Here is a 72,089-nt window from a genome sequence, read left to right as displayed (position 1 = left end):
CAACTTCACTGAATTGATTTTATGTATTGCTAAGGAAGTTTCCCCCAAACTTTTATTACAGTAGGATTATTTATAGCTCCTTTCTGACTTTAACAACATCAAGATCTTTTAAGCATAAAATTTTTATTTACTTATTATACAAATATTTCATTTTTTCTAATTTTCAAAATTTTCATTAGTATATGTTTGTAGTACATACTGATTACATTACCATGTACTACATGACACAGTGGTTGTATCATGGGGAGTTGGTACATGTACATAATACATCTTAATTCTTTTTACTTTCTTTCCCTCTTCCCTTTCCCCTCCATCTTGGTTCCATCCCTATTTGCAAAGATAAAATTATAGAAATAATAGTATCATAGTTTAGAAGATTGAGGATATAGAGAAAGGAAGGTAATATCACTCTGACAAGTCATGTGCTTACCACCTTCAAAATAGTTCTTCCTGTTCAAAACAGCCTCTTCCCCATTTGGCTCTGATCAAGTTAATAGATCAAAACCAAAATAGATAGAAGAAGTTCAAAAGTTACTTTTGCTCCTGGTCCGCCACATAGGTCGGCTAATGTTGAACTCCAGAATTAGATGCACCAAAGGCACCAGATGGAGTAGATGTTCACTTGGATGAGCAGATCCTCAAAACATCAGAGGAACATGAGTGCCCTGAAGCTAGCACAATCATGAGTAATAAGAGCCAAGAACATCCAGTTATTCTCATCAAATTTAGCAAGGATCAATGTGAACAAAGGGAAGAGAGGAAGTTAAAAGGGAGAGACTTGCAGAAAAATCCTCTATGAAAAATGAGAATAGTAAAAGCTGTTTTCTTGTTATAATTTTTAAAATAGTGGAGTATAATATTTCTAATCTCCTGTAAAGGGAATAAAGCAGAGTTCCAATGAAGCCATGCTTTTTGTTGCATCAAGACTTATGCAGAAATGTCTTGGAAGGTTTGAGATTGCTGTCCTTAGAAAGGCCTGCTTGTAGGGCTTGGCCTTTGGATGACATCTGGCAACTTCAGTTTTGAAAGGGTTCTCATCAAGCCCAGGCCTGATGAGTAGCTCACTATGCCTAAATGGTACAAATAATTTGGTTTCATGTTAAGTCCTGCTTTCCTTCTCGGAGTCTGGGGTCATCATATATGTTAGCAGACAGTGCCTGCACGACCAGCCTAATAACCTTGGTACTGAATGTAACTTTAGTCTTGGTGCCCTTAGCTGTGTCCTGTGGGACTCCACTGGGAGAGGGCTCTTAGAAGCTTGTGCATGGTTTCTTCTGAACTTTGTCCATACAGCATTCTCTTTTTTTGGAAGCAGCTTATGTCCATCAGTAGACAAATGGATAAGGAAAATGTGGTATTTACACAAAGTGGAGTACTATTCTATCATAAAGAAGGATACACTTGCGTCAGTTGTAGGAAAATGGATGCAGCCTGAGACCATAATGTTAGATGAAATAAATCAGACACATAAGCTTAAATTTTGCAGTTTCTTTTATATGAGAAATCCAAAATATAAATAAAGAACAACATAAAAGGTAGATAATAGGAAATAGGGAGCTAAATCTTTTGCAAAAGGGAAGGAGACCAAGAAATGGAAGGTTGAGGAGGGAGAAAAGGGAAAGGGGATGAGAAAAGGAATGAAGCTATGTTATGTCCATGTACCAACTCCCCATGAGGAATGTAAATGTTATGGATTGCAAACATAGACTAATAAGAAATTGGAAAAAAAAAAGACTTGGTTAGCAAAGTGGAACAGAAGACATCCTGTGTTTTCTCCTGTACCATTTACTGATGCACTGTTAGATCATTCACATTGTCACTTAACTGCTGCCTCAGCTGGCTGGCATTGTACAGCTGTTGGGTCTGTAAAACTATACCTTCTGCCTCATTTTCTTTCAGCCTCCTTCCTCCTGGGCTCAATGCCTATTTCATTTTATGACGAAAGCCACTGGCACCTCCTGCAGGACACATTTATCATTGAAGATGGAGACAAAGTGGAAAAAAGGCACAGGCTCCGGTCCATCTTTGATGGGTTTCAGCTCAGCCTCACAGTATGACAGGCAAGTACATCTGCTTGTTCTTTTTTTGTTCTCCTTAGTACTGGGGATTGAATTCAGAGCCTTCACATTGCGTTACATCCCTAGCCCTTTCTTTATTTTATTTTAAAAATTTGAGACAAGATTTGTTAAGTTGCTAATTTGTCCAGGCTGGCCTGGAACTTGTGATCTTCCTGCCTCAGCCTCCCAGAGTGTTGGGATCACAGGGACATGCTTTTCTGTAGGCTTCCTTGAATGTTCTTGCAAAGTATGCCAAAATTGCAAGATTTCCTTTTCCTGGCCATTTCTCAGGGTTTGTTTGCAGCCAGTAACTACGAGGGTAAGATAGTATCTCCTACTGGGAAAAATAATATGGTTGCTTACTGCTTATCTTAGAATTAGCAGTGGATTCTCCAAACTCAGTGTTTATTAGCTGAGATGCAAATTTACTGAATGTGCAGCAACCTGTGGGACCCTCTTCGTAACGTATATAGGACTTCGGTTTCAAGAGAAACAAGATAAATATGTTTATGTTATTTGCTCAACTGTGAGGAGCAAAATATTTTATCTCTGACCCAGGAGTCTCGTGTCTTATGCCCACATTTGAAACAGTAAAAGGTTAACCTATTAGCTTGTAAGTAGGATGAAACCTTAGTCTGACAGAAAGCAGTTCTGCTTTGTCCTTTCTGTCCTCATTGTGTGTTCATCTTGTTTTCCCAACTGCTTGCCCTCTGGACTTTAGGCACCAGAGACAGAAACAACAGACTCATAGACTCACTCAGATTCTATCATTGCATAGGGATAACCCTCATAGTAAATGCATTTTATGTATATTTCCTAGTAATATGTTTCCCTAATCAAATCCTGACTTTCATCTTCTCTCAAAACTAATATATAATCAGCCTTCTGAGGTTCTACACCACTGCAAGTTTTACATAAATGGCAGTAGATTATTTCACATTAGGTGTTGAACATAATTTATGTACTTAAATTTTTGGAAAAAAAATATTTGGATAGTCTAATTGAGAAAAGGAATATTTGAGTTTGCACTAAACTTTGAAAATAGCCCTCCTATTCTTGTATTATTAATTCTAAGTAAATATTGGAATACTTTACTATGTACTATTCTTTTTTTACTATGTACATTTCTTTTTTATGATTTACACCTGAACCTCTTGTAATTCAAGTTTAGAAGAAAGAAAGAAAATTGAGTTAATATATTCCAGGTCTTGAACTCAAGCTCTTGTTTGTTAGCCAAAAGCATACAGAAATGGGAGAGCAACAAAGCCAAGCTCAGTTAAGGCCACCTGTAACCTCCATGGACATTTTCATGTGTTTACTTATTGTCGTGATTGATCTTAAGGTATAGCCAGTTTAGAAGTAGTCCAAGCCTTAAATATAATCAGTATGAAAATGGACTTGATGACAAATAATACCTGCATTTTTCCATTTACAAAATCGAATTGATTCTGTTCATGAAATGTGATCTTTAAAGTAGGAGAAAAATCACTATTTGAGTTTCTTGGCAGTGAAAATGGCTATTATTTTACTCTATGAAATTCAGTTTTTGTGAAGTGGAAACAAAAATTTTTTTGTGCAATAGTTCACCATGTTCTAACTATGAAATAATATACTATAATTTTGGAGCAGAACTATTATTTTGAATATGGGGACAGAATAACATCTGTTATTATTTTAAGTCGTACAATATATGAGAAAATATTCTCATTAAATTTGAGTGAAGAATGTGACCCCAAAATTATTTTCTTCACTAGGAAAGGAATAGAAGAAAATTAGATTGCACACTTTTTTGGAGGTGAGTGGTTTACAACTATCCTATTTACTTGTGTGTCCTTGGGATCCAATACTGGGCCTGGCACAAAGGAGGTGCTTAAAATTATTCCATTAGTGAATGAGTGAAGAAAAACTCAGAGACATAAGCATCGTGATTTACTGCTGCAGGGCAAAGTCCTCCTGAGTGTATAATATCCAACTAAGTTCCTGAATTCAGTGTTTAAGTGCAGTAAGGCCTCAACAGTGGAGGGTTTTTTTTGGCACCAGGAATCAAACTCAGAGCCTCGCACTTACCAGGCAGGCACTGTGCCACTGAACTACATCCCTGGTCCCTCACCAGTGTTTATATATTGTTTCCTAAAATTAATGTTTATTATTTTTATTATCTTATTCTTAGTATATTTTCAACAAATTTTTTGAATAAGGATGTTTGTGAAATTTTTTCCATGTTTCTACATATCTGTGAATATCTTTTTATTGATTATAAAATTTATTTTTAGTACAAAAGATTTGTTTTTATTGAAAAGCTTTTTCTTTTTTTATTTAGTAATATACAAGAAAAATATAAGGCCAACTTCTGTAACTTTCTCTCCTCCTTATATCTCTATCAGCCTAGAAATTTATAATTTTTTGTTACTATAATTTTTAAAACTAGCAGAATATATCTAATTATGGGTTTCTTTTGACTTGTTTTCTTGACAATGAAGTTAACTTTTAATTTGTGGTTCTCAGATTCATAAAATATTTCGATAGTTCTTTGGTTATATGTTTTTCCAATTACCATGTTTTGGTCTCTTCCTGAGGAAAAAAATATAATTTTTAAGTTGAATCCCCCTTCTCTGTTCTCATTGGCTTCATTTCTTCATCATTTTTCTCTATGATTTAAAAATATGTCTCAATTCTGTCCTCTCCCTTATATTCTCCAGCATTTGTAAGGTTAATTCGATGTCTTCTTCTTCCAACATGATTTTAAGTGTTATTAACTATTTGCTTTCTCTGTAATCTTATCTTGCTTCTTTCTTCTCTTGGCATTTTATATCAGGGTATTATTAATTTATGCCAACCGTACCTTTTGCGTGGAGGAATATTCTGACACTTTAGAGAGAATGCCAAAAAGATTCATCAGATTTCTTTGTTTTATATGATTGCTATTTTCAGATTTCTGAATCTTATTCCTACTAACATAGGAAAGTTCTCTCAAGAAGAAATTAAGAAAACAAATGGTAGCTCTATAAAATTATTCCTTACCAGCCCTAATTCTGCTACCACTAAAACGTGTTGCATAAATGTTTGTGAAATGTTGTTTTGTCAGCATGCCATATTATTACTCTGTCTAGACACATATGTTTCATTAGAGCCTAATTCTAAAAAAAATACTTGTGATAGGAGGGAAGAAGAAAGTATCTCTGGTATTTACATAACTACCTATAACTGGACAATGTTGAGGTCAAGTTCTGGAACTTGAGAAGAGATCTGTCCTTTGGGGAAAGCATATAGAGTCTGAGTGGGGTAATCCTAATCCTGTGTAAGGGATGGAGGGCTGAGCCCTCTGACAGCCTGAGACTTGAACAAATAAGGAACTCTATATACATGCGACATTGGCAGACTGAATATGGGCCTAGGAATGGGGCAGGCTACAGGAATCCAGGTGCCTGTGCTATTTAACTAAGAAAGGTCAACAACTAGGGGGTCAAGTGTTACTAATACTCTGGTTTTTGGTCATATTAGGTCCATATGACAGTCAATCTTCTGAAAGTTCTGAATGTCTTGAGATCTTTATTGCTTCTTTCCACAAATAATTTGTATTTTTATCCTATGAAAAGCACTTGGCCAGTACAGATTGTCCAAGATATTGTAGCTGCAGGTGAGTAGTTCACAATTTAGTTGCATTTACAGTAAAGGCTTCTCCTCTGAGCCAATGATAGTGTCTGATTGAGACCTCTTGTACTACAAAGGTGGTATTGGGGCCTATTATCCTGGGTTACTCTGTTTTCCCAATATTTCCAAAATAATAACATGGCATAAGAACATAATGATCTTAGTAACTTTTCATTGTCTCTTCCTGTTAAAACACATTTGAAAGATAAGATATTTTGAAAATAAAGAGCAGAAGAGCAAACTAATAGTATTTACTCAAAATCATATAAATCAGAAGCAACTGCTGTTGACATTTTAGTGTATGACATTATTCTTTTAAAATAGCTATTTATATATTTTAAAATATGAATGGTTTTACAAGATATGTTGTACTTTCAGTCTGTTTTTCTCAATATGTATGCTTTCAATTTTGAAGTTAATGCAACTAATATAACTAAGGATGTGACCAAAGGACATGTAAATACTATTGGCAAATAGCTAAAAATATACATAATTAATATTTGTTCATAATAGAAAAATGAGAAAATATAGTTATAGTGAAAGTCATTGATCACAGAGATAACTGCTATTAACATTTTGGTGTTTTTTCCAAAGAATACTTTTTTTATATACATGTGCATGCATTTTTTTAAATCAAGATAGGGACATATGTTTTTTTAAATAACTTTATTATCCAACACACACACATACAAAAAATTAAAACCATTCAAAGAAGAACAATGCAAGGGGGAAAAAACCTACAATAATATTAAAATACAGTAGAACTCAATGAAAACAAAACTGAAAAGCACTTAAACATTTTTCCATATAACTTAAAAGAACATCTCAAGCACCAACAAGACACTAGAGGAGGTAATTTGTTTCAGAAAGGTCCCCCAAACCAACATTGAACAAATAATGACCTGGAAAAAACTCCAGTTAGTTAGCAGACTACACATAAGCCAAACTTCTCCCTAATTTAAATTTCGATAGTCACATGACACACAATGGAAACACAATCTAAGAAATATGATATTAGGCCATTTCATCCGTGTGTATCCTTAATTACACTTGCAGTTTCTCACACCAGAGAAACTATTCGGTATTTACACATGTGGGTCCTATTTATTTCACTTAAGAGTATGGCCTCAATATGCATCCATTTAGCTATAAATGACTCTAGTTTCTCATTCTTTATGGCTGAATAGTACTCCATTTTATAGAAAAATCACATCTTCTTTATCCAGTTTCCAGTCGATGGGCACTTGGGCTATTTCCAAGCTTTGGCTATTACAAACTGTGCTGCTATGAATATGGGTGCACATATATCACTGTGGGATGATTCTTTTAATTCTTTGGGGAAGATTCCAGTAGGGGAATAGCTGGGTCAAATGGGACCTGTAGTCCTAGTACTTTGAGGTATCTCCATACTTATTTCCACAGTGGTTGCACCAGTCTGCACTCCCACCAGCAATAGAGAAGGGTTCCTTTCTCCCTACATCCCTGCTGGCATTTGTTATTGGTTGATTTCTTGATAGCAGGCATTTTTTCTGGGGTGAGGTGGAATCTCAGTGTCGTTTTCATCTGCATCTCTCAAATGACCAGTGATGTTGAACATTTTTTCATATATTTATTTGCTGTTTTTACTTCTTTGTCTGACAAATGTCTGTTCATTGCAGATGCCCATTTTTGAATTGGGTCTTTGAATTTGGGAGGTCTGATTTTTTTCAGTTCTTTATATATTCTTGATAGTAGACCTTTGCCTGAGCTACAGCTGCTAAATATTTCTTCCCACGTTGTAGATTGTTTTAGATCTGTTGGTAGTTTCTCTTGCAGTGCAGAAGCTTTTTAATACGATGAGATCCCAGTTGTTGATTCTTTGTGCTAGCTCCCGTGCTACTGAAGATTTGTTCATAATGTCTTTTCCTATAGCAATGTCTTCAAGAGCTCTACCTAACTTATCTTCCAGCAAGTTTAGTGTTTCTGACTTAATATTTAGATCTTTAATCCATTTTGATCTTAGTTTAGTGCTCAGTGATAGGTATGGGTCTAGTTTTAATCTTTGGCAGGTTGACATCCAGTTTTGCTAACACCATTTATTAAATAGGCTATCTTTCTTCCAATGAGGGTGGTTGGCTCATTTGTGAAAGATGAGGTGGCTGAGTATGTCTGGAGTTGTTTCTGCATCTTCTAATCTAGTCCACTGATCTTCAGGTCTGTTTCTTTGCCAGTACCATACTGTTTTTATCACAATAGATTTGCAGTATAGTTTCAAGTTGGGGATTGTGATGCCCCCAGCCATGTCTCTGTTGCCTAGAATTGCTTTTGCTATTCTAGGTTTCTTCTGCTTCCAAATGAATTTTTGGATTGTTTTCTCTACTTCTGTGAAGTATATTGTTGGAATTTCAATTGGCATTGCATTGAATCTATATAGTAGTTTGGGAAGTATGGCCATTTTCACTATATTGGTTCTTCCTACCCAGGAACAAGGGATGTCTTTCCATTTTCTTATATCCTCTTCAGTCTCCTTCAGAGTGCTGTAGTTTTCAGTGTAGAGTTCTTTTGTTTCCTTTGTTAGGTTGATTCCTAGATATTTCATTTTTTTAGATGCTATTGTAAAAGGAATTGTTTCCTGAATTTCTCTCTCAATGGGTCTGTTATTTGCGTATAAGAAGGCTGTTGTTCTTTGAGTGTTGACCTTGTATCCAGCTACTCTACTGAATCTGTCAATTAGGTCTAAAAGACTTTTGACTGAGTTTTTTGGGTCTTCTATGTAAAGTACCATATCATTAGCAAATAATGACAGTTTCACTTCTTCCTTTCCTATCTTTATTCCTTTTATTTCTTTCTCTTGTCTAATTGCTGTGTCTAATGTTTCCAGAACAATATTGAACAGGAGTGGTGATAGTGGACATCCTTGTCTTGTTCCTGATTTTAGCGTGAAAGTTTTCAGTTTTTGACCATTTAGTATGATGTTGGCTGTTGGTTTTTCATAGATAGCCTTAATCAGGTTCAGATAAAGACCTCCTATTCCGATTTTCTGTAGTGTTTTTATCATGAATGGGTGTTGGATTTTGTCAAATGCTTTTTCTGCATGTATTGAGATGATCATGTGGTTTTTGTCCTCGACTCTGTTAATATGGGGTATTACGTTTATTGATTTACAAATGTTTAACCATCCTTGCATCCGTGGGATAAATCCTACTTGGTCAGGGTGTATGATCTTCTTGATGACCCTTTGTATTCTGTTTGCCAGTATCTTGTTGAGGATTTTTGCATCAATATTCATTAGGGAGATTGGGCTGTAGTTTTCTTTTGGGGTTGTGTCTTTCCCTCGTTTTAGAATCAAAGTAATACTTGCTTCCAGGAATGAATTTGGAAGCTCTGGTTCCCTTTCAATTTCCTTGATGAGTTTAAAGAGTAATGGCAATAGTTCTTCTTTAAATGTCTTGTAGAATTCAGCAGTGAAGCTATCAGGACCTGGGCTTTTCTTTGTTGGTAAATTTTTTATTACATTTTCAATTTCACTCATTGTAATTGGGGTGTTTAGATTTTCTATATCTTCTTCATTTAATTTTGGCAATTTGTATGTATCTAGGAATCTGTCCATTTTTTTCTGTGTTTTCCATTTTATTAGAGTACAGGTTTTCAAAGTAGGTATTGATGATTCTCTGAATTTCTGCTGGATTTGTTGTGGCTTCACCTTTTTCATTCTTTTTTTTTTTCTTGTATTAAATTCTTTTATTGGTACATTGTAGGTATACAACACAATTACATTTCTCATTGGGAACTGTACCTTTACATAATGCATCTTGGTTCTTATTTTTTCCCCATTCCTAGCCCTCCCTTCACACCCTCCACCCTTCCCTATTTACAAAGACTTTATTTCCATTTTTTCCATTTCTCATCATTTTTCCTTTCCCTTCTTTCCTTTCCCCTGCCCCTCCCACTACCCCTACCCCTACCCCTTTGGCCCATTTCTTCCTATTTTACATTATCGATTATTCATTCTAATCATTGGTACATTTTAGGTATACAATATAATGACATTCATCCTTGGAAATTTGCACCTTTACATAGTCTCTCTTGGTTCTTATTTTTCACCCTTGCCCAGCCCTCCCTTCAACCCCTCCAGTCCTCCCTATTTACAACGATTTTGTTCCTATTTTTCCATTTTCTCATATTAATTCCATTCCCTTCTATCCTTTCCCCTAGCCCTCCCACTTCCTTCCCCTTTGCCCCTTTTCTTCCTATTTCACATTACCTATTATACATTTATTCCTTATTTACACTTCCAGTTTCTCACACCAGAGAAACTATTCAGTATTTACACATGTGTGCCCTATTTATTTCACTTAAGAGTATTGCCTCAATGTGCATCCACTTAGCTATAAATGTCTCTAATTTCTCATTTTTTATGGCTGAGTAGTACTCCATTTTATAAAAAAACCACATTTTCTTTATCCAGTCTCCAGTTGATGGGCATTTGGGTTGTTTCCAAGTTTTAGCTATTACAAACTGCGCTGCTATGAACATGGGCACACATATATCACTGTGGTATGATTCTTTTAATTCTTTGGGGAAGATCCTCAGCAGTGGAATAGTGGGGTCAAATGGGACTTCCAGTCCTAGTTCTTTGAGGTATCTCCATACTGATTTCCACAGTGCTTGCACCAGTCTACACTCCCACCAGCAGTGGAGCAGGGTTCCTCTTTCCCCACAGCCCCACCAGCATTTGTTATTGGTTGATTTCATGATAGCAGCCATTCTTTCTGGAGTGAAGTGGAATCTCAGAGTTGTTTTCATTTGCATCTCTCGAATGACCAGTGATGTTGAACATTTTTTCATGTATTTATTTGTTATTTCCACTTCTTTGTCTGAGAAATGTCTGTTCATTTCAGATGCCCATTTTTGGATTGGGTCTTTAAATTTGGGAGGTCTGATCTTTTTAAATTCCTTTTAGATTCGAAATAATAGACCTTTGTCTGAGGAAGAGCAGGTGAAGATTTTTTTCCTACATTGTGGGCTGTCTCTTCACACTGCTGGTCGTTTCTCTTGCTGTGCAGGAGCTTTTTAATAAGAAGAGATCCCATTTGTTGATTGTTTGTGCTAGTTCACGGGCAACTGAGGTTTTGTTCATAAAATCTTTTCCTACAAGGATGTCTTCAAGGGTTCTACCTAACCTCTGTTCCAACTGGTTCAGAGTTTCTATTTTAATATTTAGATCTTTAATCCATTTTGATTTTTGTTTAGTGCATGGTGAGAGATACAGGTCTAGTTTTAATCTTTGGAAAGTTGAAGCCCAATTTTTCCAGCACCATTTATTAAAGAGGCTATCTTTCCTCCAGTGAGGGTGTTTGGCTCCTTTGTCGAAGATGAGATGGCTGAGTGTGTCTGGCATTGTTTCTGTATCTTCTTATCTGTTCCACTGGTCCTCAAGTCTGTTTCTTTGCCAGTACCATGCTGTTTTTTTCACAGTAGCTTTGTAGTAGAGTTGCAGGTTGGGGATTGTGATACCCCCTGCCATGTTTCTCTTACCTAGAATTGCTTTTGCTATTCTGGGTCTCTTCTTGTTCCAAATGAATTTTTGGATTGTTTTCTTGAGGTATATGAAGAAGGCTGCTGGGATCTCAATTGGAATTGCATTAAATCTATATAGTAGTTTTGGAAGTATGGCCATTTTCACTATATTAATCCTTCGTACCCAGGAGCAGGGGATGTCTGTCCATTTTCTGATATCATCTTCAATCTCTCTTTTCAGAGTGCCATAGTTTTCAGAGAAGAGGTCTTTGATTTCTTTCGTTAGGATGATTCCTAGGTATTTCAATTTTTTGGATGCTATTGTGAAAGGAATTATTTGCCCTATTTCTCTCTCAGTGAGTCTGTCATTCATGTAGAGGAAAGCTACTGATTTTTGTGTGTTGACCTTGTAACCAGCTACTTGACTGAATTTGGTTATTAAGTCTAGAAGACTTTTGGTGGAGTTCTTGGGGTCTTCTATATAGAGTATCATGTCATCTGCAAATAATGACAATTTGACTTCTTCATTTCCTATCTTTATTCCTTTTATTTCTCTCTCCTGTCTAATTGCCATGGCTAATGTTTCCAGAACTATATTGAACAAGAGTGGTGATAGTGGACATCCTTGTCTTGTTCCTGATTTTAGTGTGAAGGATTTCAGTTTTTGACCATTTAGTATGATATTGGCTATTGGTTTTTCATAGATGGCTTCTCTCAGTTTGAGGTAGAGACCATCTATTCCAATTTTTTGTAGGGTTTTTATCATAAATGCATGTTGGATTTTGTCAAATGCTTTTTCTGCATCTATGGAGATAATCATATGGTTTTTGTCTTTGGCTCTATTGATATAGTATATTACATTGATTGATTTGTGTATATTGAACCATCCCTGCATCCCTGGGATGAATCCCACTTGATCAGGGTGTATGATCTTCTTGATGATCTTCTGCATTCTGTTTGCCATTATCTTGTTAAGGATTTTTGCATCTATGTTCATTAGTGGGATTGGCCTGTAGTTCTCTTTTTCAGTTGGGTCTTTCTCTGCTTTGGGGATCAAGGTGATGCTTGCTTCCAGGAATGAATTTGGGAGTATTGCTTCCCTTTCAATTTCATTGAAGAGTTTAAACAGTAGTGGCAGTGGTTCCTCTCTATATGTCTTGTAGAATTCAGCAGTGAAGCCATCAGGGCCCAGGCTTTTCTTAGTTGATAAATTTTTAATTACATTTTCAATTTCATTGGTTGATATTGGGTTGTTCAGAATTCTTAGGTCTTCTTCGTTCAACTTCGGTAATTCATATGTATCTAGGAATCTGTCCATTTCTTCTGTGTTGTCCATCTTATTGGCGTATAGGTTCTGGAAGTAGGTATTGATGATCCTCTGGATTTCTGCTGAGTCTGTTGTAATTTCACCCTTTTCATTCCTAAATGCATGTATTTGGGCCTTTTCTTTCCTTTTTCTGACAAGGTTGGCTAAAGGTTTATCCATTTTGTTGATTCTTTCGAAGAACCAACTCTTGTCTTCATTGATTTTTTGTATTGTTCTCTTAGTCTCCATTGCATTGATTTCTCCTCTGATCTTTATAGTTTCCTTTCTTGTATGAGCTTTGGGTTTGTTATGCTCTTTTTCTAGGAGCTTGAGGTTCTGAATTAGGCTATTTAACTGAGTTCTCTCTGTTGTCCTAATATGGGCATTCACTGCTATGAATTTCCCATGTAGAACTGCTTTCATTGTGTCCCCCAGATTCCTGTATGTTGTACCGGCATTATCATTTACTTGTAGAAACTGTCTAATTTCTTCTTTAATTTCCTCTGTCACCCATTGGTTGTTCAGGAGGGTGTTGTTCAATTTCCATGTGTTTGTGGGTGTTTTGTGGTTTCTTATGTTATTGATCCCCAATTGTATTGCACTATGGTCTGATAATATACAGGGGATAACTTCGATTCTTTCACATTTACTTAGATATGCCCTATGAGCTAGCATGTGATCTATTTTGGAGAAGGACCCACGGGCAGCTGAAAAGAATGTGTATTCTGATTTTGTGGGGTGGAACACTCTGCAAACATCTATTAAGTCCATTTGTTCAATAGCTTCATTTAGTTCTAGAATTTCATTGTTAATTTTTTTTCTAGTTGATCTATTTGTGATAGAGGGGTGTTGAGGTCCCTCAATGCAATTGTATTAGTGCTTATTTGGTTTTTCATGTCCATTAATATTTGTTTTGTATAGTTGGGGGCATTCTTATTTGGTGCATATATATTTAGGATCATCATCTCTTCCTCTTGGATTGCTCCTTTCACAAGGATGTAGTGACCATCTTTGTCTCTCTTAATTAGTTTTGATTTGAAATCTACTTTTTCTGCAAATAAGATTGCTATGCCTGCTTTTTTTGGGGTTCATGTCACATGGAGAACTGTTTTCCATCCTTTTAGTTTCAGTCTGTGGATTTCCTTTTGAGTTAGGTGTGTTTCTTGTATACAGCATATTGCTGGGTTTTGCTTCTTAATCCTCTCTGCCAGTCTATTTCTTTTTTTTTCCTTTAGAATTATTTTATTAAATCATAAATGTACAACAGCTTCTTAACTTTACACATGCACTTAAATTTTTTAAAGAAAAAACATTATGTCTTATTACACCATGATCCCAGCTGATAGCTTTTCAAAACTTTGAGAAAAATCTTAAAAATGTTTCACATGTCACCTGAAACTTACAAATTTAACATTATCAAAGGAATGCCAGTCTATTTCTTTTGATTGGTGAATTGAGGCCATTAACATTGATAGTTATAATTGACAGATATTGACTTATCCTTGTCATGATGTTTTACTTTTGTTCGTTCTTTTATTTCTTATTTTCCCCCCTTTTGCTTTAGTGTCTTACCTTGCATGGTGCCTTCTCTCTGCTGGGCCTCATGGAGTTGTGACCTTCATTGTATTTTTCTAGGATATTGGTTAAAATTTTTTGGAGTCCTGGTTTGGTGTTCATGAAATTTGTCAGGTATTGTTTGTCATGGAAGTATCTAATTTCCCCATTGATTTTGAAAGATAATTTTGCCAGATACAACAGTCTAGGTTGGAAGTTATTTTCTTTTAGGGCTTGAAATACTTCCCTCCAGACTCTCCTTGATTTGAGGGTTTGTGTTGAGAAACCTGCCGTGATTCTGATGGGCTTTCCTTTGTAGGTGATTGTTTCTTTTCTCTAACTGCCTGCAGAATTTTGTTCTTCTGTTGGGTTTCTGGGATCTTGACTATTATATGTCTAGGTGTAGATTTTTTTTGGTCATGGCTGGATGGAGTTCTATATGCCTCACTTATCTGTACATCCAATTGTCTACCTCTGTCTGGGAAGTTATCTACTATTACTTCTGTGAACAGTTTTGTTTTTATGTCAGTTGTACTTTCTCCTGGTTTTTGTGGACTTCTATGAGTCTTATGTTATTCTTCTTTGCGTCATCTAGCAGCTATTGGATTGATTTCTCATGGTCCCTTACTATCTTTAAGAAATCTCTGTTTTCATGGTCCTTAACCACAATCCTGTCTTCTATATCTGATATTCTGTCTTCAGATTTTCTTAGTCTGCTCTGCATGCTTTCAGTGGAGTTTTTAATCTCCTGAATATCTGTTTGAATCTGTTTCATGGATTCCATTTCTTTCTTATGTTGGGCCATCATGGTTTCCATTTCTTTCTTATGCTGGGCATTCATGGCTTCCAGCATGTTTCTGATCTCATCTATTTTCTTATCTGTTTCTTCTCTAGAGCTTCTAATCTTGTCTTTCACTCTGCTCACCATGTCTGTATTTATCTGGGAGATTATTTCTGTTTTGAAATTTTCTAGAGCTTCATCCATCTGCTTTGTTACTTCCTGTGCTATCAGTTCAGGGTGTCCAAGTAGTTGCTTATCAGACTTTTCCACCTCATTTCCCCCAGAATTTATTTTTTGTGGCATGGAAGCCTGCGTTTGTGCCTTGCTTAAATGTCCTCTCATTTTTGTTTTTGGTACTGTCCTTGGTTTAATACCTGGGTTGATATTTCAAGGTTGCTTAATGTAGATATCTTTGTTGCTTGTGTTTAGAACCCTTGTGGAATGATTGCTTTTCAGAGGTGTCTTCCAGATATAGCTTGTGTTTAGGTTTTGAGACTCTAATGACTCTGAAGCTATTATAATTTTCTTATACGAGGAAGGAAAACTAATTAGATCAATCACAACATATTAGACCAAATGACATAGTCAGCAATACCATAGCATCAAGCACAGCTTAGAAAATGACAATTTGTAGTAGTTATTAATCTATCACTTTTAACTATGTGAGTTAAATTAAAACTGAGGACCAACCTAACATAAGTTTATAATGAATAAACTCTTCAATATAGCATCTTTCCCCTTTGGGGTGGGGAGTTAAAAGGAGGTGGGGAGGGAGGGACAGGTAGAAAGAACAGGTAAGATTAGCGGTGAGGCCAGGAGACACAGAAAGATCACACAAACTCTAAGAAGTTGTTAAAGGCAAGAGAAAATGGCACAATGAAAGAACAAAGATGTGAATAGAACCACCTAACAGCAACAGGGAGGCTAGATACCAAATTTACTTTCCTTTAAACCTAATGATAATCAAGAGAAGGAAAAAGAGAAGAAAAGTACAGTAAGGGAGAAATCTGAATTCAGTGCAGAAAGGAACAAATGGGGAGATGAAGAGCAATGTGGGGCAGTGAGAGAATGAGTGAGAGAGAAAGAAAAGATAAAAGAAAGAAAAGAAAGAAAAGTAAAACTTTGAAGAGTAGAAAAAAAGTAAAAATTAAGAATTAAAAATAAAAAAAAAATTTTTTTCTTTTTTGCAAATAGCACTATAAATTACGGGCCTCCTTCAGGGTATGTCTCTGCTGTCACAGTAGGCAACGTGGGAATCCCTTGCATATACAAGTCAACGAGTCGCAGCAAGCTAGCAGCAGACCAAGTACAGTGGTCTGATGTGCCTTTATTGTAGAGGTTCTCTTTACTTTTCTGTTGAGCTTCAGTCTTCTTCGAGGAGCCTGAGAAGCCCTCTTTCTGTTACTAACTTCTGCTCTATCTTGTGGCTCTCAGGACAAGGGTCTTTATAATCTCCTGTGCCTCTGTAGTGTGGGACCAGGTAGCAAAAAAGCCAGAAGGTAGGCGGTGCACGGGGGTGGGGGTGGGGTGGAGGGGGGAACTGAGCGTTGGAGGCGCCCACGCTGCTAACTGGAAGTCATCGTGCCATGGGCGGGGCCCGGGACGGCCACAGGAGCTTCAAACTGCTTGTCTTGTCTCACCTGGCCGGTCGCCGCAGCTTAGAGAGCGTCCAAAAAACCACATCTTCTTTATCCAGTCTCCAGGTGATGGGCACTTGCGCTGTTTCCAAGCTTTCGCTATTACAAACTGTGCAGCTATCAACATGGGTGCTGTGGTAAGCTATAAACATATATCGCTGTGGTAAGATTCTTTTAATTCTTTTGTGAAGATACCCAGCTGGGGGATAACTGGGTCAAATGGGACCCTGAAGCCTAGTTCTTTGAGGTATCTCCATACTGATTTCCACAGTGGTTGCACCAATCTCCACTCCCACCAACAATGGAGCACGGTTCCTTTCTCCCCACACCCCTGCCAGCATTTGTTATTAGATGATTTCTTAATAGCAGCCATTCTTTCTGGGGTGAGGTGGAATCTCAGTGTTGTTTTCATCTGCATCTCTCGAATAACCAGTGATGTTGAACATTTTTTCATACATTTATTTGCTGCTTTTACTTCATCTAAGAAATATCTGTTCATTTCAGATGCCCATTTTTGAACTGGGTCTTTGAATGTGGGGGGTCTGATTTTTTTCAATTCTTTATATATTCTAGATAATAGTCCTCTGTCTAAGGTACAATTGCTGAAAATTTTTTCCCACATTGTAGGTTGTCTCTTAGCTCTGTTGGTGGTTTCTCTTGCAGTGCAGAAGCTAAGATAAGATCCAAGTTGTTGATTCTTTGTGTAAGTTCCTGTGCCACTGAGGTTTTGTTCATAAAGTCTTTTCCTATACCAATATCTTCAAGAGTTCTACCTAACTTATCTTTCAGCAAATTTAGTGTTTCTGTCCTAATATTTAAATCTTTAATCCACTTCGATCTTAATTTAGTGCATGGTGATAGGCATGGGTCAAGTTTTAATCTTTGGCAGGTTGAAATCCACTTTTTCCAACACCATTTATTAAATAGGCTATCTTTCCTCCAATGAGGATGGCTGACTTCTTTGTCAAAGATGAGATGACTGAGCATATCTGTAGTTGTTTCTGCATCTTCTAATCTAGTCCACTGATCCTCAGGTCTGTTTCTTTGCCAGTATCATGCTGTTTTCATCACAGTAGCTTTGTAGTATAGTTTCAAGTTGGGGATTATGATACCCCCAGCCATGTCTCTGTTGCCTAGAATTGCTTTTGCTATTCTAGGTTTCTTCTGCTTCCAAATGAATTTTTGGATTGTTTTCTCTACTTCTGTGAAGTATATTGTTGGAATTTCAATTGGCATTGCATTGAATCTATATAGTAGTTTGGGAAGTATGGCCATTTTCACTATATTGGTTCTTCCTACCCAGGAGCAAGGGATATCTTTCCATTTTCTGATATCCTCCTCAATCTCCTTTTTCAAAGTTCTATAGTTTTCAGTGTAGAGGTCTTTTTTCTTCCTTTGTTAGATTGATTCCTAGATATTTCATTTTTTGGATGCTATTGTAAAAGGCATTGTTTCCTTAATTTCTATCTCAGTGACTCTATTATTTGTATATAAAAAGGCTATTGTTTTTTGAGTGTTGACCTTGTATCCAGCTACTCTACTGAATCTTTGTCAGTTAAGTCTAGAAGTCTTTTGGCAGAGTATTTTGGGTTTTCTATGTAAAGTATCATATCATCTGCAAATAATGACAGTTTAATTTCTTTCTTTCCTATTTTTATTCCTTTTATTTCTTTCTCTTGTCTAATTGCTATGGCTAATGTTTCAAGAACAATATTAAACAGGAGTGGTGACAGTGGGCATCCTTGTCTTATTCCTGATTTTAGCGTGAAAGTTTTCAGTTTTTGACCATTTAGTATGATGTTGGCTGTTGGTTTTTCATAGATAGCCTTAATCAGGTTCAGATAAAGACCTCCTATTCCGATTTTCTGTAGTGTTTTTATCATGAATGGGTGTTGGATTTTGTCAAATGCTTTTTCTGCATGTATTGAGATGATCATGTGGTTTTTGTCCTTGACTCTGTTAATATGGGGTATTACATTTATTGATTTACAAATGTTTAACCATCCTTGCATCCGTGGGATAAATCCTACTTGGTCAGGGTGTATGATCTTCTTGATGACCCTTTGTATTCTGTTTGCCAGTATCTTGTTGAGGATTTTTGCATCAATATTCATTAGGGAGATTGGGCTGTAGTTTTCTTTTGGGGTTGTGTCTTTCCTTCGTTTTGGAATCAAAGTAATACTTGCTTCCAGGAATGAATTTGGAAGCTCTGGTTCCCTTTCAATTTCCTTGATGAGTTTAAAGAGTAATGGCAATAGTTCTTCTTTAAATGTCTTATAGAATTCAGCAGTGAAGCCATCAGGACCTGGGCTTTTCTTTGTTGGTAAATTTTTTATTACATTTTCAATTTCACTCATTGTAATTGGGGTGTTTAGAATTTCTATATCTTCTTCATTTAATTTTGGCAATTTGTATGTATCTAGGAATCTGTCCATTTCTTCTGTGCTTTCCATTTTATTAGAGTACAGGTTCTCAAAGTAAGAATTGATGATGCTTTGGAATCCTCCTGGATCTGTTGTGACTTCGCATTTTTCATTCTTGATTGCATGGATTTGAGCCTTTTCTTTCCTTTTTTTGATAAGGTTGGTTAAGGATTTATTAATTTTATTTATTCTTTCAAAAAACCAACTCTTTGATTCATTAATTTTTTGTATCATTCTCTTATACTCCATTGCATTGATTTCTGCTCTGATCTTTATAATTTCATCTCTTGTACGAACTTTGGGTTTGTTATGCTCTTGTTTTTCTAGGAGCTTGAGGTTCTGCATTAGGTTATTTAATTGAGTTCTCTCTGTTGTCCTAATATGGGCATTCACTGCTATGAATTTCCCTTTTAGAACTGCTTTCATTGTATCACATACATTCCTGTATGTTGTACTGGTATTATCATTTAGTTGTAGAAACTGTCTAATTTCTTCTTTAATTTCCTCTGTCACCCATTGGTTGCTCAGGAGGGTGTTATTTAATTTCCATGTGTTTGTGGGAGTTTTGCAATTTCTGATGTCATTGATCTCCAATTTTATTGCACTATGGTCTGAAAATATACAGGGGATAACTTCAATTCTTTTACATTTACTTAGACATGTTCTATGAGCTATCATGTAGTATATTTTAGAGAATGACAAGATGGGGTCATAATTTACAAAATAATTCTTAATTTTATTTTTAGCTATTCTATTTTCTTGCATGTCAATAACTATATTTCAACTATATCACTTTAAACAACTGCATGCTATTGCATCATATAGCTATATCATAATTTAGCAGTACTGAATGTTAAAGTTGTTTGCAACATTTAGTTAAGAAGGCTAAAAATATGTGCCAGTTAATCTTGACTGCACTAAGAGATTTCTGGAGAGGTGACTGGATTGTGAGGGCACTGACTTCACCAATGGGAGTTTATAACTGAATACACTATTAGGAGGTGGAGTCTAGTTGGAGGAAGTGAATCATGGGAGTGTGACCTTGAGTACTGTACTATATCTGGTCCTAGGGACCATGTATCCATGGTTCTTCCTCTTCTGTTTATGAGATGCCATGAGTTGAGCAGCTTTTCTTTTCCATGCTCTTCCACCATGATATTTCTGTCTGGGAGCCAGTGAACCATGGACTGAACCCTCAGAAACCATGAGCCTAAATAAATCTCTCCTCTTTTAAGTTACAAGTGTCAGATTTTTGTCCCAGCAACAGCAAAGCTGTTAGCAGACTTGTAGAAATTAGCAGACTTGAGGAAACAGAATCTGAATCCAGACCTCCAGTTCTGGAGGTAGGATGGGGTTCAGTGTGAATTTGTGCAGTGTATGAACCATAAAAGGGGCTGGAGGGGAACTAAGTTCACCACTGGAGGATAAGCATCTCTACAAAGGGTTTGGTAAGAAATAGAGATGGTAAAGATCTTGTATCATATGAAAAGAGGGTGGCACTTTCCAGTAAGAATGTGCAAGTCACAGGTAAAGAATCAATCAACAGGTGGTTATTAAAAGTCAAGTAAAATTAGTAGTAGATATCAGAGCCTCAGTCAACAATCTTGAATTGAGAGGAGACTTTCAGTGCCAGGAAGGGAGAACTTACTGGCAGCAGCAAGATGGACCACCCAACTTAGAGACAGTAAGTCAATAGGGGAGGTTCCTCAAACAGGGCAGATGAAGGAAAGTGACTGGGCTTCATGGTAAGGCTGGCTTGATACTAGATGCCAGAGTTTCACTTGCCCCAGAATCCAAGGTCTGGATGTTGTCTAGAGAAGGAAAGGCAGAGCCAGAGTATTCTGGCAAGGAGGAAGGAAAAAACTTTCTGATTAGAGATAGGAAGGTTAGTTTGAAAATGTGATGCACCTGGCATTAATGATGCTACCTGTGACAGCATAAGTGGCCTCTGATGGCACGCCTGGCCTCTGAGCAGCACATGGCTGCCTCTCCACTGGATGATATTCTCAACCAGCTAACTCGCAGGAAAAGGTATAATTTTACCTTTTTCTGAGCAGAACAGAGGAGAGGGTAGTGGGTATGTGTGAAAAGTAGCACACTTCCTTGTCCTTGCAGAGGTAGAACATAACTCCCTATTCCTTATGTGTGGCCTGCTTGTAGTGACTTCTTTCCAAAGAGTACAGCATGCAAAGGAAGAAAGAAGTAACTGCAGTGGAGAAGCCAATGCCAACAGCAATAAATCAGGTTGATCATATATACCTTTGAGTATGATGTGATGTGATCAAAACAGTACTTTACTTCTGTGATTTTACTGTTCCTTCAACCCATAGTTCCAGTCATGAGAAACATCAGACAGATTCCAATAAAAGGACATTCTACTAAATACTTGATCAGTATTGCTCAATTTTTTCAAGATCATCAGAAACCAGGAAGGTCTAAGAAACTTTGCAAGAAGAGTCTAGGGAGACATAATAACTAAATGTAATCTGGCCTTCTAGACTAGGTAAAAGATACTATGTAGAGGAAATTTGAATAAAGAATTGACAGTAGTGAAGTTGTGCTGAGTGCCAGTTCACGTGCAACTCGCCTGTGGTGTCTGTTGTTTGAGTGGTTGTGACCATCTTGTGAGAAGATCACCATGCCTTTGGCCAGAGTTTTACTACACCCTTCCTTGGAAGAGGAAAAGAAAAAACATAAAAAGAAACGTCTAGTTCAAAGTCCAAATTCTTACTTTATGGATGTAAAATGTCCAGGTTGCTACAAGATTACAATGGTTTTCAGCCATGCGCAGACAGTGGTTCTTTGTGTAGGTTGTTCAACAGTTCTGTGCCAGCCTACAGGAGGAAAGGCCAGATTCACAGAAGGTTGCTCATTTAGAAGAAAGCAACACTAATGATCTATACAACTTCCTGAATTTGTTTTTTACAGAAAGTCTTATCATAAATTCAGTAATTATAGTTAATCTACCAAGATAATGCAATTATGTTTGATTTTGTAAGGTGAAAAGCAATGATCTCCTATTTTGATGTCAGTTTTTCAATAAAGTTTTGATTATGGACAAATCTTTAAAAAAAAAGAATTGACAGTAGTAATAAAATATGTCAATATTAGTTCACTAATTGTGTTGTATATATTCAACTAATATAAGAGGATACTAAAAGGGGGAATGGTGCATGCTATATAAAAACTCTCTTTACTATCTTTGAAATTTTTTGTAACTCTGGAACTATTTTAAAATAAAGGCTATTATAGTAAATAAACAAATTTAAGAAATTTTAAAAAGTATCTCAGGAAAGGAAGAAGACCAGCAAGCTGGAGTGAGATGAGAATAGTGATAGGGAGAGGTGTGGGGATGGAACAGATGCTGTGCAAGTGTGTGAATGAGTTAGGAGGCTTGCCTGGGTGGTGGAAGTAAGACTTGTTAAAATAGTGGGTGTTTGAATGTAGCAACATTAGTGACAAAGATTTTCTGAAAGCATTTATAACATTGATATATTTATTTTATTAAGCTCATATCTTGGGGAGAAAGTGCCCCGTTTTGCTAACTTCTTGAAGTTGTAGAAACATACGGTAAAGTTATTATATTAAGAGTACATAAATGAGCAAGAAAAAGCTTCAGGACTGAAAAGATTCATTTGTATTGAGTGAAAAAAAGCTTATATCAATTTAATCTAGGACAGTGTTTACTGCTATTTAATCCTAAGAGTGACAAAATACCTCAGCTTGAATAATAGATCCAAGAACTGTATATAGTAGGAAGGTGTAGTGTATACAGAGTCCACCAAAACAATGTATACACTCTTCAACAGTTCACGATACTAATAAATGTCTGGAAGCTAATGGCCACCACTTTGAGCACTTCTTATAATTGTAGAGGCTTTGGCCATTAATCTCATGATGTCTCAATACATCCAATATTAAAATATTTATACAAATTTTTCTTTTCCTGATGTATACATTTTTTTGAGGACTTTGTATTTTTACCCTTATCAATTTAGTTTTGTCTTGTTTATATCTTTGTTTCTCGTGTATACTATAGATCAGAAAACTAGAATCTTATAATTCTTTCCCTCTCCTCTCTCTCTTCCTCTCTTCTTTCTTTGTGATGGTGATGTGACCATAGATAGAAATCTCCCAATCAGAACAAGAAAAGTAGAATTAGAAGGGATCTAAAATTTACACTTGTGATGACAAGAAAGGCTTTGAGCCCTTGCGATAACTTGGATAAGTGTCCCCAAAGGCCCATATGTTAAAAGCTTGGTTTTCATTTGTTGTTGGTGGAACCTTTAGGAGATGTGGCCTAATGGGAGGTCCTTAAGTTGTTGGGAGTGGGTCCTTAAAGGGAATTGTAGAATCTTGGCCTTGTCCCATCTTTTTCTACTTCCTGGTTCATATGTGAACAGACTGATCTACCATGTGTCCTGGCCATTGTCATCTGATTCTCTCCCCAGAGAACCAAAGCAATGGAGCCTCCTGATCTTGGACTGTGTCTTAGTTACTTTCTCATTGCTGAGACAAAATACCTGACTCCCACGTGTCTAAGGAGGAAGAATTTATTTTAGCTTATAGTTTTTAGAGGTTTCATTCCATAGTTGGCTGGCTCCAAGGCAGGGCAGCATGACAGAAGGGCATGGCAAAGGAGAAACAGTCCATGGCATGGTAGGCAGGAAACAAAGACTTTCTTCTTTTTTCCTTTTGATTCCATTCAGACTAAAAGTCTATTGGTTGGTGCCATCCACACCCATGGTGGGTCTTTCCTTTTAAGTAAGTTCACCAAGCACACCCAGAACTGCCAAACCAACCAGTGGACTAATCCAGTATCATAAACCCATGATCCAGGATCACTCACTCATGATCCAATCACCTCCCAAAAGGCCCACCCAAAACGTCTTTTTTGGGTTAAAATATCTAGATATAAGCCATAACAGACTGGAACTCTGGAATCATGAGGTAAATAAACCATTTCTCTTCATAAGTTAATCGCTATGGGTGTTTTATTGTAGTAACTAAAAGATCACCAATATAGATCGCTAATCTTTCTATATTACATGCAATCCTGTGGCATTAAACGCCATTCAGATGCTGCTTTCATCTCTAGCTCTGACTCTTCCTTGAAGGTTGAAAGCATAGATCTAACTGCCTATTTGCTTTTCCCATTGGGACACTACAAACATGCTCTCCCTCAGTCTTTTCCAGTTCAGTTAAGTGGGATCTGTGCTTATTCTCCATAGACCAGCCAAAGTACTTTCATTTTTTCTTAGAACTTAGAATGGTTCCTTTTTATTAATCAAATGTTCCTGTAGTGATTTTGTTTGTAGACTGTGTGAGAGGCCAAATTTAATCTTTATGGATATGCTTTACATACTTTATAAATTATTCTTTATTTATTCTTTATGATTATCCAATAGGATCGTTTAGTCTCTCTTCTCTATAGAAGAACAGTGCTTCTCTTTCTCTTATTATGGAGTGCCCTCTTATAATGATTTATTGTCTTCTTCCTTCCCAGATTTGTTAACATAATTGACAACTGGTGTATAACACAATGTTTTGTTGGAAGTATATATTTTGAAATGATTAATCACACTAATTAACATATCTATGACCTCATAATTTTTGTAAGAGCATTTAAGATCTTTTAGCAAATTTTAAGTATAAAATACATTATTAAAATGTTATTATTATTAAAGTAATCTTTCAAAAGACAAATTATACCATATCATTTTGCTGTTTAAAACTTTTCAGTGGCTTCCTCTACAATTAGAATGTAATAGAGTTCATGCTGCTGTAATACTTGCTTCTGAAAAGGGATTGTTAAAGAACAATTTGTGCATAATGTAGATTTCACATTTGCTTATTGTGAAAAACTAGATGAATTCAGAGACTGCACCTGGTGAACAAAGCAGGCTAGGAAGACAAAATGCACACACAAAATGCACGAGTATCTCCGCCAGCTACCTCAGTTCACTCTGAGCCACACTCATCTTCATCAGGTGTTACCACCTTTTATTAGGTTGTAGATGACCCTCTCGTGTCACATCACAATAATTCACAGCTTCACCCTTTGTAACACCTATCCTTTGGCTCATAATGCCTGGTCACACAGGCACATTCTCACCTCAGGTCTTTACAAGTTCTGTTCTTTCTGCTTGGGACTTATTGCTCTGGTTCTTGATTAGCTCCATTGCTTCTTTCAGGTTTCAAACTCAACTTCACATTCTCAGATTGGCCTTTCTCCACCACTTTATCCAAAGTCCAACCTTCAAATTCTCCCTGAAATATCTCTAACATAGCATCTGTTTATTCCTGTCATTACTCTTATCACAATTTGAAATTATCTGAAATATTTCCTTATTTCCTTTTTCTATTTACTAGAATGTGAGTTCTTAGAGGATATTTAGTCATATTCATAAACTTTAACAGAGCCTGGTACAAAGCAAATAATTTTTAAATTAATGAATGAATGGAAAATAATGAGTATTCCTCACCATCTTTTTTGCTTTATCATGGATACTTTTATAAATACTCACATATATTTGAGCAATAAAGTCATGTCTGAAATAAATCTTCATCTAAGCCTTCCCCTAAGAGAATTATAGCATTTTACTAAAGGAAATGAATGCTAGGAAAATGTGTCAAGAATTTTAATAGAAACCAACTCTGTATTGATGCTACTTTCAGAAGAACCAAAATGCCATTGCAGTCCACTAGTTGAAATGAGGCTTACAGATTTTGGCAAAGAGATGAATGGGGGTTTGGTCTAAGTTTGGGTCATCATAGGCTCAGCACATTTACTGACTTCTGTAGTCACTTCCTAGGTGACAAATGTATAATTTAAATCAACATATTTGCTATTGGAGAAATCATTATATTGGTTCTGTGATTCAGAAGTAAAGACATAATAGTAATTAGGACCAAGTAGATGTCCTTGAAATTTTCTCTCCCTCCTAGGATAACAAACCAAATCTGCATTTCTGGAGGGATTACAAAGATGTTTTGCCACTTCCAAGATTTTTAAAATGCAAGTATGGTGATACCAACCACAACCCTGTTTAATTTGCTCACTCAGAGTCTGTAGAAATGGGATGGATCTTGGAGAATTATCATGAGCTACTGTAAATATTGTAACTTTAGCTCCTTCTCAAGATGGGGTCCCTTTACTGGAGCAAGTCTACCTACATCGACCCTGGCGACTGGTGTGGAGTTACTGACCTGGAAAATGCTTTTTATCTATATTAATATAGACACCCACAAACATAGCTTGCTTTTGTATGTTAGGACCAACAACATACTTTTACAGTTCTAGCTCAGGGCTATGTAAGTTTTCTTGCTTTCTGTCATAATATCTTCTGCAGAGGTCTCTGTTATCTTGGCATTCTAAACAACATCCCATTTACCCACTATTGCTGATGATATTTTGCTGATCAGTTCTCATGAGCAGAAAGCAGGAAGGGCTTTATGTTAGCGATAGGTTACAAACTCCATAAAAATTTTAGGAGTTCACAAACTCAGTGAAATTTTTGAGATGTTAAGGGTGAGAGAAAAATGGATTCACCTTATACCACCAAGCAACAGAAAGACACACAATACTAGGTAGATTTTTGCCTTTTGGATTCTTGATGTAATATACCTAGTTAAATAGTTATGATAGCTCTTACTGTGTAACCTGTAAATTGTTATTTTTTTGATACTGGGGATTGAACTCAAGATCTTGTGCTTGCGAGGCAGGTGGTGGAACCACTGAGCTAAATCCCTGGCCCAGTTGTAAATTGTTAATTTTGAATGAGGATCAAGAGAGAGTTCTATAGCAGTGAAAGCTTGTTTTTCACTCTGGCTTTATGAAGCAGCCAGTCCAATTTTGTTTGAAAAGCCTGTTTAACATAAGAGATACTCTATGGTGCCTTTGGAAAGCACAAATAGGAGAGTTACAGGGCAGATGTCTAGAGTTTCAGAGCAAATCCATTATTTATTCTAAAGAGATGTTTTTCTTTTGAGAAATAGTTCAAGGTTTGTCACTGAGCTTCAGTAGAGACAGAATATCTAATCAGACATTAAATGACCAGGTGACCCAAGATTGGTATTAAAAACTAGATATTCTTAATTGCTGGTGTGAACTTGTGGTTGGCAAACACCCCAATCTTCTGCTTCTGGGCTGCCCCGGCATGTCTGGAAACTGGCACTTCACCCTGGTGAAAAGCACTTCTTCAGTAAGGCGGTTATAAGCACTAAGATATTTCTGAAGAGAGAGGTGAGCAGTAAGGCAGTGGGCTCTATCAATGTAAATACAATTAATCCATGGGGCTATCAAGTGGCTGGGGGATGGTGAGGATCTTGTTAGGCAAGTGCTCCATTATTGAACTACATCCCCAGCCCTTATTCATGGACCAAAAAAGAATGGAGGTGTGGGGAGCCATGCTATCTCCCAGAGAATCTCACTTTTCAGTTCCCTGCAGCAGTGGGTGTCTCCCTCCCTAGCTGCCTGGACTCTGAACAGGTGAAGAGTAGGAAAGGGTCTTATCCCTAACCCACCCCACTCACACTGAGGCAGATTAGGGCATTGCAAATTGGCTGGGAGGTAGACCTGATCTCTTAACTACAAAGTCCCTGGACACTTGTGCAGAATAGTTCCCAAAGCCGTGTAGTGGAGGGAACCTGAGAGTGCTATCTTCTCCAGGATGGTCTAGACCAGACATCAGCCTGAGTGGGAGATACAAAAGGATAGCCATCAATGAGCTCGGTACTACTGTGTTCTTTTTCCTGGCACTCTGCTCTCACAGTATAGAGTAGTTCTTTCCTACTTGTCCCAAACTCACTCTGCAGAAGGTATCTTTTCTTACTTTAATAAACATAAAACCTCTCTAAACAAAACAAAACAAAACAACCTAGATATTCTTACCAAGTCTTAAATTCAGGCATGAGCAGTGGCAATCCATTACAAAATATAGATAGAAACAAGTTGAGCTTGAGTTGATCCAAGAAGCAAAAGGAACTTACATGAGATTTCCTTAACACTAACTCCTACTATGTTTCTTTCTTTTCTTATATACCTATAGCTTCAGGGAGAATTCCTTATGAATTTATGACAGAAAAACAAACTTTAAGCCTGGTTTAAAGGTGGATATATGATTTACTGATACAAATGGAAGTGAATATTTATAACTAGAAGAGGGCGAAATGCTGTGGTGAAAGAAAATTCCCCAAGTAGGCAGAACATTGAGATTGCATTAGGTTGTGCACTTTGTCTGGGCAGAGAGGTAGCCAAAATTATGGATATGTAGTGTTCCATGGGTGATTTCTAATGATTGAGCTGGATGATCAGAGACTGGGAAAGAATGAATTGGATGACTGGTGAAAATGAGGTCTTGGGAAGAGGTTTGTGGTTAAATCCTTTAGAATAGGCACAGAGTTTAAGAGATTTGTCTCTTGAGAATTACATTCAAAGAACATCAATGGCGGAGGAGGATTTTCTCAGTTGAACAAAATGACACATTTTATGGGTGTCCTTTAGCCTGTCCTGTGCATACCAGTACCTGCATAATAAACATGTATACAAAGTAACCATGGTAGCAAGGATAGATGCTTTTATGTGCTCAGTGACATGGATTTAATCTTCCTTTGGCTACTGCTTCTGTTGGCAATCTACCCTGTCAAGAATAGAGATCTATACTGAACCCCTGACATGGTACCATTCTCAGATGGGCCTAGCCAATCACATGGTGACCCACTCACTGTGGACAGGGGGATACCAGGCTTCACTAGAATTCACATGCTTTATGATATAGATTTGCCTTCCTAGCTTATAAAATAATGGGCTTGATATTCTTTTTTAAAATTCATTAATTTTATGGGTACATTTTAGGTATACAATATGCTGACATTCATCATTGTGAATTTGTACCTTTACATAATCTATATTGGTTCTTATTTATTTCACCATTCCCCTGCACTCCCTTCAACTCCACTACCCCTCTGTATTTACAAAGAATTTGCTTCCATTTTTTCCTTTTCTCGTATTTATTCCTTTCCCCTAATCTTCCCACTTCATCTTCCCCTTTGGACCATTTCTTCCAATTTACATTATCTATTACACATTTTCATCCTTATTTATACTTTCAGTTTCTCACACCGGAGAAACTATTCAGTATTTACACATGTGTCCTATTTATTTCACTTAAGAGTATGGCCTCAATATGCATCCATTTAGCTATAAATGTCTCTAGTTTCTCATTCTTTATGCCTGAGTAGTACTCCATTTTATAAAAAAAAACCCCACATCTTCTTTATCCAATCTCCAGTTGATGGGCACTTGGGATGTTTCCAAGTTTTAGCTATTACAAACTGTGCCACTATAAACGTGGGTGAGTATATATTACTGTGGTATGATTCTTTTAATTCTTTTGGAAAAATATCAAGCAGAGGGATAGCTGGGTCAAGTAACTTCTAATCCTAGTTGTTTGAGGTATCTCCATATTGATTTCCACAGGGGATGGACCAGTCTGCACTCCCACCAACAATGAAGTGTTCCTTTCTCCCCACAACCCTCCCAACATTATTGTTATTGGTTGATTTCTTTTCTTTCTTTCTTTTTTTTTTTTTTTGGTATTGGGGATCGAACTCGGGTCCTTGTGCTTGCGAGGCAGGTGGCGGAACCACTGAGCTAAATTCCATCCCCATTGGTTGATTTCTTGATAGCAGCCATTTTTTCTGGGGTGAGGTGGAATCTTAGCATTGTTTTCATCTGCATCTCTCCAATGAAAACTGATGAACATTTTTTCATACGTTTATTTGCTGCTTTTACTTCTTTGTCTGAGAAATGTCTGTTCATTTCAGATGCCTATTTTTGGATTGGGTCTTTAACTTAGGGTGGTCTGAGTTTTTTAAGTTCTTTATATATTCTAGATAGTAGACCTTTGTTTGAGGAACAGCTGGTAAATATTTTTTCCCCACATTGTGGCTTGACTCTTCATGCTGTTGGTGGTTTCTCTTGCTGTGCAGAAGCTTTTTAATAAGACAAGGTCCCAGTTGTTGATTCTTTGTGTAGTTCAATTGCAACTGAGGTTTTCTTCATGAAATCTTTTCTTATACCAGTGTCTTCAAGAGTTCTACCTAACCTCTCTTCCAGCTGGTTTAGTGTTTCTGTTTTAATATTTAGGCCTTTAATCCATTTCAATTTTAGTTTAGTGTATGGTGAGAGATATTGGTCTTATTTTAATCTTCAGCAAGCTGAAACACAATTTTTCTAGCACCATTTATTAAAAAGGCTATCTTTTTTTTTCTTTCTCATAATTTTTCCTTTCCTTTCTTCCCTTTCCCCTTCCCCTCCCACCACCCCTCCACCTTTGGACCTTTTCCTGTTTTAAATTATCAATTTTTCATTTGAATCATTTTCATCCTTATTTACACTTTCAGTTTCTCACACTAGAGATACTATAGGGAAGGGTGGTGGGGGTAAAGGGGGCATAGGTAATGGGGGAAAAATAAGAACTAAGATACATCATGTTCAGGTACAACCACCCAATGCTAAATGTAAATGTATTATATAACTAAAATGTACCAATTAATATATAAATAAAAAAATAAATCATAAAACAAAACAAAGAAAAGGCTATCTTTCCTCCAATGAGGGTGTTTGGCTTCTTTGTCAATGATGAGGTGGGTGAGTGTGTCTGGAGTTGTTTCTGCATCTTCTAATCTGTTCCACTGATCCTTGGGCCTGTTTCTTTGCCAGTACCATGCTGTTTTTATCACAGTAGCTTTGTAGTATAGTTTGAATTTGGGGGTTGTAATACCCCCTGCCATGCCTCTGTTACCTAGAATTGCTTTTGCTGTTCTAGGTCTCTTCTTGTTCCAAATGAATTTTTGGATTGTTTTCTCAAGTCCATGGGATTTCAGTTGGGATTTCATTGAATCTATACAGCAATTTTGGAAGTATGGCCATTTTCACTATATTCATTCTTCCTACTCAGGAGCATAGAATAGAGGTCTTTGATTTCTTTCATAGGTTGATTCCTAGGTATTTCATTTTTTTGGATGCTATTGCAAAAGGAGTTGTTTTTTCAGTTCCTTTCTCAGTGAGTCTGTTGTTCATGTACAGGAAAGCTATTGATTTTTGTGTGTTGATCTTGTATCCAGCTATTCTACTGAATTTATTTATTAAGTTTGAAAAACTTTTGCTGGAGTTCTTGGAGTCTTCTATGTAGAGTAAAATGTCATCTGCAAATAATGACAATTTAACTTTTTCATTTCCTGTCTTTATTCCTTTTATTTCTTTCTCTTATCTAATTGCTATGGCTAATGTTTCCAAGACTATATTGAACAGGAGTGGTGATAGTGGACGTCTTTGTCTTGTTTCTGATTCACAGTGAAGGTTTTCAGTTTTTGACCATTTAGTATGATATTGGCTGTGGGTTTTTCATAGATGGATTTAATCAGGTTGAGATACAGACCATCTATTTCAATTTTCTGTAGGGTTTTGTTTTTTTGTTTTTGTTTTTTTTGGTACTAGGGATCGAACTCGGATCCTTGCTCTTGTGAGGCAGGCGCTGGAACCACTGAGCTAAATCCCCGGCCCAAAATGTTATCTATAATTAAATTACTTGTGTGGATTTTTAAAAAAATTAAAAAAAAAATTTTTTTTGTAGGCTTTTTTTTTTTTTATCATGAATGGGTGTTGGATTTTATCAAATGCTTTTCTGCATCTACTGAGATGATCATTTGGTGTTTGTGCTTGGCTCTATTAATATAGTGTATTTCATTTATTGATTTGCATATGTTGAACCATCCCTGCACCCCTTAGATAAATCCCACTTGGTCAGGGTATATGATCTTCTTGATGATATTCTCGATTCTGTTTGCCAGTATCTTATTGAGGATTTTTGCATCTATGTTCATTAGTAAGATTGGCTTATAGTTGTCTTTTTTGGTTGGGTCTTTCTCTGCTTTTGGTATCAAGGTGATGCTTGCTTCTAGGAGTGAATTTGGGAGTATTGCTTCCTGTTCAATTTCATTGAAGAATTTAAACAGTAGTGGCAATCGTTGTTCTCTAAATGTCTTACAGAATTCAGCATTGAAGCTATCACAACTTGCATTTTTCTTAGTTGGTAAGTTTTTAATTATGTTTTCAATTTCATTAATTGATATTGGATTGTTTAGAATTTTTAGGTCTTCTTCGTTCAACTTTGGTAATCCATACTTATCTAGGAATCTGTCTATTTCTTCTGTGTTTTCTATCTTTTTTGTTGTTGTTGTTGTTTTAGAAGAATAGTAATTTTTTCCCCCATTAACTTTATTGGTACATTTTAGGTATACAATACAGTTACATTCATCATTGGGATCTTGTACCATTACATGAGTCTCTTGGTTCTTATTTTTTTTCCCCTTCCCTTGCCCTCCCTTCACCCCCTCCACCCTTCCCTATTTGCAAAGACCTTGTTTCCATTTTTTTCCTCTTCTCATATTTTTTCCTTTCCCTTTTTTCCCTTCCCCTACCCCTCCCAATTCCCCTGCTCTTTTAGACCTTTTCTTCCTGTTACACAATATCAGTTATACATTTTTAAAAATTACAATATTAAGATCTAGGAGACATTACCACAGATTTTACAGAATTTAAAAGGATATAGAAAGCATATTACAAAAATCTTTTTTGAAATAAATTTGACAACTTCTAAGAAGTAAAAGATGATTGTTTGTTTGTGTTTTTTTTTCTTCTTTGGTACCAGGGATCGAACTTGGGTCCTTGTGCTTGCGCAGCAGGCGATGAAACCACTGAGCTAAATCCCCAGCCCTTGTATTTTCTATCTTATTGGCATATAGGTTCTCGATGTAGGTATTGATGATCCTCTGGATCTCTGCTGGGTCCGTTGTTAATTTCACCCTTTTCATTCCTAATTGGATTGATTTGGGCCTTTTCTTTCCTTTCTTTGGTAAGGTTGGCTAAGGGTTTGTCAATTTTGTTTATTCTCTCAAAGAATCAACTCTTTGCTTCATTGATTTTTTTCTATTGTTCCCTTACTCTCCATTTCATTGATTTCTGCTCTGATCTTTATAATTTTTGTCTCTTGTGTGAGCTTTGGGTTTCCTGAGGTATTCTTTGTCATGGAAGTATTTTATTTCTCCGTCAATTTTGAAAGGTAGTTTTTCAGGGTACATCAATCTGGATTGGAGGTTGTTTTCCCTTAGGGCTTGAAATACATCACTCCATGATCTTCTTGACTTGAGGTTTGTGTTGAGAGGTCTGCTGTGATTTGATGGGCTTTCCTTTGTATGTGATTTGTTTCTTTTCTCTAACTGCTTATAGTATTTTGTTCTTCTGTTGAGTTTCTGAAATCTTGACTATTATATGCTTAGGAGCACATTTTTTGATCATGGCTAGTTGGAGTCCTATATGCCTCACTTATCTGTATGTCAAATTCTTTTCCCCTGCTTGAGAAGTTTTCTGCCATTACTTCTGTGAAGAGTTTTTGTTCACGTCAATTGCATTACTTCCTGTTTCTTTATTAACTCCAATCAGTCTTATGTTATTGTTTTTGCATGCTCTAGCAGCTGCTGGATTGATTTCATGTGGAGCATAACTATTTTTAATAAATTTTATTCCTGGTTGCTAATTGCAATCCTGTCTTCTATATCTGATATTCTGTCCTCACATTGGCTCGTTCTGCTGCATAAACTTTCCATGGAGTTTTTAATCTCCTGGATATCTGTTTGCATCTGTTTTATGGATTCCATTTGTTTTCTATGCTGGGATTCCATCATGTTCCTCAGCTGCTCTATTTTTTATCTGTGTCTGCTCTAGAGTTTTTAATCATGTCTTTCACTATAATCTTTGTTACTGTCTGAGAAATTTTTTCTGATTTTATTTTTTTCCAGATCCTCTTTCATTACCAGTTCAGAGAGTCCAGGTGGTTGAGTGTCAGATTGTTCCATTTCATTGTTCCTTGGGGTTGCCTTACGTGATTTTGAAAGTCTAGTTTTGAGTCTTGTTTATGTGTCTTCTCATTTCAACAGATGCAACCTGCTTCTCTTTTGTTGAGGTAACTCTTTGCTTATTCACGGGGCTTCAATTCATCCAGGGGCTTTCTCTCTGCTGCTCACTACTGTGCCAATTCCTGGGTTCAGAATGGTGGCCTTCTGGATCTCTGTGCTGTGCTGTTGTCTGAGTGGGGTACTGGCTGTGGCCTATGTACACTTAGGAATGGTATCTGGGCAGCCTCTGGCTGTTGCCTGTGTGCCTGCACAGCTGTTTTCCAGGTGGACTTTTGGCTTGGGCCTGCATGCCCAAGCCGATGGTGTCTGGGCAGGGCTCTGCATACCTGTGCCACAGTTGTCCATGCAGGCTTCTTGCCATGATATTCTTTACAAGTCTGTGTTATTGTCAAACTATGTTGTCCAACATTCCTCTGATTAAGTAATCAATCTCTCAGAAAAAAAGCCCTGACAGTGGCTTATGCCATGAAACTGATTAATCTTTATTTTATTTCCCAGATAAGTTGGTTTAATACAATGGTGCAATAGCTTATTGAAGTTTCAATTTTGATTCAGATTGGGAGGTATCCAGTTGAAAATATTGTTCTATTATTGGATCCCAAATTATATTATATAATTTAAAAACCTAGTATGGTTTCAATGCCTCACTGTCCCCATATCCAGATTGTGAACACCTCCACCAGGTGGCGGGGTACACCAGTGTGATCAGGATGGTCTCTGTCACAAATTACCCTTCTTGGCACCCCAACTATGACCTAGTGACTTTCAAACACACCAGTGCTATCCCCTTATGCATGTTCCTTATGTACACCATGACCACCAATAAAGGGCCCTACACAGTGGTTCTCTCTCTTAATCTTTCTCTCTGGACTTCCTACCTCCTTGATTGAACACACTCCCTGGGATGATACCCAAATAGACCCATGAGTATGAAAAATTCTTTAGTTTCTTATACCTTTCTGAACTTTAATTCCATAGCAATGTTAGAATGATCATTAAAGAATTAAAGAGGGTATTTACTCTCCAATATGTAGAACAAGTATATACTTTGAATCATCAACCAATATACAGGGCTGCATCTCCCACAGCCTGAACCATCATCTGGGTCTAGCAATCAAAGTATATAATAAGAATGCTTCCTTCAATCCGCTTATAGAGATTTTACTTCTGTTTTTGCAACTGTGAGCCTTGGTAGTTTGGTGATCTTGATTCTTAAGGAGGACATAACAATCGTTCTGTCAAACTAAAAATTGAGACTGTCACTTGGTCACTTGGAATACTCATGTCTGTAAACTAACAGGTCAAGAAAGCAGATTAGGTTATTACACTAACACTGATTTCCAATAGGAATTGAGTTTCTGCTACACAATGAGACAATGAAGAATGTATTTGGAATCCAGAAAATTCTGTGGGTTCTTAGTAGATTTTTGTCTGAGAGTAAATGTCAATAAAACCACATCAACTAAAAACAGAAGGACAAATGGAGTTTTAGAATCTTTGGAAATAAAGTCTATGTTTACCATAGGAGATAGAGAGACCTTTCACTAGCTGAGGACCTGAGAGTAAAGGAAACATGATTTGGATGCAGAAAAAAAAAAATGTTTGAAATACCAACTATGACTTGTGGCCTTCAGAAGTGAGGACTACTGCAGCTGGCTCTCTCTTTCTCTCTCTCCTGTAGTTTTCCTTTGCTTTAGAATCTTATGCAGGTCTTGTTAGAAGTAAACTTTACAACATAATCTTTAGATAACAAAACCTTTATATGTGGCTGTGACTGAATTTGAAGTGTGATTAACATAATTCAGAGAGGTATGCAATGACAGTTGAGGCTTTTCATCTCTATGCTCTGAGGAGAAGATGCGAATGCCTTTATTTGTTTAAAGGATAGTTCCACCATGTCATGTGAAAATACGGTGTTCTTTTTGTTGTGGCGAAGTTCAAATATATGTAGAAAAGTATGTGTGGATGGTGAGCAATTATTAAGGGATTGTGCTTCAGGTCTAATTCTGTCTTCTGTTCTGTGATATTAGGACTGAATTTGGCAAACAAGATTTCTTTGCCAGCTGCTTTCTGTTAGACTCTGACAAATGGGAACAGTAAGGAGAATGACAAAGCTGGAGAAGAAGGAAAGAAGAAAGGCCTTTCTCTTTATTGACTCTTTGGTTTCCTATTATCATCATACCAGTCTCAATCCTCAACCCAACAATGACACTTGGTTACATATATATATATATAATATATATATATATTATATATATATATATTATATATATTATATATATATATAGTTTATTGGTACATTTTAGGTATACAATACAGTTACATTCATCACTGGGATCATGTACCTTTACATGATGTATCTTGGTTCTTATTTTTTCCCTATTCTCCTGTCCTCCCTTCACCCCCTCCACCCTTCCTTTTTACAAAGACTTTGTTTCTATTTTTTGACACTGGTTCTTACTGAAGAAGTTGAATCAAGTTTGCAAATTTTCCAACCTTTGTAGAACCAGTGTCATCATGGCCCTCAGAGACACCAGCAGCCACCAGTCAGAATTCCCTCTTAAGAAGTCTGCACCCCTGCCCCTTGGGGTTCATCTATGTTCAGGGACTCTTTTTCCTATGTTCAGTGCCCTCTTTTCAGAGGTCTGAGGTGTGAGTATCAGTCCTTGTCCAATGTCTAAATTTTGATAGTTTGAAACTTTTACTTGTGTTCCCCTAACTCTAGAGGTAGTAGTTGCTTCCTGTATTGGTAGTTTCATGATATTTTATTGTTCTTTAACATTTTTGATTTTTAGTTTTCTAGTTAAAAAAGTCTAGTTTAATTATGTAAAAAACTGTTAAATAATTTATGTGATTTTTGTTTCCTATAAGGAATTATAGTCTCTCTTTGCATTATTTCAGCAGTCATTGATTTTTAAGAGTAGTCTTTAAAAAAATGATGATGCTTAATTGACCAGTATTCATTAATTCATATTAGTAATAAAACATATATCTTTCTATTGTCATTGTCTTCCAATTTTAGTACAAGTGCTGCCGAAGCGAGCACTGTCATCGTCTTCCTATTATCATTTTTACCAGGTTTCTTAGCAAAAAAGCATTTTAAGTGATACAGCTGATCTGAAGTCTTTCTATTCAATCCTTCAGATGTTTCCAAATGGGATTGTCAAAAATAAACTTAATTAGAGTCAGGAGTATGGTGATTTAGGTCAAACAAGAGACACATGAAATCTCATGTATTGCTGAACTTTGTTTTCATTTTAGAACAAATAAAATACAGTGATATCTTGGTTGTTGATATCTTGGTTGTTGAATGGCTCCAAGCTTGAAGTGCTCCAATAGCAAAGTTCAGAAAAAAAAAATCTGTTCATAACTTTGCTAAATAGTTGAACCAAAAATCCGACTTGAAAGAAACCTGTACAGGCCAGGGAAGGGCTGCAGACTTCATGTCTTGTTACAGACAAAAGAGTGACTCTTCAGTTTAAGTGCTGCTCTTACCCAAGCAACACATAGTGCTTGTGTTACTGTGTTAAAACATTCATCACTGTGGTTTTGATTTTGTGACTTACTTGTGTAAAATATTGTAACCATGGCTTCCAAGAAAGTGATACCGGCAGTAAAGATAAGAGGAAAACTGTGAGAACCTTGATAGAATTAAATAAAGAAATCATTGTGAAATTTGTTAAAGTCCTGGAAAAATGAATTTATAAGTGTAATTTTTGGGCCTCCAAACCAATTATTTGGTTTTCCATTATTTCTATGGGAAAAATATGTTCAGTTCTTGAACTTTTGGGTGTTCGAACATGAATTTGTAACGAATTGAGTTGGACAACCAAAGTATCTCTGTAATGTGTAAGTTACTTTTGAAAATCAGGCTAACTGAACACTGTTGTCTGAAATTCAGGAGCAAACAAGGTCTTATAATTGTGTTACCTTGGTCAGCACTGTTAAAAGAAGAAAGCCAAAGCACACTTGATAAATATACACATATAGCCCACATGATGGAGGCAGGGGAGGGTATGAGTTAGGCTTATCCCCATTCACTCTGTGCTGTAGACTAAGGGAGTAAGACTATTCCAGTCTGAAAATCCCAGAAGGCCTGAAGCTGCACGCATTCTAATGCTGCATTTACAGATAAGAAGTTTCACAGGCATCCTCTATAAAGAGATAGACAGGCAGGAGTGGATCCTCTGCAAGTTGTTAGCTGAGAGGCACAGTGAGAACCTCTAAAGGCCCTGTTTAGAGTTGCTAGATTTATAGCTGTTCTCAAATAACACATTTCTCTGCAAATTTGAATGCAGTCTGTTTTCTGGTACTCTGTTCCCAAAGTATAAGAGGTTCTGTTGTCAGAAAAAAAAAGAATAGATATCAGGTAAAAAATCATCTTTTATACTAGTATTTGGATAAGAATAATTATCATTCCAAGACACCCTACCCCCTCAGTGTTTTGATTTAACTTTCCCCAGCTACATTGCAAAAATGTTACTTCCTTTCTCTTTTTAATCATCAAATTGTCCTTCCTTCTAGTCAATTTCTACATTTTTGTCCTTTCAGTACTAGTATGCAGAGTATATGGATTGTTCTTAAATCAATTTTCTTTCTTCTTTTTCCAAATTTAAATGATACATAGGGCACTCAGTTGCTTTTGCTTTCTTTTTAATCATCCCTCTACCCGATCTGAAGTGTTTAGATGGAACAGATGCAGATCTCATAGTATTAGTAAAATGTACTTAAAAGTTAGGTCACTAAAACCTGCAGCTCAATGTAAAAAAGAATAATGGATCAAAAAACAAATGTACCTCCTGTTTATGAAATATCCTTTTAAGTTCAGGAAACACAAATTTATTTTGAATCCTTTCAAATTTTGCATAAATCTACATGATAGCTTTTAAAAGGTCTTATTTTTCATTCTCTTACTACTCTCTCCAGCTCACCATGTCTACTTGTTTGCATCAATTAAGCTGCAAAGAAGGTTTTCTAATTTCAAAATTCTGGTTCTGAGCAAGAATTACACAAGACCCACTCACAAGGTCTTGATCGTAGCATCAAGCTCCATATAGTACAAAATACTCTGTGGCTACTAGGTCTTGAACAAATAATAGGAATTGCTACACAAACTCCCACTAAAAATTCTTGGGCAATTACTTCTTTGTCTTATAGCTTGAGTCTGATACAAACTTCTTGTCTGCATCCAATTTTTTTTCTTTGAGTTTGTTGATTTCTCTGAATTGTATCTGAATAAAATAACCTTGACTTTATTTTTAAGTTAATTATGTGTGCTTGGTTTTGCTATATCCTTTAAATATTATGCATTTAGATTAAGAGGTTGTTTCCTCATTCATTTCTAGGTTGAAGCTCTACATGAACTTGCCACCATGATTTCAAGATTATAGTTGTTTTTCATGATGGCTTAGCTATTATTTCTCTTTTGTTCAAGTTGAACTTTATATGAAACTACAAAAAGGAGGATTAGAGCAAAACTGAATTGTTTATTATCCAGCTAATTATTGAAAGTCAAAAAGTTATGAACCAATACTTCTTTGAAAAGCTTCTGACATTTATTTCTGGATAAATAAGTAACTGGGAAGAATCAATAAGTATATGCCTATGTTTAGTCTCTATCCTTAAAACTGCCTAAGAGTTCTTATAATACAGAAAAAATAATCTAAATGCATTCGTAATGGCATAACAATTTGTGTGTTCCATTAGGATCTTTCACTGGAATGTTTTGAAACCAAAGCAAAATTCACCTCAAAAATATATCAGAAAAAGAAAACAAACTTTTGAATGGCATATGATAATCAACTCAGCAATTATAAACTGTACTTTTATTTTAAACTAAACTTGAAGTCTTTTAGTAGTTCCTCAAAGTGCAGTTGTTGAAGTTGGATCATGAACCGGGAAATGGTTATTGGTTGTTTTTTATTTATAAAGAGTGCAAAAATAAAATCTTTGGCAGAAAAAAACCCTGAACTTTTGTGTGCTTTTAAAAAATATTTTTCAAATTTTTGTTGACTTTCAGTTTTAAAAATATCTCTTTTCTGGTATGCTTTAATTTTCCCAGTAAATAGGCTACAATAGTGGTGAGAGATCTTACTAGGATCTTTTCATCTTAATCTTCTGTTTTTCTAAATTTTGATTATCTTCTTAATCTCCAAAGGACTCCTTTCACATTCCTACATATTGAACCTGGCCTTGTAACACATCAAATATGTTCTTACCTGGTCTTATGTTTTCTGAAATCTATTCCATGGTAGTCATGATCAGTCCATCTCAATTTTAAGTCTCTCTGGCAGTCTATAGGAGATGTGGATTTGCTTCAGTGCCCACTTTCCATGCAGCACAGTGGGTCTCAACAGGTCTCAAGTGACTTTGCCTTGCTGCCCCAGGGGACACTTGATGATGTCTGATACTATTGGCCTCAGTGGGTAGAGAGCAAAGATGCTACTAAATATCTTACAATGAACAGGCCAACCTCTCTAAACCTAGAATTCTTGGACCAAAATGCTGGTATTAGAGGGTAGAGGAACTTTGATGTGCTCAATGATTCCGGGGATAGGAGGTTCTTAGGGGGATACTCCCATTTAAGTGTTGGTCACTCCTGCTGTAGAGGAGCAACAGTTGTCAATCTCCCTGTGGCTGTCCAAGTCATCTGAATACAGCTGGAGGTGTTCCTGGGTTCATGAATCTTGTAACTTGTGGCACAGCTCAAGGTTACATATTTTAAATATCAGGAAACTAATGAACAATGTGGTAACAACTCTGTTGTCCCTTTCTTGAAACTGTTTTTTTTTTTTTTTTTGTACCAGGGAACGAACTCTGGTCTTTGAGCTTGTGGAGCAGGCAGCAAAACCACTGAGCTAAATCCTCGGCCCCCCTTTTTTTTTGAAACATTCTGAAAAGTGTGCTTCACTTCTACCCCCCCTCCATTAAGTTCATTGTTACATTTTAGGTATAAAATACAGTTACATTCATCATTGGGATCTTGTAAAATTACATGAGTATCATGGTTCTTATTTTTTTCCCCATCCCCTGCCCTCCCTTCACCCCCTCCACTCTTCCCTGTTTGGAAAGACTTTGTTTCCATTTTTTTCCTTTTCTCATATTTTTTCTTTTCCTTTCTTTCCTTTCCCCTACCCCTCCTACTTCCCCTGCTCCTTTAGACCTTTTCTTCCTGTTACATAATATATTGATATTATACATTTTAAAAATTATACTATACATTTTAAAAATTACAATAGCAAAATCTAGGAAACATTACCACAGATTTTACAGAATTTAAAAAGGATACAGAAAGCATATTACAAAAATCTTTTTTGAAATAAATTGACAACTTCTACGAAGTACCTTGGAAGACAAATTAATGAAACTAACTCTGGAGGAAATATAAACTTTGAATAGCACCTATTAAAGAAAGTATATTCCTAACTTGAAAACCTACCTATATGACAACAACAGGCTCATATACATTTTAACTGATAAATTATATCAAACATTTAAAGCAGAAAAAAAGAAGGAACACTTCTCCCTTCATTTTAGGAAATCAACATTGTACTAATCCTAAAATTGGATAAAGATAATAGAAGAAAAAGTATAAGCATAGATAGAAATTTGTTTAACAAAACAAACTATTAGAAGTCAGATCTGGCAGTATGTAGAAAGTGGTTTTATTATAGGGATGGCAGTGTTGGTTAAGCATTGGAAGATCCACCCCCAAAAGTCATCATTTTAACAGAGGAAAGGAAAAAGCCATATGATCCTGTCACTAGTTGGAGAAAAATTATTGGACTAAATTCTGCAGCTGTTCATGGTGAAAGCTATCAGGAGACTAGAAATAGAACAGAAACTTCTCAAGAAATTAAAGACATGTACTCCATACTTCCAGCAAAAATGCCTTATATGAATGGAAAAGATACAATGCTTTCTCTCTAAGGTGGGGAACAAGGGCAGATATGCCTACTCTTCATCTGTCCATTAAACTTTGAAACATAGGCCCAAACCAAAATAGTCTGGCAATAAAATGACACAATTAGCATAGGATTGGCAAGGTAGAAGTAAAATCTTTATGTGTAGATGAAATGATCATCTACAGAGAAAATACTAAGAAATCTCTAGGAGCCCCTAGAACTTGTACTTGAAATTAGCAGGATTAGAAAACACAAGGTATATATAAACATTCAGGTGTATGTATACTTGCTATAAATGAAGAATTGGATATTGAAATTTAAAAGTTATGTAGGAGTACAAAGGACCCAGAAATGCCAAAAACAAAAACAAAAACAGTGTTGGAAGACATTTAGCACCCAATTTTAAGACTTCTTCTAAAGCTACAGTAATCAAGGCAATGTCGGTGTAAGGAAAGACATATAGATCATTGGAATAAAACAGAGAATCTAGAAATAGAATCACACATATATGGTCCACTGAGTTTTGAAAGATTATTTAACATTAACGTTTTGTAGAATATAAACTCAATTCAAGAGCAGAGGAAAAGATAGTGTTTTCAGCAAATGAAACTAGAACACCTGGTATCCGTATATAAAAAGTTAATCTCAACCCTTTATCTGCATACATGAAAATGATTTGAAAGGATCTATGAACCTAAATATGAAAGACTGAAACTATAAAACTTTAAGAAATTATAAGGGAAAGTGTTTATGAATTTAGGCTAGGCGAGAACTTCCTAGGATACAAAAAACATGATGTATAAAAAAAAATTGATAAATGAGATTCCATCAAACTTTAGAACTTTAAATGACATCATTAAAATGAAAAGTAGTCCTTAAACAGACCATATTTACAATGCATATAACCTATGACCAGAATATATAAAGATTAATAGACAACCCAATTAAAAAGTAGACACAAGAAGATGATAAGTAGCCAGTACAGCACAAGGAAAGGTGTGCAACACTAGAATCAGAAAAGTACTAATCAGTACAATAACAAGATTGAATTATACACTAATTAGGGAGATGAAGTTCAAAGTTTTAAAAGCCTTGTGATGACTTTTTCTTTTTGTTGGATTCTCCCCCTTTGCATTTAATTTGTCATGCCCAATGGATTCATTCTGCTGGGTTTCCTGGGGTTGTGGTCCTCATTGTCTTTTCCTAGGGTATTGTCTAAAATTTTTGGAGTGCCTGTTTGGTATTCATGAAGTTCGTGAGGTGCTCTTTATCATGAAAGTATCTCATTTCTCCATCAATTTTGAAAGACAGTTTTTCAGGGTACATCAATCTGGGTTGGAGGCTGTTTTCCTTTAGGGCTTGAAATACATCACTCCAAGCTCTTCTTGCCTTGAGGGTTTTCATTGAGAAGTCTGCTGTGATTCTGATGGGCTTTCCTTTGTATGTGATTTGTTTCTTTTCTCTCACTGCTTGTAGAATTTTATTCTTCTGTTGGATTTCTGGAATCCTAACTATTATATGCCTATGTGTAGATATTTTTTTGATCAAGGCTAGTTGGAGTCCTATATGCCTTGCTTATCTGTATGTCAGGTTCTTTTCTCCTGCTTGGGAAGTTTTCTGCCATTACTTCTGTGAAAAGTGTTTTTTTTGTCATTTGCCCTGTCTGCTGTTTCTTTGTTGACTCCAATCAGTCTTATGTTATTGTTCTTTGTATTGTCTAGCAGCTGCTGGACTGATTTCTCATGGTCCCTTACAATTTTAAAGCAATTTTTCTTTCCCTGGTCACTAATTGCAACCTTATCTTCTATATCTGAAATTCTATCCTCACATTGGTTCATTCTGCTGCGTAGACTTTTGATGGAGTTTTTATTCTCCTGGATATCTGTTTGCATCAGTTTTATGGATTCCATTTGTTTCCTATGTGGGATTCCATCCTATTCCTCAGCTCCTCTATTTTTTTATCTGTGTCTTCTCTAGATTTATTAATCATGTCTTGCACTATGAGCACAATCTCTGCTGTTATCTGAGAAATTATTTATTTCATTTTTCCCAGATCCTCTTTTGTTGCCAGTTCAGAGAGTCCAGGTGGTTGAGTATCAGATTGTTCCATCTTGTTCCTCTTTGGGGTTACTCTAGGTGATCTGGAAGTTTGATTCTGAGGTTTGTTTACATGTCTTCTCATTTATAAGGGGTGTGAGGGGTGCTGCTGGCGTCCACACAGCTCACTTCCTCTGCCCTGGGAGTGGTGGAATGGTGGCCCATGAGCCTCCTCCTGGGCACTGGGATTGGCTCACCTCCTCTGCCCTTGGAGCAGTGAAATGGCTGCCTGGGAGCCTCTTCCTGGGTGCTGGGATGGCTCACTTCCTCTGCCCTGGGAGCGGTGGAATGGTGGTCTGGGAGCCTTCTTCTGGGCGCTGGGATTAGCTCACCTCCTCTCTTAAATTTTCTTTTAAAGTCAGGTTTATTGATGTATACTTTACATGTATTTAGTAAAATCATCATGTTTAGGTGTACAGTTATATGAATTTTGAAAAATGCATGGTAGTTATGGCACTACCATCACAGTGAGGACATAGAATATTTCCATTGTTTCAAAACATTCAAATGGACCCTATTTATAGTCACCCTCCTTCTGTCACCAGCCCAAGCAACTCCTAATGCATTTCTGTTCTAATAGTTTTGGCTTGCTCAGAATGAAGTCTTTTGATTTTTGCTTTTTAAAAAAATTTAATAATAATAATGCTTTGGAGATTTATGTGTTGTTGTATCATACAGCAGTTGTTTATGCCATTTTATTGGTCTGTAATTTTTTTCTTTTTTGGTACTGGGGATAAAACTTGGGTCCTTGCGCTTGTGAGGCAGGTGGTAGCACCACTGAGCTAAATCCCCAGCCCTGCTCTGTAAATTTTTATTGTATGACAGTACAAATAATTTGTTTATTGATATGCCAGATGATGGATTTTTTCAGCTTTATGAAACTGTGTATAGAACTACTATAAACATTTTATACAATTTTTTTGTATAGAAATATATTTCTATTGCCCTTGGGTAAATACTTCTCGGGTATTTCAGGGTCACATGGTAAAATATACTTGACTTCATGAAAAACTGACATACTGTTATACATAATGTTGTACCATTTTGTATTGCAGCAGTTATGCGTGGAAATTTTAGTTGGTCCTTATGCTACTGAGCACTCAGTATTATGAGTTTTTATTTCCTTTTAATAGGTGTGTAGTGGTAACTCATTATGGCTTAAATTTGCATTTGCTTAATGACTAATTAATGATGCTGAACACTTTTTCATGGTTTTATGTGCCACTGTGTAGCCCTGTTGGGTGAGATATTGTTCATTATTTTTGCACATTTTGAAAAAATTGTGTCATTTGTTTTCCTATTTTACAGGATTTTAGAGTTCTTTATATATTCTGTGTGTGTGTTTTTGTTTTTTTTTTGGTACCGGGGATGGAACTCGGGACTTTGCGATTGCGAGGCAGGCACCAGAACCACTGAGCTAAATCCCCGGCCCTTTTTATATATTCTGAATTCTAATTATTTATCAGATATATGCTTTCCAAATTCTATCTATGATTTATGTTTTGTTTTCTTTTATGGCTCATATCCTTTTGGTTAAAAAGGCAAAGAACTTTGTCTAACCCAAGGTCACAAAGAATGTCTTTTATATTTTCTTTTAGAAGTTTTAGAGCTTTGACTTTATGTTTAGTCTTATGATACATTTCAAGTTATTTGTATAGATTGCTATGGTTTAGACCTAAAATGTCTCCCCAAAGGCTCATGTGTTCAGAGTTGGGACTTTCAGGTGGTGACTGGATCACTGGGGATGCTATATGTACTCATCTGTGGATCAAACCATTGATGAGTTCATAGATGAATGTGCTATTAGAAGGTGAGCCAGTTGGAGGTGGGCTTTTAGAGGTTATAGCTCTTGCTCTCTCTCTTTCTACCACTATGAGGTGAATACCTTTCCTTTGCCCTGGTAAGAAACTCAGGCAGAAGGAGAATATTAACGGACAGGATTTGACAACCCAGAGATACAAAGGAGAGTGAAGAAAAATAGATGGTGTTGATAATGAATTCTAAGCCTAGAGATATTAGAATATCAGACATGGTAGAGAACTATGTACTCCTGCATAACAGGGAAACTTGCTGGAAATTTATGTATCATTTTTACTTACCAGTTGATTCATTTCTGCTTACGTAAACATTGTGAACATTAACACAGCTAAAGGAAATTAAGTGATCTTTGTTTCCAAACTCATACATTGAAAGATGGTAGAGTTAGGATACAAATTCACTCTTGGGTCTACCTTCATTATTTTTTTCTGCTAAATATCAGAGTGGTGGAGTAGAACCATAGTGTGTATCTGTGTTTGTAATATGTACACGTAATTTTTACAAAATTTACTTCTGGTAACACTGAGCTGTATTTGTAGTCATGGTTGAAATGGTCTCAGCTCCAAGGTCGAGGGTTACTTCAGTCAAGAGTCAAATATTTAATTAAACCACCTTCTCCCATCACCACATACCACTTAGGTTTTTTGGGGTAGAATAAGTTGTGTGGGATAAGGGCTTCAGGCCATTTCCTTTTAAATTAAATTAAATTAAATTTATTTTATGAAACAATAAAGCAAAATTTTACAACAAAATAATAAGAGGATAATAATAGTTAATACACTTTATCATTATCTTCAGAGTAGTTACTCAGAGTACAAAATGTCAAAAAAAAGATTTTCCCTTACAAAGAGGGAAGGACTTCTCCCTCCTTACCAGCAGTTGTTCTGAATCCTTAATACAGTCACAGGACCTTGTCCTGGGTTTAGGTATGGCTCATTCGTTCATTTTTAAAGGGCTTACTTTAAGTTTGTTGAAGATTTGTGTATGATCTTGGGACCCTGGATGTCTGCTTCTAATACTCATTTGATTTCACTCTATACTATTGCCTTTAGGTTGTTATAACTAAAAAAAAACAGCTGTCAGAAAATTTTTCTCATATTTCTCTCAATATGCAAAAATTCCAAGACAAATATAGTGTAATCAGAAAGTGTAAGACCTCAGAGACACTGTTCATATCTTGAAATGAGTTCCCTTATGTGTTAGTTACTTTTCTTTCATTGGTGAGACAACATACCTGGTATCCAAAGTTAAAGAGGAAAGGTTTATTTGGCTTACAGCTGGTAGAGGTTTCAGTCCATAATCTGCTAGCTCTAAGGCAAGGATGACAAACAGCTATTGAAGAGGAGAAACAACATGGTGCCGACAAGGTCACAAAGACAACAAGAGAGACTTCACCATATTTTTCTGCCTCTTTTATCCCATCCGGACTACCAAGATTAAGGCAGTGCTAAACCATTTACTCATGTGTAGTGGTTTAGTAATCACATGGCCTTAATCCCATCATCACACATTCCATATTCAGCTACCTCTGACCGAATGAGGCTTTGGGAGGACATCCAGACCCAAACCATGGCACCTTGTATGTGCTATACATACTGTACCTATATAGGTATAGGATACCTATAGAATTTAATGTATGTAGTGAGTCTGAATTTGCAGAATCATTGTTTTTTGCAACCTGACCAGATTGCTCCTAAGTCAGCCTTCTTTTCCTTCTGAATAATTTACCAAAACGTGTTCATCTTTTGCCTTACAGACCTTTCCATTACTTCTCCTCATGAGTGTGGTGCCTTGAATGGCTGGTGATTGTTCCCGGTTAGGCTAATGTAAATTGTAGCCTGGAAGGAGATGGACTCATCTCACTTGGATTGCCTCATTGGAGATACTACTTGAGTAAAAGGCAATTATTTTCTGATTTGCAGGACTCTTAAAAAAACTTTCTACTTTCCTGAGGACCCTTAGAAGTGAATCATTTATTCATTAAGATGTAAGACAGTATATCTTGGGCTGTCATACCAGACCTAGGGTGTCAGGAGCTTCTTGCTAGATGAGTCTGCTCAGCACTGACTAGCTGCCTCACACCTAACCTAGTAGTGGTCATGCTAGATCAGTTCTGACTGGATTGCTCTAGCCCCTCTGGATGTGAAGGGGAGCTCTCAGAAGTGATTCAGTTGGGCATTTGCTTTCCTCTGGGGGAGAGTTTCCATTTATCTGGGGTAAGGAGGTGGGCTGGTACTACCCCCTGAAGGCAGAGATTGAACCTTTATTCACATCCCAGAGTCCTTGCTGATCAGCCACAGGAGGGTACACATGTGTCTTTATTACTTGCACTCTGGGCTGAGTTCCTTTTTTTTTTTTTTTTTTAATTAACTCATGATCTACCATTGTTTAGCATTTGCCACATCTTACAGTCTATATTGACATCTTTTGCTACTAAAACAACCTATCACATGGATGATTCAGCAACATTTCTTGCCCAAGGAAATGAAGTAAATTATAGAATGGTTATAAACTAGATTGAGAAGTTATGGGTCACTAAAATGATTTTGTAGTTATTTTGCAGGCATCATCATTTGTGGGGTAAGAATATAATACTCAGGCTAATGTGTAAAAAAAAGCAACATATTGTGCTGACTAGTACTTCAACCTGTTAACAAAATCCTGAACATTGCCATATTCATCTCATAATTCTGTGACAGTTTGAAGATCCTCTAATCTTGTTTAGAAATGTTAGCCTTAGAAATTATAAAATATCACTGTTTATGAATGTCATGGTGCTTGAAAATAATTGCTAGATTATCTCAAACTGTTAATAGGATTTCCAGAGAGTGCAGATATGCTTCATTGATTTTGTGACTTCTTTTATTGTTTCTTTTTCTTATCATCTAATCTTTTAGACTTAGAAATATTTCTCAATTTATTAGATTCATTCCTTCTTCATATCCTTTAATTTCTTTTAGAATGCATTTTTGTCTCTGATGGGAATGCATTTTTTTCTTAAAAGAATTTAATATTCTAGTTAGAAAAGATTCACAAACATAAATAAAACCTGGAAAAATTTTAAAAGCATATAAATGCTATTCAATTTGCTGGAAGTTTAAAACAACTCCTGTCTTTATAACCATATCAAAATTTCTTCACTCTCACTTTAGAGAAATGAACAAAGACTTTAAGCTTCACACTTTAATGACAGCTTAAACAATTAACATTTTAAAAGGAAAAAATCTGAATGTTAACACATTGTACAAATATCAGATAAGATAGGGTTGATATTCAAAACAGCTAGTAGCTATTAACAAGTTACCAGACTGATAGGATGGGAAAATGAGTACTGGCAAAATATCTGACTTGCATCTAAAAAAAAATTCCATTCCTACTATTGGAAAGAAGATAATTTAAAGCATTTACAAATACTGCAGAATTTGTGCCTTGGAGATATAAGCAGGTGTTCTAAAAAGAGATAAATCTGTATGATGATTAGTTTTATGTGTCAGCTTGGCTTGGCTGTGCTATCAATTGTTTGGTTAAATACCAATCTAGATGGTACTCTAAGAGTATTTTTTTAAAGTTCATTGAGCATTTAAATCAATAAACTTTGAATACAGCAACTTATCCTCTTTCATGTGGGTGAGTCTCATCATGCAGTTGAAGGGCTCCATTGAACAAAGACTAAAGTTTTCTGTAGGAGAAAAACTCTCCTCAAGGCCTATCTGTGTTTCCAGCCTGCAGTTCTAGGGACTTGGGACTCAAGTATACAAAATCAACTCTTGCCTAAATCTCTTTATTACCTGACCTTTAGGCTTCAGACTTGCCAGCCCCCTCATCATATAAGTCAGTTTCTTACAGTGAATCTTCTTCTCCATGTATCTACACCTATATATTGTATTGGTTATTTCTTCAGAAAACCTTAATTGTAATTAGGGTGACCATGATGATAGGTAACTCACTTTTTGGGTTTTTTTTCGCATTATGGGGGTTTGAACCCAGGAGTTCATGCATGCTGGGCAAGTGCGCTACCATGTGATCTACATTTCCAGCCCTTTTAATTTTTTTGAGATAGAGTTTTGCTAAATTTCCCAGACTGACCTTGAACTTGTGATTCTCTTGCCTCATCTTTCTGAGTATCTGGGATTACAGATTCACACTATTGCAACTGGCATTTACTTACTCTTAAAGGATGGGTTATAAAGGTAGAACTGGGGCCAGTGGGCAATAGTGATCCTCAGTTCTCAGCTAAGGACTAGGCTTTCCTAGCACCTGACTACATAATCTTCTTTTCCTATTTCTGAATATGAATTGAATTTCACTTTGAGTGTGTTCAGGAACTGCTATCATTCCTTATGTATACCATTAGTCCAGGGATTGGCCTGAATTGCTGTGATTTTGATACAGTTTTCAGAGGCTTTCAGAAGGATTGTCATACAGTTTTTCTGGTTTCATACCCCATATGTTAGTCAGTTCATGTTGATATAACAAAAATAGCACGGGCTGGGTGGTTTCAACAACAGAAATTTATTCCTGAGCATTCCCAAGGTTGGGAAATCTCAGATAAAGATGCTGGAAGATCAAGTATTTGGTGAGGACCTGATTCTTGGTTTTAAAATGGCCTTTCTCTTATAGGGTAGAGAGCAGAGAAAGAGAGAGAGGAAACAAATTCTCTTGTGTCTCCTATTATTAAGGACCCAGTCTTATCACAAGGGCTCTATTCTAATGATCTAAATGCCTTTCAAGGATCAAAGGCCCTACCTCCTAAAGCCATCAGAAGGGGGTGAGGAAGATTTCAACATACGAATCTTGGAAGGAGCACAATCAATACATATTGCCCAGCTCTTAGTAACTCTGGGAAGTAAAGTTCCATGAAATGTACAGGCAATGATTAATATCTGAGGGAGAACTATAACTAAGATTCAGAGATCCTCAATAGCAGCTTCACATATGGACCAAGCTCTTGTTTTATGAATTCAGTGACAAGAGAAAAACTCTGCATGCTTTGGGGCAAGATAGTAAAACATGTAACTGCCTAGTTCTTATCCTGAATTTATGGTTCCATGAGGAAATGAAGCTATAAATACTTTGTCATTTCATTCTAGTTTAGACAGTGTTAAATTTATTTATTCTTTAACCTCTCTCCTTATTTAGCCTGTAAACTTTTTGGGAGCAATGACAATGCATTACTCATCTCTGAATTTTTTGCATCTAACACAGTGCTTACCATTAATAAATATTTCATAAAAATTTGAATGGATAATTACCAGCAAGGTTGAATATTTTATAGTATATTTTATTGAAAATAAGGAATATTTAACATTTTTGAATAAATGAATAAAGCTATTGATCCCAAATCAATTTCTTTCTTAGAGTCTATTTATGGAAACTCTATTCAGGAAGTCAAAGATAGAAAAAAAAAGGTACAAGGCTTCTGTATTCTTCTCTACTAAGCTCTATATAGGCACAGTTATCACATTTTCCTCTCTTTATGAATACTTTAGCACACTGAATGACAGTAACAGAATTGTATCATATGCTAAAGGTGCCATTTACATAGTAAATGGATCAAACCTTTAACACATTGGCCTTGCAGAGCCAGTCATTTTCCAAAATATAACATAGGTAAATAGATTTTAGATTTGACACTTTTAAAAATTAATTTTATTGGTACATTTTAGGTATACACTATGATGGCAATTGTCAATTGGAATCTGTACCTTTATGTGATATATCTTGGTTCTTATTTTTTACCCCACTTCTCTGCCCTCCCTTCAATCCATCCACTTCTCCCTATTTACAAAGATTTTGTTTTCATTTTTTCCTTTTCTCATATTTATTCCTTTCCTTTCCCCTACCCCTTCCACTTCCCCTTCGCCTTTGGAATTTTCTTTATATTTCACATTATTTATTATACATTTTGATCCTTATTTACACTTTCAGTTTCTCACACCAGAGAAACTATTCAGTATTTACACGTGTGTGTCCTATTAGATTTGACGCTTGTTATGGCTCATGTACTCTTAGGGCTTATCAGAGCTAACTGGATCTTGGGTGTGTGATATTGGGATTAAGGGTGTGTGGTACTAAGTCCACAGATTGGTTTAGCACAGTTCGGGGTGGATAGTCGAAAGGTCCACCTTTAAGTGAGGAAAGTGGTGTAGGTGGCACCACTCAAAAGATTTGAAGCCTGGATGGGATAACAAGGAAAGGAAGGCTTGCTGCTGCTGGTTTGGTGCTCACTGCTTGCTGCCTCCTGCCATGTCTGCCATGGACTGTTTCTTTTCTGCGGTGTCCCTCTGTCATTCCACCCTGCCTTGGAGCCAGCCAAGTATGGACTGAAACCTCTGCTAACTGTGAGTCAAAATAAACATTTCCTCCTTTAACTTGTAGGTGTCAGGGATTTTGTCTCAGCAAAGAGAAAAGTAATTTAAGACACTGAAAGCATCATCAGAGGGAGGAAAAACTGATTAATTGTAATTAGCAGCATAAAAAAATCTTTGCTCTGTGAGTCACCCTGTTAAAAGGATAAAAAGACAAATTTTAGACACAGAAGAAATATTTCAAAGTCAGATATCTGGCAAAGGAATTATATGTAGAGCATATTATATTCTTTTAAATCCAGTATTTAGAAAATCAAATGAGAAAATGCACAGAAGACATAAACAATCATTATACCAAAAGGAATATACAGTGCCAAATAAACAAGTAAAAATTATGTTCACTATCATAGCTGTTAGAGAAATAAAACTAAAACTTTAATAAAATATCACTATATCATAATTAGAATGGCTAAAATGAAAAAATAGTGATAGCACAAAATACAGGCAAGGATGTGGAGACCTGTAACACTCCTACATTACTGATGAGAATGTAAAATGGAACAGTCAATTATTTTAAAAACTAAACATGAATTTACCATACAGCCCAACAGTTGAACTTTATTTTAGATAAATGAAGAGTTCTTTTTCATGCAGGAATTTATACACAAATGTTCATAGCAGTTTTATTCATAAGAACAAAATACTGGAAACCACACAACTGTTCCTCAAAAGTGTGCTAGTAAGCTTTGCACCCCTGAGGGAATACCTGAGAAAGTAAACTTAAAGGAGAAAGGATTTTATTTGGCTCATGGCTTCAGAAGTTTCAAACTATGGCCTGCTAGCTTCATTCCCTTTAGGGAATGAGGCAGAACATGGCAGGAAGAAGGAAATCTGATCACATCATAGAAGAAGAGAGAGGGAGGAATGAAGTGAGGGAGGAAAAGAGAAGAAATATCTGCAGTCACCAGATATAGTCTCCAAGGTCATACCCCCAGTGCCTTCAACTAGATCTTATCTCCTCTTTCCATCACTTTTTAATAATACAGTCAATTTATGATCTCATCAATGGGTTAATCCACTCAATGAAGTAGAGTGCTTTGATTCAATCAGTTTCCAAAAATCTCATCAGATAGCAAGCAAGCCTCTAGCACATGAATTTTGGGGGACATTTCAAATCCAAGCTATAACAAAGGAGTAAATAGTGAAAGATGTATGGTATTTCCACATCATAGAATACTACTCATTACTATAAAATAATGATCTATTAATATATGTACCAACTTGAATGGATCTGAAAGACATTATGGTGAATAAATAAATAATTTCAGAAGATCACATACTATATGGCTCAATTAATATAACCTGACAAAATTATAGAGATGAACACATTAGTGGTCAGCAGGGGTTAGAAATGATAAAATGAGTTAACTCTATGAAATAAAATACTTGATGCCACATAGAAAGATGAATCTCAAGGGAAAGAATCTGCCTTAAGTGAGTGATGAGAGGGAGTTTTCTGGTGATAGCACATGTGATAAAGTTCAGTAGAGCTGCTCCACCTTCCCACCATCCCACCATGAATGCATGAACATCTGGTAAAATACGAATAAACTCTATAGACTGTCAGTTTCTTAGTTTGCATATTGAATTACAGCTGTATAAGATGTTGACATTGAGAGAGGCTAGAAAAGGCTGCATGGGACTTGCTACAACCTCCCAGAATTAGGAGAATTAGAATTAGAATCAATCTAGAATTACTTCAAAATAAAAGTAAAGCACACATACACAAAATCAATTGAATTTCTCTATGACAACACAAACTTCATAAAAATCCAAAAACCTGAGATAGCATTCAACAACAATGAAGATTTAAATATTTCTAAGAATTTACTTAATCACAAGCATGCAAAACTGGGTTAAATGTTAACACACTAATCAAGAATGTAGAATATGGTCTGGACAAATAAAAGGATAACTCAATAGCATAAATATGTCAATCAAAATGCCAATCAGATATTTTTTAGGTTCTTGATACTATCTATTTGGACTAAAACACTCCAAAGCTTGCTTAACAGAACTGGTAAGTATTGGCTTAACAACAAATGGGCTGAACAATACAGCAAAAAAAGAAAAGTTCTCAAAAAAATCCACATATATATGATAAATTAATATACAGATACATAGAATTAGTCATAAATGGAGCAAAGGCTATACACTTTAAATAAGAGGTATAGGAAAATGGGTTAACTGTGTAAAATTAAATACTTGATGCTACATATAAACATCACTCTCAAATGGAGTAAGGACCTACATGTGCAGGCAAAATTATAGAGTTAAGAAAATATGTTAGAAGTTGTCTTTTTAAACTAGAGCCAAGGTAAAGAAAGATTTGCTAAACAAAACTCTACAAATCACTAGGCAAGAGATTCATGAATGGAATTAAATCAAAAATCAAGTACTGCTAACCTAGATTTATATGATAATGAAAATACATTTCAAAATAAGAACAAAATAAAGAAATTTTCAGACATACAATAACAGAAATAATTTATTGGTAGAAGACTTGCAATATAAAAAATTGAAGAAAATCTTTGAAGCAGAAGGAAAATGATACCTGATAGAATTTGTTCATTTATTTATTTACTTATCTATCTATTTATTTATTTTTAGTACCAGGGATCAAACTCAGGACTTTGCGCTTGCGAGGTAGATGCTGGAACCCTTGAGCTGAATCCCCGGCCCACCGGATAGACTTTAGGCCTACCCAAATAATTAAAGAGCAACAGAAATAGTAACTATGTGAATATATACATTTTCTTTTTGTTACTTAAATCTGTTTAAAAATAATTGACTTCTTAAAGCAAAAATAATAACAATGTATTTGGAATTTATAACACATATAGAAGTAAGGTAAATAACAACAAAGTGTCAAAGCAGTCAGAAATGGAAATATATTATCATACAATTCTTGTAGTATATATGACCACTTGAAAGCAGATTGGCTAAGTGTATCAGTTAGTGCTTACTAGAGAAACAGATTTACTGCAAGATACACAAATATACAAGAATTGACAAGACTGGCTTCCAGTGGCCATCCACAGAGAAGGGTATGGAAGAGTGCAAAAGGGCTATCTATGCGCTGGAGATTCCAAGCTCCAGTCAAAGGCCTGGAGCTCACTGTAGTGTCCTGTGTGAGTCTGTATTAGGAGGCTGAAAGGTCTGTGCAGGAGGCTGAAGGGTGTGCTGGAAACCAGGAGAAAACGTCCAAGGTGAAGATGAAGACTGGAGCTCCTCCGAAGAAACAGAAGCAGCCTTCCTTTTTTGTTTCCCTTTTATTCCATTTGGGTGACAAGCCTATTGGTTGCTGTCACTCACACCCAGTAAGTCCCAGCAAATCTTTGGTAAATTCCCTCAGCCACACTGAGAACTATGCTGATCCAATTTAGTTGGGCGTTTCTTACTCAAATTGACACAATCTGTTAACTATCACGTTAAATTACAGATGTATATTATGCATACTATAATAACCTGAAAACAACAATTAAGATAATGAAATAAAGTTGTGGCTTATGGCTTATAAACTAACAAAAAGTGATAAGGTACAATCAAAGAAATACTCCATTTACCTAAAAAAAGCAGAAAAAGTAAGAAAAGGAACTAAGTAACACATTGGACAAATAGACAATAAATTGCAAAATGATAGATTTAAATCCAAAAACATTGATAATCAGTTTAGATATAAGTGTTCTATCCATCCTAATTAAGAGCAGGTTTTGTCAGGTTTATAACAAAGGGAAGCAAGGTCCAGCTCTACGTTCCTTGCAATTCACTTTAAACATAAAGTGATTAAAAGTAAAACATAAAGTAGATTAAAAGTAAAAGATGAAAGAGGTAAATCATGTTAATGGTAATACAAAGAAAGATGGCTTTGCTGTATTAATATCAGGCAAAGCAAATTTCAGAGCAAAACTAGTACCAAAGATAAAGAAGGTCTTCTAAAAGTGTCAGTCATTCAAAAAGTTGTAATGAGGGTGAAAACTGTCTCCCAGTGTAAAAATGGGCAACTATGGGTTAACCGTGTAACTATCCTTGCTAGAAAGATATATTGTAACTACAGTCACTACTGAAATGCAAACTCAGTAGAGCAAGGCAATCTCAGAAAGCCCTGCCAAACCTCTTGCTCCCCCTTCATTGGCCCTTTGCTTATGTAATTATGTTTAGATTGATGGCTGTTTCCCCAATGATTATGGTTTCTGTAACATAAAGAAACATAAAGGTATAAAAATGAGAGTAAACTTCTGTTTGATGCTTTCAAGGTGATTTGAATCCTCTGAAGCCGCTGGCAGTAAAGCTGATTTTGCTCCTACTCTGTGTGGTCGGTGGTCTGTCTGGAGACCCCCCAAGGGGTCATGCTTCAGTAACATTTATAGAAGTTTTATGTATCTAGTAAAAGAGCTTCAAAATACATGAAGCCAAAACACAGAGAGGAATGCAAGAAAAATAGACAAAACAGTAACATACAGATTTCAACACCTTTTTCTTATTATAATTGACAGAAAAAAATAGAAACAGTAAATACATTTAAGGCTTACACTGCATCATCAACCAACTTGATCTAAATAATATTTATAGACTATTCAAACTAATAACTGTAGAAAACATTCTTTTCTGATGAAAATGGAGCATTTATCAAAATAGATCTTTCACTGGGCCATAATACAAGGCTCAGTAAACTTATAAAGATTTAAGTCACACTGAGAATATTCTCTAGCCATATAAAATTAAATTAGTAACCAATCACAGAAAGATAGCTGAAAAATCTTCAGGCATCTGGAAACTAAATAACATACTTTAAATAATGAAAACAGTATATAAAAATTGTGAATCGTGTCTAAAACAGTACTTAGAGGATATTCAATGATATAAATGCCTGTATTAGAGAAAAAGAAAGTCTCAAAGTAACAATCTTAGCTTCCAGCTTGAGAAACTGTAGCAGAGTGAATGAACTCCAAAGTAATTATGAGAAAAATAATAAAGATCAGAACAGTAATCAGTGAAGCAGAAAACATATATGAAAACGTCATGAGAATACTTTTGAAAGTGGCGTCTGTACTTGTTATCATGGTTGTCATGATGATTTCACATTACACATATTTTAAAACTCATTATACTTCAAATACATAGCTTATTGTATATCAGTTTTGCCTCCATGAGCTATTGAAAAGTAAAGGTGAGTGGTGCCAAGTGTTGCCAGTGATGTGGGAATAGAGAAATACTCAGGCACTGATATTAGCATTTGGTTCTTTTAGTTCCTTTTCTTCTTGTTCCTAACAATGTTCTGATGGCCATCTTTATTTCATATGTAGAACTGTATTAAAGTCTTTTATAATATTTCTTATGCCTCCAATATATTCAAACTTGATTGCATATCAAAAATTTTACTTTCTCAATTTGTTTTGTAATGTTAGAGTTAATGGGTAAAGTATGATAGATAATCTGAGTTTCAAATTGTTGATGTTGTTGTAGCAATATGGCTACTTAAAATGTTAATCTATGGATTTTTGAATTAGTTTGCAAACATAAATATGCAGTGAAAATTGCCTCTCCTTTTACATTAATTTTCATATCATCTAACTTTTGTGTTTTCTTGATTATTAATATAAAGGCTTTTGGTAGATGAAGTATTTTACAATCACAGTCTTTTAGTCATTATCTAAGGCTTAAATTCTGTTTCAGATGTTCCAATTTATCTGAATAATGTCACAAGAAATCTTTTAAAAGAACACCCATTGTTTTTCATCTATGAATGATCATTGTATATCCTTAGATTTTAAATTTTTTAGGCTATTTAATGATGGTTTTAATGCTTTTCGTAAGTCATTGAAGTATAAAATGCCTACAGAAAAGAACCCAAGTTTAAGTTTACAAATCACTGAATTTTCAGAAAAAGAGCACACCTATGTAACTAGCCCTCAGGTTCCCAACACAATCAGCACCTTCAAGCTGCCATTAGGGTACTTCCAGTGACTTCCCCCTGCTGGGTAGTTAGTCATGATTCTAACTTCTAACACTATTGATTAGCTCTTTCTGAATTTGACCTTTTTACCAATGGAGCCTGTGTTAGTTAGTTATCTTTCATTGCAGAGACAAAATACCCGACAAAATACCCAAAGTTAGAGAGGAAGGGGTTAATTTGGCTTACAGTTGGTAGAGGTTTCAGTCCACAATTAGCTGGCTCCAAGGCAGGGACGGCAAACAGGCATCACAGAGGAGAAACAAGGTGGCGTGCACAAGGCAGCAAAAGTAACAGGGGTGCCTTAACAGTGTCCCGCTGCCCCTTTTATTTTATTCAGACTACTTAGGGCAGGTAGCACTCACACCTTTAATCCTAGTGCCCTTGAGCCTAGCATTTCATCATGTACCAATTCCAGCTTCACACACTCTAGATGAAGTTTATGACCACATGAGGCTTTGGGAGGACATCTAGACCCAAATCATAACAGAGCCCTTACCCGATGTATTCTTTTGAATCTTGAGTCTGGCCTTTTTTGCTCAACATTATGGTTGTCATTCTTTCCTTGTCACTGCTGTATATTTCTTCAATTCATAAATTCAGAGTTTAATTACACATGGTACTATAAATGGACAGTTGGGCTGCTTCCATTTTTTTGTTAATTAAAAATGATACCAAACTACTGGTAGTTTGATTTCATTTTTCATTGCAGTATTAAGGATTGAGTCCAAAGCCTCATGCATGTCATTGGTAGCATAGTTTTACCTTCTTCCACTCCACATTTTTATATTAATTTGAGCATTTTTATCCCTAACTAAACATAGAAATAATCAAATCATGAGAATTACTTTTACTCTGTAAATTATGAAGAGGACTGACTGCCTCATCCATGTAGTGATATTTGATCATCTGAATTAGAAATTCCCACCAGGACTTTCTTGAAAGTCACATCAAAGGAGTTAGGGGGCCATAGGATAGTTGCTTATTTTGATTAAATAGAGACACCTCTTGAGTTGGGTGGGGGTTAGAGTGAGGAAAGTAACGCATAGTGTAACATCCATGATTTTGCCCAACTAAGGATTTTATTTTCAGCATAGATTATAAACATTGAAACCCTTGATAAAAATAGTTTTTTAAAAAAGGGTTTAAGGCCAATCTCTCCTTTCCATGATGACAGGGATTATGCAGGAGATAATTTAGTCAGGAAAGAGAGGTTAGCTGCAGGAAAAGTTTAAGGAAGATGCTACAAGCAGCAATAATGAGAAAAGCAGGAAGTGTCTATGTTTTAGAATGTGTTAGAGAAAAGTTTGTCCTGTCTATTTTGCCAATTGGTCTATTCTCTCTGCATAGAATAGGGACTGGTATTTAGTAATTGGTAAGAAATACTTCTGAATGGATTGAATAGAAAACAAACCTTCTGCAGAAACAGACAGATAGATGCCTACTACTTAAATATATCACATATGGGCATAAACAAAGGTTAAAATTGAAACAATAGGGGCCCTGGAGCAGAATTAGCCACTCTTGGTATAGACAGCAGGGTCCACAGAGTGAAGCTAAATATTCCTCCAGTCATGCTGATCAAGTACCTTTAGCATTCCAGAGCAAAGAGAAACTGGCCCTTCACATGGTTCTACTTTCTCGTTCGCCAGTACTTACTGAACTGGAGTCTGCACAGCCGGCAGCAACACTGATTCTAGAATCAGAAAGCAGCCTGGCCTTCATATTTTGGCTTATGTTTCTGGTTCTGGGGTTTTCAAAGTCTGTGGTGGCCCAGGAAATCTCTGTTTTCCTATACTTGCAATATTCAGACCTTCATAATATAAACTGGCACTTTCTAATAATGAAATATACACTCTAGAGGAGGAATGCTATTCTGGTATTTCAGATAGTCACAGGAGTGCTGGAACAATGAAGATGGTAGGAGAAAACGAGTTTATAAAAATAGGTATCCATAAATTGGCATAGCAGGAAGGTACACTAACTAAGAGGTTGATTAGTTGTATCTTGGGAAGGGTTTTTTTTTTTCTTCTAAAATTCTTTTATTGGTACCTTTTAGGTATACAATACATTTACATTTATCATTGGGTGCTTTACCTGTACATGATGTATCTTGGTTCTTATTTCTTCCCCATTACCTGTGCACCCTTCACCCCCTCCAACCTTCCCTATTTACATAGACTTCATTTCCATTTTTTTTCTTTTCTCATAATTTTTCCTTTCCATTTCTTCCTTTCCCCTTCCCCTCCCACCACCCCTACCCCTTTGGACCTTTTCTTTCTATTTCAAATGATCAATTATTCATATTAATCCTTATTTACATTTTCAGTTTCTCACACTAGAGAAACTATTCAGTATTTACACATGTGGGTCCTATTTATTTCACTTTAGAGTATGGCTTCGATATGCATCCATTTAGCTATAAATGTCTCTAGTTTCCCATTTTTTATGGCTGAGTAGTACTCCATTTTATAAAAAAACCCACATTGTTATTGTCCAGTTTCCAGTTGATGGGCTCTTGGGCTGTTTCCAAGGTTTGGCTATTATGAACTGTGCTGCTGTAAACATGGGTGCACATATATCACTGTGGTATGATTGTTGTAATTCTTTTGGGAAGATACCCAGCAGGGGAATAGCTGAGTCAAATGGGGCCTTTAGCCCTAGTTCTTTGAGGTATCTCCATACTGATTTCCACAGTGGTTGCACTAGTCTTCATTCCCACCAACAATGGAGAAGAGTTCCATTCTTCTCATAACCCTGCCAGTATTTGTTATTGGTTGATTTCAAGATAGTAGCCATTCTTTGTGGGGTGAGGTGGAATCTCAGTGTTGTTTTCATCTGCATCTCTCCAATGAAAACTGATGTTGAACATTTTTTCATATGCTTATTTGATGCTTTTATTTATTTGTCTGAGAAATGTCTGTTCATTTCAGATGCCCATTTTTGAACTGGGTCTTTGAATTTGGGGCATCTGAGTTTTTCAGTTCTTTATATATTCTAGATAGTAGTCCTTTGTCTGAGGTACAGCTGCTAAAATATTTTTCCCACATTGTAGGTTGTCTATTAGCTCTGTTGGTGATTTCTCTTGCAGTGCAGAAGCTTTTTATAAGATGAGATCCCAGCTGTTGATTCTTTGTGCTAGTTTCCGTGCTGCTGAGGATTTGCTCATAAAGTCTTTTCCTATGCCAATGTCTTCAAGAATTCTACCTAACTTATCTTCCAGCAAGTTTAGTGTTTCTGTCCTAATATTTAGATCTTTAATCCACTTTGATCTTAGTTTAATGCATGGTGATAGATATGGGTCTAGTTTTAATCTTTGGCAGGTTGAAATTCAGTTTTTCCAACTCCATTTATTAAATAGGCTATCTTTCCTCCAATGAGGGTAGTTGGCTCCTTTGTCAAAGATGAGGTGGCTGAGTATGTCTGGAATTGTTTCTACATCTTCTAATCTATTCCACTGATCCTCCAGTCTGTTTCTTTGCCAGTACCATGCTGTTTTTATCACAGTAGCTTTGTAGTATAGTTGCAAGTTGGGGATTGTGATACCCCCAGCCATGTCTCTGTTGCTTAGAATTGCTTTTGGTATTCTAGGTCTCTTCTGGTTTCAAATGATTTTTTTTGATTGTTTTCTCTAGTTCTGTGAAGTATATTGTTGGAATTTCAATTGGCATTGCATTGAATCTATATAGTAGTTTGGGAAGTATGGCCATTTTCACTATATTGGTTCTTCCTACCCAGGAACAAGGGATGTATTTCCATTTTTTTTATATCCTCCTCAATCTCCTTTTTCAGGGTGCTGTAGTTTTCAGCGTAGAGGTCTTTTGCTTCCTTTTTTAGATTGATTCCTAGATATTTCGGGTTTTTGGATGCTATTGTAAAAGGCATTGTTTCCTTAATTTCTCTCTCAGTGAGTCTGCTATTTGTGTATAAGAAGGCTATTGTTTTTTGAGTGTGGACCTTATATCCAGCTATTCTACTCAATCTGTCAATTAAGTCTAGAAGTCTTTTGGAAGAGTATTTTGAGTCTTCTATGTAAAGTATCATATCATCAGCAAATAATGACAGTTTAACTTCTTCCTTTCCTATCTTTATTCCTTTTATTTCTTTCACTTTTCTTATTGCTGTGGATAATATTTCCAGAACTATATTGAACAGGAGAGGTGATAGTGGCATCCTTGTCCTGATTTTAGTGTGAAGGTTTTCAGTTTTTGCCCATTCAGTTTGATGTTGGCTGTTGGGTTTTAATAGATAGCCATAATCAAGTTGTGATAAAGACCTTCTGTTCCAATTTGCTGTAGGGTTTTTATCATGAATGGGTGTTGCATTTTGTCAAATGCTTTTTCTGCATCTATTGAGATGATTGTATGGTTTTTGTCCTTGGCTTTTTTAATATAGTGTATTACATTTATTGATTTACATATGTTGAACCATCCTTGCACCCCTGAGATAAATCCAACTTGGTCAGGGTGTATGATTTTCTTGATGACCCTCTGTATTCTGTTTGATAGTACCTTATTGAGGATTTTTGCATCTAAGTTCATTAGGGAGATTGGCCTGTAGTTCTCTTTTTGGGTTGGGTCTTTTCCTGGTTTTGGAATCAAAGTAACGCTTGCTTCCAGGAATGAATTTGGCAGTATTGCTTCCCTTTCAATTTCATTGAAGAGTTTAAACAGTAGTGGCAGTAGTTCCTCTGTAAATGTTTTGTAGAATTTAGCAGTGAAGCAGGGTGTTATTCAATTTCCATGTATTTGTGGGGGTTTTGAAGTTTCTAATGCTATTGATCCCCAATTTTATTGCACTATGGTCTGATAATATACAGGGGGTAAATTCAATTCTTTTACATTTACTTAGATATGTCCTATGAGCTAGCATGTGATCTATTTTGGAGAATGACCCATGTGCAGATGAAAAAGAATGTGTATTCTGATTTTTGTTGTTAATTTTTTTGTCTAGATGATTTATTTGTGATAGTGGGGTATTGAGGTGCCCCATTACAATTGTTTTATTGCTTATTTGTTTTTTCATGTCCCTTAATATTTGTTTTGTGAAGTTGGGGCATTGATATTTGCTGCATATATATTTAGTATTGTCATCTCTTCCTCTTACACTGTTTCCTTCACAAGGATGTAGTGACCATCTTTGTCTCTCTTAATTAGTTTTGGTTTGAAATCTACTTTGTCTGCAAATAAGATTGCTACCTCTGCTTTTTTTCTGGGTTCCTGTTGCTTGGAGAACTGTTTTTCATCCGTTTACTTTCAGTGCATGAATTTCTTTTTGAGTTAGGTGTGTTTCTTGTATACAGCATATTGATGGATTTTGCTTCTTAATCTGTTCTACCAGTCTATTTCTTTTGATTGGTGAATTGAGGCCGTTAACATTGATGGTTATAATTGATAGATATTGACTCATCTTTGTCCTGATGTTTTACTTTTGTTGACTCTTTTATTTCTTATTTCCCCCCTTTCCCTTTAGTTTCTTACCTTGCCTGGTGGCTTCCCTCTGTTGGGCCTCATGGAGTTGTGACCTTCATTGTCTTTTTCTAGGATATTGGTTAGAATTTCTTGGAGTGCTGGTTTGGTGTTCATGAAATTCCTCAGGTGTTCTTTGTCATGGAAGTATCTAATTTCCCTGTTGATTTTGAAAGATAATTTTCCAGGATACAACAGTCTAGGTTGGAATTTTTTTCTTTTAGGGCTTGAAATACTTCACTCCAGGCTCTCTTTGACTTGAGGCTTTGTGTTGAGAAGTCTGCTGTGATTCTGATGGACTTTCCTTTGTAGGTGATTTGTTTCTTTTCTCTAGCTGCTTGTAGGATTTTGTTCTTCTGTTGGTTTTCTGGGATCTTGACTATTATATATCTAGGTGTAGATTTTTTTGTACATGGCTAGTTGGAGTTCTATATGGCTCACTTATCTGTATGTCCAATTCTCTACCTCTGTCTGGAAAGTTTTCAACTATTACTTCTGTGAACAGTTTTTTGTGTCTCCTGTTTTTTGGTGGACTCATATCAGTCTTATGTTATTCTTCTTTGCATCATCTAGCAGCTGTTGGATTGATTTTTCGTGGTCCCTTACTATTTTTAAGAAATCTCTGTTTTCATGGTCCTTAACCACAATCCTGTCTTCTATATCTGATATTCTATCTTCACATTCCCTTAATCTGCTGTGCATACTTTCAATGGAGTTTTTAATCTCCTGAATATCTGTTTGAATCTGTTTCATGGATTCCATTTCTTTCTTGTGTTGGGTGCTCATGGTTTCCATTTCTTTCTTATGCCGGGCATGCATGGCTTCCAGCATATTTCTGAACTCATCTATTTTTTTTAATCTGTTTCTGCTCTAGAGCCTCTAATCATGTCTTTCCCTCTGCTCACCATCTCTGTATTTATCTGGGAAATTATTTCTGTTTTGAATTTTTTTTGGGCCTCATTCATCTGCTTTGTTACTTCCCGTGCTATCAGTTCAGGGTGTCCAAGTGGTTGATTATCAGACTTTTCCACCTTGTTTCCCCCAGAATTTACCCTTGGTGGGGTGGAAGTGTGAGTTTGTGCCTTGCTTAAATGTCTTCTCATTTTTGTTTTTGGTACTGTCCTTGGTTTAATTCCTGGGTTGATACTTTGAAATTGCTTATTGTAAGTATCTTTGTTGCTTGTAATTAGAACCCTTATGGAATGATTGTTTCTCAGAGGTGTCTTCCAGATATAGCTGGTCTTTAGGTTTTGAGTCTCTAATGACTCTGAGGCTATCTCATTTTCATTATACCAGGAAGGACAACTGATTAGACCAATCACAACACCTTAACCCAAGTGATACAATCAGCAACACCATAGCATCAAGTACATCTAAGAAAATGACAATTTGTGAGAGTTATTAATCTATCACCTTTAACTGTGTGAATTAAATCAAAATTTAAGACCAACCCAACATATGTTTATAGTGAATAAACTTTTCAATATAGCAACTTTACTGGGAAGGGTTGGTTTTGTATGTCTGGGGGCAGTGATGGAATTAGGAGCCAGTGGTCCTTGCATCTGTCTAGGAGTGAAACAAGTCATGGGAGAGACAGGCTTCAAAAGGGGTACAGTACTCAGAGAATTAAAGGAGGGAACTGAAAATAGAATTTCTTGGTCTGTGATTTTGCAATGATATTGCTCATCACGAACTGCAGGCACAGAAGATGGAATATCAGAATCAACTGCATTAGGAATCCTGCCCTTGTTTTTCTTCCTGGAGAAAGTGTTACTTCAAATGAATTGGCAGGATTTTAATGCAGTGACAGAGTGTAACTACTCAGTTTCAAATCTAGGTTGTTTTGTGTAGGAATTTCAGTACGTCTTAACTTGTACATAAATCACTCAAAGGAGGCTGAGAATGAATGTGTTCTTTTGGGTTGGATTCTTGGGGATTATTATCCATATGAAAAATTTGCATAATGATTAATGTTATTTTTGGATTGATAAACTATAATTCAGAGGCCACAGAAATGATTGGCACAATAGTGCTCTGCTGTACAATTTATGCAGCTGTTCTGTGCTGTTGTTTGTTTGATTTGGATTTTATAGCACTGGAGATTAAACTCAGAGCCTCACTTATACTAAGTAAGGGCTGTATCACTGAGCTGCATTCTAAGCCTTAGAACTTCATTTTAAAGAAAGAAAGCAATTGGAGGACTGGGATAAATAAATGTCAGCTGAAATTTCAGTAGCACAAACATGCCAGGAAAAATTGATTATCAGAAATCATTTATTTGATTAACTTTTTTTGGGGCCTAATCTAATTTCAAGAATTTATTTTCTGATACCTTTAAAACATTATTTTTCTCTCTGTCTTCTGATGAGTTACCATCAGAGTTGCTTGACAGTGAGAATGAAATAATTGTATCATGCAGTGTTGTACTTTAATCTATGCATTTTCAGGTTAGAGATTCATCATCAAACTGAAAGTTTGTTTTTCCGCTCTCTGACTTAAATAGAAGCAAAATGTGTCTTTAAAGACAAGTAATTTAGGGAATGAAATATAATTTGTGAATTTCTCAAGCCTAATTTCTCTCTCTCTATTTTTTATTTTTTTCCTTCAGTACTGGGGGTTGAACTCAGGACCTTGTGCTTGCCAGGCAGGTGCAGTGCTATTGAGCTACATCCCCTGCCCCAAGCCTAATTTCTCATCCATTATTTCATCCACTTTTATTGGTCTCCCTTTTGGTCTTTTTTCCTCTCATATTTCACACTTCTCCCAGAGATAGACTGGGAAAGGAAAAGAAGAAAAAATTTGTATTATTTTTTTACTCAAACACATTGAGTATTTGAGGGTGAAATCAGAGTTAGGAGAAGGTAGCTTGTTGACCATTTAATTGATCTTGTATTGTATAAATGTTAGTGCATTTTGATTATATATAGGATGTGTATTTTAAATTTTTTTTTGTTTTTGTGATATTATTCTATAACAACAAATTCACTGATTTCTCCAGTGTCCACTAAAAATCAGTGAATGACTCAAATTGGATGCTATAACAGGATCTGACTTTGATAGTTTATCTGAGTTTGCTATTATTATGGCATATATACTGGTATTTAAATAGTTAAATAACTTTATCTCTTAGAGAAGTTTTGGGTTCATAGAAAATTTGAACAGGAAAATACAGAGCATTTTTATATATTTCTCTCCTTCCATTTATAATTTCTGCTATTATTAACATTTTGTGTTTGTGTAGTACATTTGTTCTAGCTGATAAATAAATATTGACACAGAAATATTAACTAAAGTCCAGAGTTTATGTCAGGGTTCACCCTTTGTGTTTTAGTTCCACTGATTTTGACACATGTACCCCTAGCACAGTATCATACAAGATAGCTTCACTACTCTAAAAGGTCTCTGTGGTTCATCTATTCACCATTTCCTACCCCTTCATTCCTCCTACATCTCTGGAGATGGCTGATCTTTTCATTGTCTCGTTTTACTATTTCTTGAATGTCACATAAGTAGAATTGTAAATATAGACCACAACTTTCTCAGATTGACTTCTTTCACTTAATGAAGTGCACTTAAATTTCCCCTATGTCTTTTTCTGACTTGGTAGCACATTTACTTTTACTCCTGAATGCTATTCTTTTAAAAAAATTTATTTTATTGGTACATTTTAGGTATAGAATATAGTGAAGTTCATCACTGGAAATTTGCACCTTTACATAATCTCTCTTGGTTCTTATTTTTTCCCCTTCTTCTGCCCTCCCTTCAACCCCTCCATCCCTCCCTATTTACAAAGAATTTGGTTCAATTTTTTCATTTTCTCATATTAATTCCATTCCCTTCTTTCCTTTCTCCTATCCCTCCCACTTCCCCTTCCCCTTTGCCCCCTTTCTTCCTATTTTACATTATTTATTATACCTTTAAGTCTTTATTTACACTTTCATTTTCTCACACTAGAGAAACTATTTGGTACTTACACATATGTGTCCTATTTATTTCACTTAAGAGTATTGCCTCAATGTGCATCCATTTAGCAAAAATTGTCTCTAATTTCTCATTTTTTATGGCTGAGTAATCTCCATTTTATTAACCCCCCCCCCACATTTTCTTTATCCAGTCTCCAGTTGATTGGCAATTGGGCTGTTTCCAAGTTTTAGCAAGTACAAACTGTGCTGCTATGAACATGGGTGCACATATATCACTGTGGTATGATTCTTTTAATTCTTTGGCGAAGATCCCCAGCAGTGGAATAGCGGGGTCAAATGGGACTTTCAGTCCTAGTTCTTTGAGGTGTCTCCATACTGATTTCCACAGTGCTTGCACCAGTCTACACTCCCACCAGCAGTGGAGCAGGGTTCCTCTTTCCCCACAACCCTGCCAGTATTTGTTATTGGTTGATTTCATGACAGCAGCCATTCTTTCTGGAGTGAAGTGGAATCTCAGCGTTGTTTTCATTTGCGTCTCTTGAATGACTAGGGATGTTGAACATTTTTTCATGTATTTATTTGCTATTTCCACTTCTCTGTCTGAGAAATGTCTGTTCAGTTCAGATGCCAATTTTTTGATTGGGTCTTTAAATTTGGGAGGCTGAAATTTTTTTAAGTTCTTTATAGATTCTAGAGAGTAGAACTTTGTCTGAGGGACAGCTGGTGAAAATTTTTTCCCACATTGAGGGTTGTCTCTTCACACTGCTGGTGGTTTCTCTTACTGTGCAGAAGCTTTTTAATAAGAGATCCCACTTGTTGATTATTTGTGCTAGTTCACGGGCAGCTGAGGTTATGTTCAGAAAATCTTTTCCAACACCAATGTCTTCAAGAATTCTTCCTAAACTCTCTTCCAGCAAGTTTAGTGTTTCTGTTTTAATATTTAGATCTTTAATTCATTTAGACTTTAGTTTAGTGCATGGTGAGAGATATAGGTCTAGTTTTAGCCTTTGGCAGGTTGAAACCCAATTTTTCCAGCACTGTTTATTAAAGAGGTTATCTTTCCTCCAGTGAGGGTGCTTGGCTCCTTTGTCAAAGATGAGATGGCTGAGTGTGTCTGGCATTGTTTCTGCATCTTCTAATCTGTTCCACTGGTACTCAGATCTGTTTCTTTGCCAGTACCATGCTGTTTTTATCACAGTAGTTTTATAATATAGTTTCAAGTTGGGGATTGTAATATGCCCTGCCATATCTCTGTTACCTAGAATTGCTTTAGCTATTCTGGGTCTCTTCTTGATCTAAATGAATTTTTGGATTGATTTCTCAAGGTCCATGAAGTATGCTGCTGGGATTTGAATTGGGATTGCATTGAATCTATATAGCAGTTTTGGAAGTATGGCCATTTTCACTATGTTGATCCTTCCTACCCAGGAGCAAGGGATGTCTTTCCATTTTCTAATATCGTCTTCAATCTCTCTTTTCAGAGTGCTATAGTTTTCAGAGAAGAAGTCTTTGATTTCTTTTGTTAGGTTGATTCCTAGGTATTTCAGTTTTTTGGATGCTATTGTGAAAGGAATTGTTTGCCCTATTTTTCTCTCAGTGAGTCCATTGTTCTTGTAGAGGAAAGCTATTGATTTTTGTGTCTTGGCCTTGTATTCAGCTACTTTACTGAATTTGGTTATTAAGTCTAGAAGACTTTTGGTGGAGTTCTTGGGGTCGTCTACATAGAGTATCATGTCATCTGCAAATAATGACAACTTGACTTCTTCATTTACAATTTTTTCCTCTTATTTCTTTCTCTTGTCTAATTGCCATGGCTAATGTTTCCAAGACTATATTGAACAGGAGTGGTGATAGTGAACATCCTTATCTTGCTCCTGATTTTGGTGTGCAGGATTTCAGTTTTTGACCATTTAGTATGATATTGGCTTTTGGTTTGTCATAGATGGCTTTTATCAGTTTGAAATAGAGACCATCTATTCCAATTTTTTGTGGGGTTTTTACCATAAGTGCATGTTGGATTTTGCCAAATGCTTTTTCTGCATCTATTGAGATGATCATATGGTTTTTATCCTTGGTTCTATTGATATAGTGTATTGCATTGATTGATTTGCACATGTTGAACCATTCCTGGCATCTTTGGGATGAATCCCACTTGATCAGGGTGTATGATCTTCTTGGTGATCTTCTGGATTCTATTTTCCAGTATCTTATAAAAGATATTTGCATTTATGTTCACTAGTGAGATTGGCCTATAGTTCTCTTTTTCGGTTGAGTCTTTCTCTGCTTTGGGGATCAAGGTGATGCTTGCTTCCAGGAATGAATTCAGGAGTATTGCTTCCCTTTCAATTTCATTGAAGAGTTTAAACAGTAGTGGCAGTAGTTCCTCTCTAAATGTCTTGTAGAGCTCAGCAGTGAAGCCATCAGGACCTGGGATTTTCTTAGTTGGGAAGTTTTTAATTATGTTTTAAATTTAATTGATTGATATTGGGTTGCTTAGCATTTGTAGGTCCTCTTCATTCAACTTTGGTAATTCATATGTATCTAGGAATCTGTCCATTTCTTCTGTGTTTTCCTTCTTATTGTTGTATAGGTTCTGGAAGTAGGTATTGATGATCCTCTGGATTTCTGCTGGGTCTATTGTAATTTCACCCTTTTCATTCCTAATTGCATGGATTTGGTTCATTTCTTTCCTTTTCCCAATAAGGTTGGCTAAGGGTTTGTAAATTTTGTTGATTCTTTCGAAGAACCAACTCTTGGCTTCATTGATTTTGTATGATTCTCTTAGACTCCATTGCATTGATTTCAATTTCCTCCGTTGTATGAGCTTTGAGTTTGTTCTGCTCTTCTTTTTCCAGAAGCTTGAGGTTCAACATGAGGATATTTAATTGGTCTCTCTCTGTTTTCCTAATATGAGTGTTTGCTACTATGAATTTCTCTCATAAGACTGCTTTCATTGTGTCCCATAGATTCTGATATGTTGTATTGTCATTGTCATTTAGTTGAAGGAACTGTCTGATTTCTTCTTTAATTTCCACTGTGACCCATTGGTTATTCAGAAGTGTGTTGTTCAATTTCCTCGTGTTTATGAAATTTTTGTGGTTTCTTTTGCTATTGATCTCCAATTTTATGGCACTATTGTCTGATAGTATACAGGGGATAACTTCCAGTCCTTTGCACTTACCTAAATATGTTCTATGAGCGAGCATGTGGTCTATTTTGGAGAAGGACCCATGTGGAGCTGACAAGAATGTGTATTCTGATTTTGTGGGGTGGAACACTCTGTAAACATCTGTTGAGTTTATTTGTTCTAGAGTTTGATTGAATTCTAGTGTTTTGTTGCTTGTTTTTTTGTCTAGTTGATCTATCTGTTTGTGACAGTGGGGTATTGAAGTCCCCCACTACTATCGTATTAGTGCTTATATGATTTTCATATCTGTTAGTATATGTTTTATATAGTTGGGCACACTAGTGTTTGATGCATAGATATTTATGATTGTCATCTTTTCCTCTTGGATTGTTCCTTTTACAAGGATGCCGTGTTCTTCTTTGTCGCTCTTAATCAGTTGGTTTGAAATCTACTTGATCTGCAAAGAGGATAGCTACTTTTGCTTTTTTTCAGGTTCCTTTTGCATGGAGTATTGTTTTCCACCCTTTAACTTTCAGTCTATGAGTTTCTTTTTGAATTAAATTTGTTTCTTGTATGAAGCATATTGTTGTATCTTGCTTCTTGACCCATTCTGCAAGTCTATTTCTTTGGATTGGTGAGTTGAGTCCATTAACATTGATGGTTATAACTGATACGTATTGACTCATCATTGTCATGACTTTTTCTTTCTTTTTTTTATTAAATTATTTTATTGGTACATTGTAGGTATACAACACAATTACATTTCTCATTGGGAATTGGACCTTTACATAATGCATCTTGGTTTTTATTTTTTCCCCATTCCTAGCCCTCCCTTCACATCCTCCACCCTTCCCTGTTTACAAAAACTTTGTTTCCATTTTTTCCATTTCTCATCATTTTTCCTTTCCCTTCTTTCTTTCCCCTGCCCCTCCCACTACCCCTACCCATTTGGACCTTTTCTTCCTATTTTACATTATCGATTCTTCATTCTAATCATTGGTACATTTTAGGTATACAATATAATGACATTCATCATTGGAAATTTGCACCTTTACATAGTCTTTCTTGGTTCTTATTTTTCACCCTTGCCCAGCCCTCCCTTCAACCCCTCCATTCCTCCCTATTTACAACAATTTTGTTCCTATTTTTCCATTTTCTCATATTAATCCCATTCCCTTCTATCTTTTCCCCTAGCCCTCCCACTTCCTTCCCCTTTGCCCCCTTTCTTCCTATTTCACATTACCTGTTATACATTTAGTCCTTATTTACACTGTCAGTTTCTCACACCAGAGAAGCTATTCAGTATTTATACATGTGTGTCCTATTTATTTCACTTAAGAGTATTGCCTCAATGTGCATCCACTTAGCTATAAATGTCTCTAATTTCTCATTTTTATGGCTCAGTAGTACTCCATTTTATAAAAAAAGCCACATTTTCTTTATCCAGTGTCCAGTTGATGGGCATTTGGGCTGTTTCCAAGTTTTAGCAAGTACAAACTGTGCTGCTATGAACATGGGCACACATATATCACTGTGGTATGGTT

The 72,089-nt window shown here is 36.1% G+C and overlaps 1 pseudogene; it reads left to right on the top strand.

The window, feature by feature from the left end:
• Positions 1–21,515: 21,515 nt before the first annotated feature.
• On the top strand, positions 21,516–21,848 carry LOC101716757 (small ribosomal subunit protein eS27-like pseudogene; annotated as a pseudogene).
• The last annotated feature ends 50,241 nt before the right edge of the window (positions 21,849–72,089 follow it).

Source organism: Heterocephalus glaber, unplaced genomic scaffold, assembly GCF_053883595.1.
Source record: "Heterocephalus glaber isolate CG9 unplaced genomic scaffold, H.glaber_assembly_v1.0 deba00001586, whole genome shotgun sequence".
In the NCBI taxonomy this organism is placed as follows: domain Eukaryota; kingdom Metazoa; phylum Chordata; class Mammalia; order Rodentia; family Bathyergidae; genus Heterocephalus; species Heterocephalus glaber.
Note: the sequence above shows the minus strand (reverse complement) of the source record. Positions and strands in the feature narration are given on the sequence as shown.